The sequence below is a fragment of the Phyllobates terribilis genome, unplaced genomic scaffold (genome assembly GCF_046119375.1).
Source record: "Phyllobates terribilis strain yellow unplaced genomic scaffold, ASM4611937v1 Scaffold_12__6_contigs__length_324123572, whole genome shotgun sequence".
Taxonomy (NCBI): domain Eukaryota; kingdom Metazoa; phylum Chordata; class Amphibia; order Anura; family Dendrobatidae; genus Phyllobates; species Phyllobates terribilis.
The window spans coordinates 289,264,595-289,336,683 of NW_027362772.1; the positions used below are offsets into that span (position 1 = coordinate 289,264,595).

The window sequence follows — 72,089 nt, forward strand, 5'->3', positions numbered from 1 at the left end:
CGGTAAAATGGCTCTGACAGGCGAATGCGCGCTGAAACAGTTTGTCCATGGACGGGCAAAGGCCTCCGTCATTTCTGGCTTGCACCAATGACATCAGATGGGGATTTCCCCGGATGCATGCCTGAAAGGAGAGCCGGATCTCGTGCTTCTGGAGACGCTGTGACAGCGCGGACATGCGGTGCAATAATTGGCGGACATTGGACGAGGATACGTATAAATGCGGTGAGGTATGACTCTTTACATTACACACTCCCCTTGAGAAAGCACTGAGTGTGCAAAACGCACGTTGGGGCATTACTTGTGGTGCGGGACCGGGAATTTTTACATTCCTGATGGGTAAGTTCGATAAACTTAAACCGGTGCTCCTATTTGGGAGGGCATTAACTTATAACTCTTTCGCATAGACTCATATTATTTCAGGAGTAGTGTTAGTATATTTAACAGCAAGGTTTATATCGAGCTAAGCCCTATGTAGGGAAGTTTTTTGCAGATTTACACCCTATGTTGTTCACTGGGTAGAGAGGTGGGGCCTATATTGGAAAGAAAACCCCTCTTATGACTACTAATTTATGTATGAGATCTCAACATCGGGGATGTATCCTGGTCCACACATGCCCACATTCTTTTGATTCATCCTTTCCTCTTGAATTTTTTTAATCCTTTGTGGCTTTGTAATAAGAATTTTTTTTTTAAAAAAATTTTCAATAAAGATTGTTGTTATATTAATTGCAGGTGGTTTTTGGATTTATTCCAAGTTTAGGTTGTATTATTAGGGATCCACTGCATAGTTTTGTCCATATTTACTAAATGGGGAGATATGACCAAGTTGATATCCAGCCAATATGCATCATATATGTCTTTGGAATAGTGTTTTGTAAACATCTATATATATCTATCTGAACTAGCAGTCCTTCTGAGGACTAATTTAGCTGCATCTATTCAGTGGTGACAGCAGGAGTTAGGCAGGCAGGCAGTGTATGTGGCAGACTGCAGTACATATAGCAAGAGGGTCCATTGAACGCCCTGTTAGTCTAGGTATTATACAATATATATATATATATATATATATATATATATATATATATATATACGAGGGTCAGTCAATAAGTAATGCCTCCTATTTTTTTTCTCCTTTTAATTGGCAAGAAATTCAAATGCAATTACATAGGTTGAAAACCACAACATTAACGATTGATTTGTCACTTTTCAATATAATCTCCATCCATTTCCACAGTCTTGGTCCACCGTTTATCAAGGGCATGTATTCCAGCATGGTAAAAAGCATTCTTGGGACCCACCGTGCACAAACTTTTCTGTATCCCAGTTGTCCAATAATTTTCATCACACTGCCTTTACTGAGGCAGATAATGCCACACAATTCATCTGCAGTCACCCAGCGGTCACCACGAATGATGTCATCGACTCGCTGAATGTTGCTTGGAGTCACTGCGGTTACTGGCCTGCCACTCCGCATTTTGTCAGCCAACGGTGATGGCCTTTCAGCTGTGTTACAGCGACGAACCCATCGTCTAACAGTACTGACATCCACTGTTGCATCACCGTACACATTTTTCAGTCTCTCATGAATCCGAATGGGCGTTTCACCTTCTGCATGCAAGAATTCAATCACAGAACGTTGTCTAATACGAACATCGATGTCAGCCATTTTGCAAACGGATACAGTCCTGCCACCTGTTGGTGCAGGAAGTTGCAATTGCTGTGGATTGGAGAAGAAGGTTTGAGGAATTATGCCAAATTCGAATATTTAACATAACTACCTTATTTAAGGAGAAAAAAAATAGGAGGCATTACTTATTGACTGACCCTCATATATATATGTTGTAGAATACATAGGTAGGTAGGCAGTGTATGTGGCAGACTGCAGTGCATACAGCACAAGAGGGTCCATTCCAGTTCTGTCTGCTGCTGCTGTTACAAATATTTCTAGAAATAGCCAAAGGTATCAGGGGCCAGGGATATTTTTTTTATCTTAATCCTGATTATTTGCTTAAAAAGCAATCCAGAGAACACCGTTTTTCTGCTCCATTTGCTTGTTGCCACTGCAGAATGCAGCCAGATGCTTTCCATATCACAGCGATAAAAATCCAGAAATTTCTAGTGAACGTGGAAAATATTGGCCTCCATTTAAATTTTGCTGCAGTGTGTTAGTGAAGTTATTGACACCAGGTCACTGTGAAAGATAGTAACCTACAGGCCAGCCATGCAAAACTGGTTTTCCGTCACACGTATCACATATAAGTTCGCTCCAAATTCAGCCATTTCTGGCCTCCATTTAAATTTTGTTGCACTGTGTCAGTGAAGTTATTGAAACCAGGTCGCTGTGAACAATAGTAACCTACAGGCCAGCTATTTAAAACTGTGGTTTTCCATCATACGTATCACATATAAGTTCGCTCCTGGGACAGCTCATAGAGTCTCACGGCTTTCAGTATCACCTCTACGTCAATGACACAGAGATCTACCTCTCTGGACCCGACATCTACTCACTACTAACCAAAATCCCACAATGTCTGTCCGCTATCTCATCCTTCTTCTCTGCTAGATTTCTAAAACTTAACATGGACAAAACAGAATTCATCATCTTTCCGCCATCTCATTCAACCCCCCCCAACTGACCTATCTATAAGCGTCAATGGCTGTCCACTCTCCCCAGTCCCGCAAGCTCGCAGCCTTGGGGTAACCCTGGACTCTGACCTCTCCTTCAAACCACATATCCAAGACCTTTCCACTTCCTGCAGACTCCAACTCAAAAATATCTCCCGGATCCGTACATTCCTCAACCATGAATCTGCAAAAACACTAGTGCACGCCCTCATCATCTCCCGCCTCAACTACTGCAACCTCCTGCTCTGTGGCCTCCCTTCCAACACTCTTGCACCCCTCCAATCTATCCTAAACTCCACTGCCCTTCTAATTCACCTGCCCCACCGCTATACCCCGGCCTTTCCTCTCTGTCAATCTCTTCACTGGCTCCCCATTACCCAGAAACTCCAGTTCAAAACCCTAACCATGGCATAGAAAGCCAATCACAACCTGTCTCCTCCATATATCTCTAACCTAGTCTCCTCCCCTCTTATCTCCTCTTCCCACAATCACATACAAGATTTCTCCCGTGCATCCCCCCTACTCTAGAACGCTCTACCCCAACATATCAGACTCTATTCTACCATGGAAACCTTCAAAAGGAACCTGAAGACCCACCTGTTCCGACAAGCCTACAACCTGCAGTAACCACGGCTCCACCATACAGCTGCATGACCAGTCCTACCCTCACCTACTGTATCCTCATGCATCCCTTGTAGACTGTGAGCCCTCACGGGCAGGGTCCTCACTCCTCCTATACCAGTTACTGTCATGTTTTGTTCAAGGTTATTGTAATTGTTGTCGCTATGTATACCTCTTTCTCACATGTAAAGCGCCATGGAATAAATGGGGCTAAAATAATAAATAATAATCATAATAATAAATTCAGCCATTTCTGGCCTCCATTTAAATTTTGTTGCAGTGTGTCAGCGAAGTTATTGACACAAGGTCGCTGTGAAAAATAATAACCTACAGGCCAGCTATTTAAAACTGTGGTTTTCCATCACATGTATCACATATCACTGCGGTTCAAAGACAGCCATTTGTAGTGAACGTGGAAAATATTGTCCTCCATTTAAAATGGGCAAGGTACGTGACAAGGGACGGGGAAGTGGACGTGATGGTGATGATGGTGCATGCAGAGGACGAGGTCGAGGCCGTGGGCAAGCTGAAATTATGCCACAACAAACACCCACATCTTGTCGGTCGACCTTCCTGTCTCAATTAATATGGGACCGCAGAACACCACTATTGAACACAGAGCAGTGTGAAAAGGTTATTGGTTGGATAGCAGATAATGCACCCAGTCACTTAGCCACCACCACCACCACCCTGTCTTCCTCACGGTAAAGTCTCAGTAGCCGTGAGCCTGGACTGCATATTCCTCACCCTGATCCTCCAACCATGCCGAGCGCCCGGAGACAACTGATCCCACACTTGGACACTCCGAAGAGATGTTTTCCATTTATAGATTCGGGCCTCTCGCCCGGTCCACTTGAAGCGGGGCAAGAGGAGATAGCATGTAGCGAAGAACAAGCAGTGTGGTGGCCGCAGACAGAAGCTGGGCAACCGTTCCCCATAAAATCAACACGACGGAAGTTGCCAGTACAACTGTTAGGTCTTCCTGAGTCTGGTTGTTTTTAAAAGACTCTGCCGATAACCACAAAAAGGCCATTTGCACCACCTGCCAGGCCAGCATCAGCAGGGGTAGCAAAACTAGCAGCCTGACCACCACCAGCATGATCAGGCACATGGCAGCAAAGCACCCGACTAAGTGGGCCGAACCCCAGGGTCCAGCAACAGTGTCTGCTTGTTCCGCTGTTGTGCATGCACGCCAATCCCCTGTCCATGGCGCATGCCAAGATGCCTCCCGCCCTGCACCTCTCGCTGAACACTCTCAACTAGCACCATCAGTAAGCATGTCCACCTCCTTGTCCCAGCGCAGCATTCAGTTCCTACCCCAGTCCTTGGAATGCAAGCGTAAATACGCAGCTAACATCCCACAGGCCACACTAATAAATTCACACATTTCGCGAATGTTTGTGCTCAAAATGTTGCATTTTAAGCTTGTGGAGATGGAAGCTTTCTGCAACCTGATGGCGGTGGCTGTCCCTCGGTACTCAGACTCCAGCCACCACTATTTCTCCCGGTGTGCCATCCAGGCATCACACAAGCACGTATCCCACAACATTAGCCGTGCCCTCAAAACTGCAGTTACTGGGAAAGTCAACCTAACCACGGACACATGGACAAGTGCTTGTGGGCAGGGATGGTACATCTCGCTGATGGCACTCTGGGTTAACATAGTGGAAGCCTGGACCAAGTCGGACCTTGGGACGGAACATGTCCGCCCGACGCCAAGGATTGCGGGCCCTAGGTTAATCAGGGTTGCCCCCACATTCTACAGCTCCTGCACCTCATCCTCCTCCTCTTCTTCAGCCTCCATCTCTGAAATTACCACATCAGTCACAAGCTGGAAGCACTGCAGTACTGCCTCAGCCAAGTGGCAACAGGCTGTGCTGAAGCTAATATGCTTAGGTGACAAACCACACAATGCTGAAGAGTTGTGGACAGCTCTGACAGAGCAGGCAGATCTGTGGCTCACACCGCTGAACCTACAGCCAGGAATGGTCGTGTGTGACAATGGCCAGAATCTGGTGGCAGCTCTGAAGTGAGGTGAGCTCACACATGTACCATGCCTGGCCCATGTGCTTAACTTCGTGGTTCTGCGGTTTCTCAAAACCTACCCAGATCTGTCGGATCTGCTTGTCAAAGTATGCCGCCTGTGTGCCCATTTTAGAAAGTCAGCTACAGCTTTCGCCGCCCTTGCCGTGCTTCAGCAGCGTTTGCAGGTTTCAGCTTACTGACTGATCTGTGATGTCCCCACGCATTGGAACTCTACATTGCAGATGTTGGGAAGGATTTGTGAGCAGAAGAGGGCAGTTATTGACTACCAGCATCAACAAGGCCGTCAGTATTCAGGTCAGACTCCACACATAAAACTTCAGGCGTGGACATGGATGTCAGACATATGTACCACCCTCCAAAACTTTGAGGACTCCACCAAGACGGTGAGCGGCAATGACATCATAATTAGCGTCACCATCCTGCTTCTCTGTCTTCTGAAACGCTCTCTGCTCTCAATTAAAGAGGATGCATTACAGGCGGAGCATGATGAGATGGAGCAAGGAACCATACAGGCTGATTACACGCAGCCCGGCCTCATCTAATCCCAATGTGGATTGGGTGACAATGAGGAAGAGGGGGAGGAGGAGGAAGAACAGGAGCTAGTTTCCTGTGCTATACAGGGTACTACTTGCACAACTGTCATACCGTCTGTTCAGCATGGATGGCTTGAGGACGGGAAGGAGGAGGAAGAGGAGGAGGATGAGGAGGAGGATGAGGAAGAGAGCATGGTCAGTCATCCTCTTGGTGAGGACACTGAAGTCTTGCCTTTTTCCATTCTGGCACACATGGTTGAGTTTCTGTTACGCTGCCTTTCCCTTGACCCTTGCATTGTCCAAATTTTGGGTGACAGCCATTACTGGTTGCTGACGCTTCTAGATCCACACTACATTGAGAGCTTTATGTCTCTTATTCCTTTGCAGGACAGGCCTAATAAAATGGGGCAGTATGAGAAGGCCCTTGTTGCGGAATTATTGAAAAAATTCTCATCTGAAATCGCTGGCGGCAGAGGTCACAGTTCGTTGGACAACCAAGGAGTACAGGCGAGAGAGTCACAAATGCAGTCCAGCAGAGGCAGGTGAACACTGTCAAAGTTCTGGGACAGTTTTCTCAGACCCTCCCATCGCACAGCCCCTGAGGCGGGGGGTACTCTCACAAGGAGTGCAAAGTTTTGAAAGATGGTGAGGGAGTACCTTGCCGACCGTACCAACGTACTCCGTGATTCCTCTGTGCCTTATAATTATTGGGTATCCAAGCTGGACACGTGGCATGAACTGGCTCTCTATGCCTTGGAGGTCCTGCCCTGCCGCTAGCGTTTTATCAGAGCGGGTTTTTAGTGCTGCCGGTGAAATTATAACCGATAGGCGCATCTGCCTGTCAACTGAAAATGCTGACAGGCTGACTCTTATAAAAATGGACAAGGACTGGATTGGGCCTGACTTCTCAACACCACCGAATCATAGCAATGTAACAAACTCAAATACAGTGTCTTTTTTTGGGGAGGTCTAACTCTATTCCCATGCACCTCTGTCTTCACACCCAGACATGGGTATACTCTTCCTGATTTTGTCTATTTACTCTTGTCCTCCTCCTTCTTCACATCCTCATCCTCCACCACCATATCACCACCATATGTACCATATCAACATATCTATGTCTCTTACAGGGGGCATTGGAGTTCCTCCAAATTTTTGGCAGCCGTTGCTTCACTGCATAGGCAAACAGTATGGCAGACCCACTTCCTAATAATGGGAACATTTTTTTCAGGAGGTCCTCCGACCTCTACGTCTCTTGCAAGGGGCATTGGAGTTCCTCCAAATTTTGGGCAGCCATTGTTTGACTACATAGGCAAACAGTATGGGAGACACACTTCCTAATAATGGGAACATTGTTTTCAGGAGGCTCTCTGACCTCTACGTCTCTTGCAAGGGGCATTGGAGTTCTTCCAAATTTTTGGCAGCTGTTGCTTCACTTCATAGGCAAACACTATTTTTGACCCACTTCCTAATAATGTGAACATTGTTTTCAGGAGGCCCTCCGACCTCTATGTCTCTTGCAAGGGGCATTGGAGTGCCTCCAAATTTTTGACAGCCATTGCAGTCACTGCATAGGCAAACAGTATGGGAGACCCTCTCCTTTCTAATGGGAATATGTCATAACTGTGGCCCTGCTCTATGTGTCTTTAAATTGTTAGTGGGGTTTTTCCTAAATTTTGTCAGTCGTTGGACTCACTACATACCCTATAACTGTATAGCACACCAGCTCCTTTGTAATGGAAACATGTCATTACTGTGGCCCTGCTCTATGTGTCTTTAAATTGTTAGTGGGGTTTCTCCCATATGTTGTCAGCCCTTGCAGTCACAGCATGGGCATTACCATTATAGGAGACCCGCTCCTTTATAATGGGAACATTTTTTTTACTGAGACCCAACTATATGTCTCTTCCAAAGGGGTATTGGGTTGCATCCAAATTTTTGGCAGCCCTTGCAGTCACTGCATACGCAATAACAGTATAGGAGATCCACTCGTTAATAATGGAAACAACAATGCATAGCCGGCTGATGGCTCTCTAAGAATAGAGAGGGCCGACTGCTGGCCCTTTAAGAATAGTAGGTAATCTCACAAGGAAGTGAAGTGGCACCAAGTCTCTTCTTCAGTCTTACAATCTGTGGCCTCTGACCAGAGTACATAACCTGACTGACGCGCTGCTTACAGGAGGTGCTCGCCAGAAGCAAAAGCTATTTATCACAAAGGAGATTCGAGCAGAAATCTTCATCTCACCCTCGCATTCCCTAGCCAGCCGCTGTTCCTGAAATGTCCAGTTTAGATTAAAGGACTCTGTGTCAGCTACTATTGGTGAGTGCTGTCTTTCTGCTCGAATCTCCTTTGTTAAGAATAGTAAGGGCCGTCTGATGGTCCTATAAAAATAGGCTTTGTGACTTTCAGAGTCCCTCCATCATAAATGAAACAGGATGTGTCTGATGATGTGTCACACACCACATGGCCAGATAAGGTTTTAAAATGTTAAAATGACATTTCCCGGTGAATGCATTGGTCTTAAAAAATAGCGTAAAAAAAAAACAAAACAGTAGGATCTTTCTTTAGTATAAAAAACAGAGTTGCCAATGTTACCTCAATGTAATCACATTGTTCAGCTCCTGCACCTCCTCCTCCATCTCCGAAATGACCACATCAGTCACAAGCTGAAAGCACTGCAGCACTGCCTTGGCCAAGTGGCAACAGGCTGTGCTGAAGATAACATGCTTAATGCTTAGGTGACAAACCGCCCAGCGCTGCAGAGTTGTTGAAAGCTGTAACATAGCAGCCTCATCTGTAGCTCTCACCGCTGAACATACAGCCAGGCATGGTCGTGTGTGACAATGGGCGGAACCTGGTGACTGAGAAACGACAGCCGGAGTAGATACGGTTTCCTTCTATGCCTGTGCTTTCACCAAGCTAAAGAATATGTGGGAAGGTTTTCAGACACTCTATGGCTGCTTTTATACTGAGGTGGAAACCCACGCAAACACGGGAGAACATACAAAATCCTTGCAAATGTTGTCCTTGCTGGGATTTGAACTTGCACCTACTGCCACTTTATCTTCAGCTCCTTTGTGAGAAACTAATGTATTTGGACAGCCACTCAGTCTACCAAATAGAATTCCTGAGAAGGAAATTGGGGATGGCTTCACTACTGGTACTGGGGGCAATGGTAATACCATGGCGTCGTACCATAGTTTACTGGAAATATTCCCGGTTGGTTGGAGGCAAGCAGATTCCCACTGAAAAGTACCAGCAGTAATGTTCAGGGACCCGCGCTTGTAGAAGGCAGAGACAACACCGGGAGAAATAGTAGCGGCTGAGGACCGAGTATGGACACTAGGCATAAGGAATGAGGTTGTGGACAGCTTCCGCCTCCATGAGCCTAAAACGCCACATTTCATGTGCAAGCAGCTGTCCAAATATGTGGCAGTATAGTATTGCAGCCTGTAAGTGGGTGGGTGGGTGGCTGGCTGCATACTTGCGCTTGCATTCCAAGGAATGGGATAGGGATAACTGAATGCTGTGATGAATCAAGGACGTGGACGGTGATTGTTGCAAGTCTGCAATGACAGGTGCATATCGGGAGGCATCTTCGCATGCGCCAAGCATCACTTATGATGGGCACACTTTTAGGCAGTGACCTGGGAGTCAGAGATGCTTCCAGGGGTCTTCCCCATGCTGTTCCCATGTCTTTTCAGCACTGTAGGCATGTGTCTGATGATGTGTCACACACCACATGGCCAGATAAGGTTGTAAAATGTTAAAATGACATTTCCCAGTGAATGCATTTGCCTTGATTGAAAGCAATGCAAAAGTGCAAAAACGCATCAAAAACACTACGTGTGAACATAACCCAAGGTGTGGAGGAGCATTTTTGTTTTTGGTTATTTAATTTGCCTTGTATACAAGTCATTACCCTGGTCAGGATGTTCTTTAGCATATCACCCAGGAAAATCCATTTTGGATTTGTTTTTGTATGTTTTATTGTGAGTCCATAAAAGTAGCATATTACCCCTGACAACGTTGTTGACCTCAGTGACCAGGGAGTCAGAAATGCTTCCAGGGGTCTTCCCCATGCTGTTCCCTTCGATATACGCAATTTTTAGGCCCTCTGCAGACCGTCGCGGGGGGCGGCGGAAAAATGCTCGAGTTTCCCATAGACTTACATTGGGCTCATTGCTCGGGTCGAGTACATGAGTATTCCAATTTGCTCGACCCGAGCAACGAGAACCCGAGCATTTTAGTGCTCACCCATCACTAGGTCCTAGGTCTTTCATGCAGCAGGTCAGAATTCTATCCAATCCTTGTTACACCCTATATCGTTCTCCACTGACCCCCAAAAGCCCCATAATGACTCCCCTCTGACTTATTCCTTAATTACTCTAAAATGGACAAAGAGCAAGTGGACATCCTTAGGGTCTGGGGGCTAAACTTTCCTGGATGCTTCAGGGTTCATGTTCATCGTTCTGTGTTAATAATAACCTCGGCTTTTTGAGATTATCTGCTCAAAAATGAAAGGAAAGTAAAACTCGACCCACCCTTGGATCAACCCTTCCTGTAAATGCAGATGAACCAGCTCTGGTCCTCAGAAACCTTTATGCAGCAGCAGCTGGTTGCAGCGGCTCGGTCCTTACTGAAAGGTAAGTGTTCTTCCTACAGGATATGTGCAGATTCAAATCTATTTTACTACATGTCTGGTCGGGTATCCGAATACAGCATGTGATAGACGCAGAGATCCTGAGTTCAGGGATATAATACTTAACCCATTGAGTAACCATATACTTTTTGTGGTGTTTTTTTGCTTTCAGTTTATCGTCTTCATGTTCCAAGAACTGAAACTTTACTTTTTTCAGTAAGCAAATCTGTGTTTGTTTTTGTAGGACAACTTGTAATTTTTAATGGAGTCACATAACCTATAGCATATCGCACTGAAAAATGGGAAATAAATCTTTCTGGGGTGGAATTGTAAAACAAAGCATTGTTTTTTGAGTTTTGTTTTTGTGGTGTTCACTGTACAGTAAAAATGACAAGTCCATATTATTCTGTGCTGTCAATGCCAAATTTACAAAATTCTTGTTAACCTTTTACTACTTAATGATTCAATAATTTTACTTTTGATTTCTGCTCTGTCATTAGATTGCCAAAACTTTTTTTTTGTATTTTTCCACTGATGAAGCTGTATGAGGGTTTGTTCTTTGCAGAATGGGCTTAGTTTTTATTCGGATAAATTTAGGGTGAGGACCAAAAAAAATCTGTTCTAATACTTTGATGGTGTTTCAGACAATTTACATGCCGTGACTGCTATTTACTGTGGCATATAAAGAGGTAAAGTGTCAAAATCGGTGCTAAGCCATGTATTGAAAGTGAACCAGACAGCTGATACATGCTGCCTTTAGATCAGGCAGAATGTAACAGACACTGGCTGTATGATTTCTCCAGGTATGTCTGATTCTGAAACACTGCGACGTTTCAGAGAAAAACACACTTTACAAGCCGCATAAGAGACTAGATGGATAGGCGGGCCGTGACTGCTCTTTTGCACCCCCTGCCAGTGACTAAAAGCTGCCGGGAACCAAAGGGCATGGGAAACTATTCAGATAGGCGGGTCCCCAAAGATTTCTCCCCACCCACGTCCCTTGAGTAAAAGGCCTCTCCCTCAATGCATGCATAGGGAGACCTGTTCGTCATTTGGAGCATGTGGGGACAAGCCATCTGTCCGACTAGACTCCCATGCGATTTGGTCTCTGACAGCTTTTAGTCACTAACAGTGGGCGCAGAGGAGCAGCCGGGGCCCTCCTATCCAATTAGTCTCCCAAGCGGCTTGTAAAGTATGTTTTTCTCTGAAACGCTGCAACATTTCAGAATCAGACATACCTGGGCGAAATCATACAGTCGGTGTCTGATTCATGCTGTCTTTGGATCGGTTAGCATGTATCAGCTGTCTGGTTCCCTTTAAGAAAAGGAAACAAAGTGTTGGAAAATCCCCTAAATATTTTTTAAGTGGTTGGAGTGCCTTCTTTCTGTTAGTAAAGTTATGGTGCTAAAGGGTAGACATTCATTTCAGCTAAGCTGTTCGACATGCCAGAAGACAGGTGTATAAGGGAAAAAAAAGGGAAAATTTCATTATACCATGCATATGCCATAAGGATCCACTGGTGCACGGAAATCCTTGGTAGCAAATCCAGGGATGAGAAGCAGTAGGAAGTAGATTAGAAAAACTCCAGCACCTTCTCTGTATCCATCACAAGAGATGTAAAGTTAAAACGTCCATTTTATTAGTTCCATTAAAAAAGCGCCATATGTAAGGCAGACCTTATGCGTTTCAAACCAAACAGGGGTTCTTAATCATAAACCTATGATTAAGAACCCCTGTTTGGTTTGAAACGCGTAAGGTCTGCCTTACATATGGCGCTTTTTTAATGGAACTAATAAAATGGACGTTTTAACTTTACATCTCTTGTGATGGATACGGAGAAGGTGCTGGAGTTTTTCTAATCTACTTCCTAATGCCAGAAGACACCTGACTCATGATTCTTTGGAAGCAACACCAGAGAGCTGCAGGGCATGCATTATTATGTAGCACCCTGAGGATTCGGCTGCTACAGGGGTATTGCACCTCAACCCAGAGGTGTGATATTCCACTCCCGGGTAAGGATGGAGTGTGGAACTGAGCTCAGTTAGCTGCATGCACTACATACATCCCATTTCCGAGGAACAGACCAACGGTACTCCCACTTAAGAAATGTGCAGGTACGACAGTGTCTGTTCCTGGCTGGAGTGGGAGGGGGGTGGAACATCCCAGTAGTGTAGGGGCAGATAGGGGGAGCAGTCTGGGTAATGCTAGGAGCTCATTGGGTGCTGGTCACCTGAGCTCACACATAGAGGGAGTATATAAGGTGGGAACCATCTTAGATCAGGGTCGGTCTTTGCAGAGGAGTCTTTGTAGAAGGCTGGTCAGTCTGTCAGTCTTTTTGCAGAGTCAGAGGAAGAGAGCAGAGAAGCAGAGCAGCTCCAAGGCCCAGAGGGAGAGAGGAGAAAGAAGGACCCAGAGGGGGAGAAAGAAGGAACTCCAAGAACCCAAATTAGACCAAAGGGTGAAGAGTTGGCAACAGGGTACCGGATCCCAAGCTGGTGGAGGCTACAGCACACCTCAGCCAGAGACCGGAGGTCGTGGGCAGCTTCTGCCACGACCACCCACTATATCCACCCGGAAGGCAGACCACGAATAGGGTCAGGGAACCCAGAGACAAGGGTTTACCAACAAGAGGCCCGAGGGAGCCGGACATAGGTGGATCCCTGGTGGGGAAGGCCAGAGACGAGGACAGGACAGAAAGGGAGCTCAGAACCACGCTCCAGAACTACTTGGGGGTTGGCCGAGTCCAGGACCTGGTGGACGCAGCACGGCTCGGGTGGTCACTCAAGGCCGGAGTGACCGGAACAACAGCAGTAAGTAAAAACCCTGAACTGCACAACCCGACTCTGAGTCTCATTACCACCCTCTCTGCACCTCTACAACCACCATCCTCTGCACCTGACCCCCTGAGGCTATACCCCTCCCGTTGGGGGTTATACTACCTGAGCTGCGCACACACCATCAGCCTCAGTGGACCCTGCTGCAGCGGCGGCCGTAGTGACCGCAATACAACGGGTGGCGTAGTCGACATAAAGAACTTTAATAACATCTGTAGGACTGCCACACACTGAGCTTGACGCCCTGGGCACGGACCGGGTCACAGCCACTCGGAGACTACAACCCCCATCTGATCCGGCTCCGGGTATTCCCCTAAAGAATATGGCCCAGGGGGCGCGTCAACTTTGGCGTAGTCGGCAGGATCTCGTGCCCGCAACACCCGGGTACTGCGTGCCTGAAGAAAAGAACAAGTTTACCTCAAAAAGAAGTCTCCCGCCGGTCCCGGAGGGTCCCCGCCATCGGACTCCATCACAAGTCGTTTCCCGCCGGTTGCCCGCCATTTGCAGCTTTTTCCCGCCATCCATGGAGTTTCCCGCCACTGGGAGACGATTCCCGCCATTTCCAAAGATTTCCCGCCTTGGAAGAGCGGACGCCATTATGGGCGTGCCAGAGGGTGGCAAGAGGCCACCTCCCATCGTGGGCCAGGACGAAGAATGGCGCCAAAAGCGGAAACCGCGCCCACCAACAGAGACTGTGATGCTGGAAGTGTCCATCAGCGTGAGAGAACTGCCCCTGGAACTGAAGTTGCCCCGGGACCACCCTCAATGTGGGCGGAGACAGAACAAAAGAGCAAAGATGGGTGCCGCCTGGAGCAGTCTGGAGAGAGCGCACCCGGAGACAAGAAGCCTGGAGAGGAGTCCAGAGAAAGCCTACCCAGAGATGGAGGGAGAGCAGAGCAGCACCGACCCACTGGTCAGGAGCCTGCTGGAAGCAACAAGTCCACTAGGCTTAGTGGAGATCCTAGCACAGCTCCCCCGAGATCGGGAGTGTGCACAGACTGCGCTGGAGGGCCTCGCACGGAGGATGGCCCGGGTGCAACGGGAGACGTTGGCGGAGTGGAGCCGAGAGATGGCCCAGCAGACCGAAACCCGTCAGCGGAGCACGCCACCCGAGACGAGGAGACAGACCGCCTCTGAGGATGGCGCAGGAGGACTCAAGGCCGGAGACGGCGCCGAGAAGGGAGCCGAACGAATGGAGGCAGGTAAAGGGGACGTCTATACCCCGAGCCGGGAAACCGCATGCCTGCCCCAGCTCCCCGTCGCAGAGCCCGAAGTTCCCCCTGCCGTGCCCGTCGCTGCAACGTCACCGCCGCAGACTAGGCCTCAACCGGAAGCCGCGGCCGCGACCCCTGTGACGTCACGCGCCTCGACCCCGAACGTGACGAAGCAGGAAGTACCATCAGCCTGGTCGCAAGGCCTAGTACCCCCGGGCGCCGCAATACCAACAGCGCCCCCTACCTCCGCGGAGCCCCCGGCCTGGTCGCAGGGCCGAGTAACCCAGGGCGCCGCCGTTCTTACGGTGCCCTTCACCTTCAAGGTGCCCCAAGCCTGGTCGCAAGGCCTGGGCAACCCGGGCGCCGCTACCACCACTGCGCCCACAACATCAAGAGTGCCGCACCTGGGTGAAGACCTGTTCGCCCAGCATACGTGCCCGGACGGGCAGCCCTTTGTCTGGCCCGAGGAGTACATCCAGCTGGAACTCCAGAGAGCTAGGCCCATGTGTGAGCCCCTGATCCCGGCTCCGAAGCCCGTAAGGAGGACCTCGCCCCCGCTAGAGGAGGCACAGTTCGAGTGGGACCCCACCGGAGAAGATCTCATGGGGTTCACTCAGGAGACTCGGGCAGCCGCAGCGGAGCGTGTAGAGTGCTGCCGGCAGCAGCTCGAGGACTTTGCGAGGGAGCGGAGAGAGAGGCGGGTCCGGGAACAGCAAGCCCAAATAAGAAGCGCGGAGCAGAAGAGCCGGACCAGGAGGAAACCCCGTGCAGCTCATGGTCCCCATACCACCGGGACTGTGATAAAGTTTAACATGCAGCATGGATGGGGCTTCATCAGAGACCACCATACCCCCGGCGACGTCTTTGTCACGCGCAGAGACGTGGAGTCCCATCTGCCGATGGGACACAGAGGTCGTGACCTTTATGTAGGGGACGAGGTCACCTTCACCCGGCACAAGTGTGCCAAAGGACCCTACGCCCTCCATGTACATCGCCTGACGGAGGAGGAGCTGCGGTGTGAGGAGGAGCAAGAAGACCCGGACGGGTCTGAAACTGAAACCTTCCACCAAGAAAGAGCAGGAGGACGCCGTCGTTGAGTACGGTAGAGAAGAGACTGTAAATAGTTACCCGTCGGGGTACCAAAAACTGTTGCTGCTATTATAGTCCCCGTTGGGACCAGCGAATTGAACTGTTACCCGTGTGTGTTTATTTCCTAATACCTGGCCGAGGACTGAGAGCGGCCACACATCCCCTGTATATAGTTGCGCTTCTTAAAGCGCCCCCTACTGGTTTTATAGGAAAACCACTTTCTTCAAAGACTGTCGCACTTTACCCGGTCACCAGTTGCACCGTGACCGGAGGAACCAGAAACCAGAATATTTACAAGAATGTTTTATATGAAAAAGTTTTATTGCTGATATATATATATGTCATGTTTTATATGTTTATGATGTTTTGAAAAAATTTTGTATGTTTTATGTTTTTATTGTCTTACAGCCCGAGGACGTGCTGTGATTTACCAGGGGGGAATGTAGCACCCTGAGGATTCGGCTGCTACAGGGGTATTGCACCTCAACCCAGAGGTGTGATATTCCACTCCCGGGTAAGGATGGAGTGTGGAACTGAGCTCAGTTAGCTGCATGCACTACATACATCCCATTTCCGAGGAACAGACCAACGGTACTCCCACTTAAGAAATGTGCAGGTACGACAGTGTCTGTTCCTGGCTGGAGTGGGAGGGGGGTGGAACATCCCAGTAGTGTAGGGGCAGATAGGGGGAGCAGTCTGGGTAATGCTAGGAGCTCATTGGGTGCTGGTCACCTGAGCTCACACATAGAGGGAGTATATAAGGTGGGAACCATCTTAGATCAGGGTCGGTCTTTGCAGAGGAGTCTTTGTAGAAGGCTGGTCAGTCTGTCAGTCTTTTTGCAGAGTCAGAGGAAGAGAGCAGAGAAGCAGAGCAGCTCCAAGGCCCAGAGGGAGAGAGGAGAAAGAAGGACCCAGAGGGGGAGAAAGAAGGAACTCCAAGAACCCAAATTAGACCAAAGGGTGAAGAGTTGGCAACAGGGTACCGGATCCCAAGCTGGTGGAGGCTACAGCACACCTCAGCCAGAGACCGGAGGTCGTGGGCAGCTTCTGCCACGACCACCCACTATATCCACCCGGAAGGCAGACCACGAATAGGGTCAGGGAACCCAGAGACAAGGGTTTACCAACAAGAGGCCCGAGGGAGCCGGACATAGGTGGATCCCTGGTGGGGAAGGCCAGAGACGAGGACAGGACAGAAAGGGAGCTCAGAACCACGCTCCAGAACTACTTGGGGGTTGGCCGAGTCCAGGACCTGGTGGACGCAGCACGGCTCGGGTGGTCACTCAAGGCCGGAGTGACCGGAACAACAGCAGTAAGTAAAAACCCTGAACTGCACAACCCGACTCTGAGTCTCATTACCACCCTCTCTGCACCTCTACAACCACCATCCTCTGCACCTGACCCCCTGAGGCTATACCCCTCCCGTTGGGGGTTATACTACCTGAGCTGCGCACACACCATCAGCCTCAGTGGACCCTGCTGCAGCGGCGGCCGTAGTGACCGCAATACAACGGGTGGCGTAGTCGACATAAAGAACTTTAATAACATCTGTAGGACTGCCACACACTGAGCTTGACGCCCTGGGCACGGACCGGGTCACAGCCACTCGGAGACAACAACCCCCATCTGATCCGGCTCCGGGTATTCCCCTAAAGAATATGGCCCAGGGGGCGCGTCAACTACATGAAATAATTTTCATCTGGGTTGAGAGTCTTCAAAGTACATATATAGGCTGAGGTTAAAATGTGACTGGTTGCGGCACACATCTCGCAGCCAACGATGGGTGTGTGCCGCTGCAACATCGCAGCACAATGCAGATGAATGGGGTCGATTTTTAAACTGCAAGACACTGTGACAAGCAAGTTGCAAAAAGTCAGAACTATTTGGACTTTTTTTGCAATTCACTTTTGTGGTACCTAATGGGTCCCAGTGCAACCCCACTCACCTGCATTACGTTAAGATTAAGCAGAGGGATCTTTGGCTATAAATCAACCTGTGTCATGGCCAAAATCTCCATCTAGTCCAAGCCTACAAGGCTTTATAATGTTATTTAATTAAAACAAAAATATATCTGCTTACTATCAGCAAATACATTTTTTTTTCCATTCGAAGGGTGAAAACCTCTACACACCTAGATTCCTGGATCTATCAGTTAGGCGAGCAGGATACCAAAAGTAGCAAACTGTCTCATCTCCAATTTTGCAACTCTTTTGAAGCCTGTAAACATATACTCGGACATGTTAGATATATTCTGTGCTTACAGGTCCATAATTAGTATTATTATGTCTAATGTTCCATTTTCAGGTAATACATTTGTTGTTGGGTGTGTGATCTTGGACCGAATATGTTTGGACCTCAATATTTGCACAGTTGTCAACATCCGAAGCAGGGAAAAATCTATACAATGTTTCATGGCACAACATACGCAGCTGCTGAAAAGATCATCAAGTACGGATTTAGACCATCCAAAGATGGCATGTTGGGGCCAGGGGTCTACGTGACTCGAGACATAAATAAGGCCATGAAATACCCATTGAACAATGATCCAAGGAAGGTCGTATTGATGCTGACGGTGGATGTTGGCAAAGTCAAGAAAATAGACCGTCATGGCCATCCATTACAAAAGACGTGGAACCAGCATGGGTATAACACGGCCTGGGTGCCACCGCACTGCGGCATGAATCCCAGCGGCCAGGAGGAAGATTGCGTCTACAATCCTCGTAGGATTAGAGTGGTTGACGTTTATGGGAATCCCAATGATGTTAGAAAACTGAAGCATTTATTGTGACATTACCATCACTGGATGCAGCTTTATACATTCTTCTAAATGTGTATAAAATGAATATCTTCAACTTATACATAATGACTGTCCACCAAATGATCTGAATCTTTCCGTTTTATACTTCTTTCTTAGTATTAAAGTAAAAAAAAAATCCATTGCAAACCATTTTTTTATGTTTGTTGTTAAGTAAAATCGAAAACATAAATTGCAATTCTGTAATATGATGGCATCCACACGACCAGTGACACTTTAAGGGCTCATTCACACGAGTGTAGATTCTCTCATCCGAGAGAATCAGGTAGATTACGCTAATGACACTCGGATCAAACTCAGCATAGTGTGATCTGTTTTTCTTGAATGGGAGAATCTGAGCACACTCTCCGAAGAAGATGGAGAACAAAATTTCTGCATCTTCTCTATTCTGTGAATGTGCGTAAATTGAACTGCATTCAGATGTCATCCGAGTGCAGTCAGATGATTTTAACGTACTCAAAGACTTGAATGGGACAGGTCATCCGATTTGCAATGGAAATCGCAGCATGCTGCATTTTGTTTCTCATGCCGAATTGGTATGACAAAAAAAAAAACGCTGATCAGCGCTGCCCCATAGAATAACATTGGTCCAAGTGATATCTGCGTGCTAGCTCTGAAGAGATGCAGGTGTTCTTGCTCCAGGGGTCGACTCGGAAAAACCCTTCCACATTGCAGACACTTCACATTCCTAAGCAATTCCGGCATCGGCTGACATCCTGTTCTGGGTTCACAGATAAACACACGGTGTAAAAAAGAAAAATATTACATATTTACTACCCAATCACTCCTCCCAAAAAATGTAACACAAATCAATTAATAAATTATGAATCAATAGGGACAGTGATGATGGTGTATGTGAAGCGCTAAGAAATATGGTGGCGCTAAATAAACAAGCATAATAAATCAATAGATAACAAATAAGTAGTGCTAATAAAAACTACAACTTGGAATTATCTACTATAACTCATAGCTGGAGTAGATTTCAGATTGTGTAAATGTCCTATCGTGATCTCCCATGCGCTGACCCTGCACCCCATCAAATGCTCCTGTTCATGCACAAACAAGTTCTAAAAATGAACATAAAATTTTCACAAAGTTGGGGGCTGAGCCCCCTGGGTCAAATCCATTGGTAAGCATTAGTGATGAGCGAGTATGTTCTGTTAACCCTTTAGTACATGTAAGGAATGTCTATTTCTTACACATTCCTCACATGTATTAAAGTTGTCAAACAGTTGCAAATCATGCACACAGGAGCGATTCAAACAAATCACCGAGCAGCTGTAAATACTCGGAGCTCGGCCCAAGCATATGTAAGGGGGAAGACCGGGGTGTAAGTACTTTCAGAGCAAGGGACCCGGAACTGCCGGGGCCGTACCTCTTGTTGCAGGGGGAAGACAGACTGCAAGCAGAGGAGTAATGTGACAGGGAAGCAAGGGGTGTGTCGGGAGAGAGAGCTGGGAGGTCAGGTGACAGAGCGACTCCAGGTGTGACGAGAGAGAGGGAGAGACGAGGACGTTTGCGCGGGAAAGCGGAGCTGGGTCCTGCTCAGCAGAGCAGTGTGAGAGGGTCCAGGCTCCTGGCACCAGGATTGGAAGCAAGAGCCGAGTGCAGTGGACTGGAGGAGTCAAGCCGACTAGGGAAGAGACGCAGGGTCGGTGGAGCCTGGAACGTGAGGTGCCGTGTTATGGACTAGGGGCTCAGCGGGTAAAACCGGAGACCGCCCACTGCCGCCAGAAGACGGAGCATTGTTTGGGCGGGGAAGCATGAAGACAGCGTCACCAGCACCAGCTGGCAACTGCCTTGTAGAGGATTCAAGTCAGCTAAGTGAAAAATCTGTCGTTTGTTACCGGTTTGACTCTGCTACATCTAGCTAAACTGTAAACTGTCAGTTACAGACTAATACCTGCTATTTCCCCATATTTTCCCCTTTTACTCCCTGCATGGAGATTCATCTTGTTACCATAAACTTTCCCTGTTTATTAACCCTGTATTGGCTGCTCTGTGCTTCTGAGTCACTGCATCTAAAGTACCTGTGTTACATTTGGCGTAGCCGGCAGGATGCAGTCGTTAGACACAGATACTGCAGATCAGTCCATCCTGGGAGCCCCTAAATCTAGCTTGCCACTGGAGGTCATGCTCAGCAATCTCCCAAAGTTCACCAGGGACAATATGATGCTGTGGGACTGGATTGAGAGAGTTAGGAGTATGTTACGTATGCACCCGATAACCCCAGCTATGCAAGCAGAAATAGCCTTACTGGCCCTGGACGGCGAGGCCCGACAGTCCGTGATGTACCGCCCTCCCTATGACCAGGATACTGTAGAAAAAGTGGTGCGGATACTGGAGGAAATGCATGGGGATCCTACCAATGTAGGAGAGCTGAGGATACGACTGTTTCACCAAGTGCTGCAGGAGGGGGAGACTGTGACGCAGTATGTTAATGCCTTACAGAGGGTGCATGCCTATATCACTAGAAAAGACGACATGGGGAATTTGGGAATGGGCCCCCCTGACATGATCTTGAGGGACCAGTTTGTGGCAGGCCTCAGGGATGTGCAGCTGAAGCACGCCTTGCGTGAGCGCCTGCGCGCCAACCCACGTATGACTTTTCTAGAAGTGGGGGCGGAGACACGTGTGAGAGAGCAGGAGATGGGGGTGACGGCCCTGGCAAGGATGGTCCGGAGTAATGAGGTACCCACCCCGCCTGCAGCTGAACCGGAATGGTCTCGAGAGATGCGGAAGGAGATACAGGAGATGCGGGATGAATGGTCCAGTCTCAAGAAGACCCCTGCCCCGACACCAGAGATACCCAGATCGATTGCCCCAGTTATGGAAAGAATTGAATTCAGGACCCCCCTGCAGGAGAGTTCCATAGAGGAGGGAGGCAGCCCTACACAGACAGAGACACGACTTGCTGGAAGTGTGGAGGCGCAGGACATTACGCCAGGGGCTGTGCTAGCTGAGGGCAGCCCCTGTCGCGACAGCCGTTAAACTAGCAGGCTCCATGTTCGGGGGACACAGCACAGAACCTGAGGAAGGGGAAAGAAAAAAAGGAAGTCCCAAGGACCTAGTTTCCAGCAGCCCGACTGTCTGGGCCGAAATAAGCGGTCGGGCTGTTCACTGCCTGGTTGACACGGGATCCCAGGTGACTACGATGACAGAAGCCTACATTCAACAGCGATTTCCAGAGATAGCGTGGCCTGAATGGGGACCAGTAATTAGACTCACGGCAGCTAATCAATTACTCATCCTGGTCGCAGGAGTGGTGTGGATGAAGATACGAGTATGTGGAAAAGGAGTCGTCCTGGTCGCAGGGGGAACCGGAAGTGGACCCCCGGTGACCCTCAGAATGAATGTGCTGAAAGAGATCGGGCAAATCCTGCTTAGTGAGCCGAAGGAGATTCCTCTAGACTAGTGGAACCCGCGAACTCCCCAAAGGAGGGTTTTTCAAGAACTAATCCGCGCTGTCCAGGCTCAGGAGACGTCGAGTGAGGGGAGGATCCTGGGGAAAATAATAGTGCCAGCAGCTACGACGCTCACCTTACCGCCCGGACAAACTGTACTCACATTACCCGCACGGGCCTGCACACCTCTTGAGGGGTCCGAAGTTCAGATAGAACCAACATCGATGGGCAAAGTACCCCCCGGACTCTTGGTGGCTTGGACACTATCCACCGTCCAGGGTGGCAATGTTATAGTGCGGTGTGTTAATCTGGGCAAAGATGATCTCACACTCCCTCCCAGGGCGGAAATAGCCCAGATTCTGGGAATGCCAGAGAAGTTGGTGCGACCTGATGTGGTACAGCTGTCTGCTGTACGAGGAGACCCCTGGACTCTGGCGGTCACCGTGCCACCGGAACCCCACTGGGCTAGTGCGAAGGGGGGACGAAGAATCCTAGAATGAATGCGGGCTGAATTGACGAGACTTACACCTCGACAGGTGCAGCAGGTTGAGGATGTGCTGGAGCGGTACCAGGAAGTCTTTGCTCGCCATGAGGATGATTTTGGTTGCACTGAAGCCATTACCCGCGAGATTCCTACTGGGAGCGCTGCCCCAGTGCGAGAGAGATACCGGCAGATACCTCCCCAGATGTATAAAGCGGTTAAGGAGATGCTAGCCCATATGTTACAGAATGGTGTGATACTGGAGAGTCAGAGTCCGTGGGCAGCCCGATTGTCCTGGTCCGGAAGAAAGATGGGACCCTGCGGTTCTGTGTGGACTATAGACGACTGAATGCCTGTACAGTACGGGACTCTTACCCACTACCCCGAATCGAAGAGTCTCTGTCGGTCGTAGGGAAGGCAAGATACTTCTCCTCCTTGGATCTGGCCAGTGGGTACTGGCAGGTGCCCGTGACCGAACATGACCATGCGAAGATGGCGTTCATATTACCCATGGGACTGTTCGAGTTCAATCGGATGCCCTTCAGCCTAACTAACGCCCCTGGGACGTTCCAGCGTCTGATGGAGAGGTGCCTGGGCGATTTGAACTTCGAGGCGACACTGATTTACCTTGACGACATAATTGTCTATGCCGCCACCTTCGATGAGCACCTCCAGTGACTGGAGCAAGTACTGAGTCGCCTACAGAGTCATGGCCTAAAGGTGAAGCCCCAGAAGTGCCACAGATCGAATATCTCAGTCATAATGTAGCCGGTGAAGGAGTCAGGCCCACCCAGGAAAAGGTGGCTGCCATACAGGAGTGGCCTACCCCGAAGACAGTGAAGGACGCTCTGGCCTTCCTGGGACTTGCCGAGTACTACCAAAGATTCGTGAAGAACTTCACCCGCATAGCCAACCCATTGCTGAAGCTACTTAAGGGAGTGCCGGCGGGCTCCATGAATCAGGCGATTTGGTGGGGAAGCAGCCAGGAAGAGGCCTTCCGTGCACTAAAAATGGCCCTGACCGAGACCCCAATACTTGCCTATGCGGATTTCTCCCAACCCTTCATACTCCACACTGATGGGAGCCTACATGGTCTGGGACCCGTGTTATCCCAAGTACAGGAGGGGAAAGAGTGCATGATTGCGTACACCAGCCGCTCCCTTCACGACTCCGAGAGGAACCCAGATAATTATAGCTCTTTCAAATTAGAGTTGCTAGCTCTGGTTTGGGCAATGACCGAGAAGTTTGCGGAGTATTTGTCCGGGTCCGAAGTACTGGTGAGAACAGATAACAACCCGCTGGCCCACCTGGAGAATGCGAAATTGGGGGCCCTGGAGCAGCGGTGGGTGGCCCGCATGGCCAGGTAACGGTATAAGATCGCCTACCGGCCTAAGGCAGAGAATACTCACGCCGATGCCCTCTCCAGAGTGACATATGAACGGCCTGATCATGACCGCGATGAAGATTTGGAGGCCGATGAGACCCCTAGCTTCCAAAGTTTCATGGGACTGCTGGCTGCGGCGCAGGGACAGATCGGAGAGACGTCGGAAGAACAAGTGCTAGGACGGCCAAGAGATGACTGGATTCGACTTCAACAGACTGACAGAGAAGTTGCTCAATTACGTCAATGGGTGGCTTTGCGGCAAGTCCCCAGTCGAGAAGAGAGGAGTACCCTGTCCTCGGGAGCACTGAAAATTCTGGGACAATGGGAAAGACTGTGTTTGTGAGACGGGCTGCTGTACCGACGGGTGAAGCTACTGTGAGAGTTCGGGACCGCCTGGCAAGTGGTGATCCTAGAGAAGTTGGTCGGAGTAGTGGCTAAGGAGGCTCATGAACGAGGGGCTCACTTCGGACCAGAGAAAACGTGTCAGTGGTTGCAGAGGCTGATGTATCATCCCCGACTGCGAGCAACAATAGAAGACACTTGTGGGAGCTGTGAGCTTGTAAAGCCCCCAGAGCAGCGGGTCCCCATACAAACTATTGTGACTTCTGCCCCCTTGGAGGTGCTGATAACCGACTATTTGACTGTTGGACCGGCGCATCTCGGGTATGAACATTGCCTGGTAATGACAGACCACTTCATCAAGTTTGCGGCAGTAACCCTGACCAGAGACCAGACCGCCGAGTCAGCTGCGCAGGCCATCTGCCGAGACTTCATTCGGGTGTATGGCTGCCCAAAGAGGATTCATTCCGATCAAGGCGCCTGCTTCCAAGGCCGGGTGATGGAAGAGCTGCACCACTGGTTGTACAAGATTGAGAAGTCACGGACTACTCCTTACCACCTTCAAGGAAATGGGGCCTGTGAACGCTTTAATTGGACACTGATCCAAATGCTCCGCACGTTGGAGGGAGATCGGAAGGTACGATGGCCTGAGTGTGTGGCCGAGCTGGTGTGGGTCTACAACAACCGAGTGAATAGTACGATGGGGTTCACTCCTTATACCTTGCTGTTCGGACGAAAGGGGCGATAGATCACCGAGTTGGAGCTGGACCCCGAAGAGGACTACCCACGGACGGGGGTGTCTTCCTGGGTCCGAGAACATCGGCATCGACTGCAGACCCTCCGATGGTTGGTACAACAAAAGTTTCAGGAGCTCAAACATCATGAGACATTGCCTCTTCGAGGGACAGCTCTGACGCCCGGGGAGCAGGTGTTGGTTCGGGACAGGCGGCCCCGGGGCAAATTGAGTAGGCGGTGGGAACGGACCCCGCACCGAGTGAAGCGCAGGATTGGCACTGAAGGACCTGTGTATGAAGTTCAACCCGAGGGGACTGAAGGAGCCCCTACCAGAGTGGTTCATCGTAGTATGCTGCGACCCTGTCTGTCTAAAGATGATGAGGGTGGGGAAGAAACACCTGCTTCTAGAGAGGGACCTGTCACAGTTGCCCCAAGCCACTATGTGGACGAAGAAGAGTTGTTGATTCTACCTCAGAGCCCCAGCATTCGATTACCTGCAGTCCCCAGTGCAGGTGGCGAGGGAACAACATTGGTTGAAGCCGCCGGAGATTGGAAATCCGAGTGACCCTGCACCCCCCATCGGTCAAACTGAGTTACGCCGGTCAGAACGGACAACAGCAGGAGTGCCTCCTCACCATTACGAACAAGATCAATTCATATGGTACCATATCGTCCAGGAAGTCCAAGAATGTGAACGTTTGATGAAGAAACTCTCGCCCGTGGAATGGCGAGTTAAAGGAGAGCGGGAGTGTAAGGGGGAAGATCGGGGTGTAAGTACTTTCAGAGCAAGGGACCCGGAACTGTCGGGGCCGTACCTCTTGTTGCAGGGGGAAGACAGACTGCAAGCAGAGGATTCATGTGACAGGGAAGCAAGGGGTGTGTCGGGAGAGAGAGCTGGGAGGTCAGGTGACAGAGCGACTCCAGGTGTGACGAGAGAGAGGGAGAGACGAGGACGTTTGCGCGGGAAGGTGGAGCGGAGTCCTGCGGAGCAGAGCAGTGTGAGAGGGTTCAGGCTCCTGGCTACAGGACTTGGAGCAAGGTATCTGAGTGCAGTGGACTGGAGAAGTCAAGCTGACTGTAGGGAGAAGGGACGCAGGGTCCGTGGAGCTGAGCACTTGAGGTGCCGTGTTATGGACTAGGGGCTCGGCGGGTAAAACCGGAGACCGCCCGCTGCCGCCAGAAGACGGAGCATTGTTTGGGCGGGGAAGCCTGAAGACAGCGTCACCAGCACCAGCTGGCAACTGCCTTGTAGAGGATTCAAGTCAGCTAAGTAAAAAAACTGTCGTTTGTTACCGGTTTGACTCTGCTACATCTAGCTAAACTGTAAACTGTCAGTTACAGACTAATACCTGCTATTTCCCCATATTTTCCCCTGTTACTCCCTGCGTGGAGATTCATCTTGTTACCATAAACTTTCCCTGTTTATTAACCCTGTATTGGCTGCTCTGTGCCACTGCATCTAAAGTACCGGTGTTACACATACTCGCCGAAAGGGTTAACAGAACATACTCGCTCATCACTAGTAAGCATCCCAATCCGACATCGATGACAGGTTTAACAAAAGGGTTGTGAAAAAGCCATTTTTACCAGATACAGGTGCTTCTCTCAATTTTGTGAGAAGCACCTGTACATATGATTGTGACCCACACTGAATGATGATGATGACACACTCACACTTCATAATCATAATGATGATAACAATGGGAACAATACTCACACTTTATGATGATGATGGCACACTTCTTTACTACAAGATCTCCTCCTTAACAGCAGAGAATGTGCAAAATAAAATGGCTCCAGCAATGTGATTGCGTCTTCAATCGACATCCAATCAATGTTGGGGACCAGTTGCCGTGGATGTTGGTGCACCTTCAGGAACCATTTGTGCACTTTACGATTATAAGCACAGGAAAGAGGAACGTGTACTATGGAGCAAGTAAATGTTATTTTAGCCAAGTCATTGCCTTGACTACTTGCCATGCAGTAGTAAAATATCCCACGATGCTTCCCAAACAGTATGATGCCCCATACAACCATACAAGCCTTCTACTTGCCTTTGTGTCCTCTGCGGTTAAGCTACTCTTTGCTGCAGTCACGTGACCGGGAACTTCTTTAGTCTCTACCTGGACTGAACTATGGAGGAGGGATGTGACTGCTCTCTGCTCCAACATTGTATTCAGCTGCATCTATGTCCTAAAGACACAGATATAGTTGAAGTTGGACATTACCCCAACTTCCTGGGACAGCTCTCTAAATTTGGGCCTATCCCATTGGGTCTGGAATGGTTGGGAGGTATGTCCTCAGTAGCAGTTCTCTCATTAAAGGGGCATTCTTACATTCGCATTATTTTTCACAAAGCCCAGTAAGCTTATTGTATATACGGTATGTAAAACGGTCATTCCCTCTCAAGCCCCGCAATCCTACCCAGAAATGCACTCATACTGGATAGGACTTGTGGCTGTGTCTGTGTAAACTCCACCATTTTGCACTCCAAATTTGTCAGCGTTGTTTTGAAAAAAAATTGTGAAAATCTTGGTAAATTCTGGACTGTTGGCAACTCCCCACTTACTACTTTATTGTAGTTTTTTAATTGTTGCTCATTTTTGGCTACACGAAAACGATTGGCGGCCAGTCAACAGATCATTGGCTCAGTCAACGAAGGTAATGATAACGACATACAAATACATAATTGCCGACAGTCTCAAATTGGCTGGGACTGTCCTCATTTTTAAAACAAAAATCCCTGCAAATTCCAGGATGTCCTTGGCCAAAAAAGGTTTATGTACCCTATCTTGTGACACTCAATTTTGGACTCTCTTTTCTCTCCCTAGGATGTATTCTGCTGACAACTTCATGACTGCTATCTCTGTGCTCCAGTGAAGGCCACAGGCCGGGCTTCATAGGAGACCATTATTCTCCATTTATACCGCAATACTCAGGTATAAAAATATATATAGGACACGTGATCGAACAATCACCGTTTCAAGATCCAATAGGGACTAAAAACTTAAATAAAAAAAATATATATATTTTAAAAATATAACAAAATATTTTTAGATTGTGTTAGAAAAATGATGTGTTCATAATGACCTCAGATGTTTGGTATTAGAGTTTCCAAAATGAAAGTAAAACTCAGCCCACCCATGGATATATGAGACCCCTACTATAAATAGTTTTCCTGACTGTGGTCTCTAGACAAATTCCAGCCAGTGATAGTGGCACGGTCCTTGCTAAGGACATAATACATAAGGTCAGCTATCCAAGAGCAGCATGTGATAGATGGGGAAATCCTGAGGTCAGAGATACTGTGTATAGTTTAACCCCTTTAGAAACAAGGCATTTTTGTTTGTGTTCTGTTCTTCATCCTCATCCATTTTTTCCATAAGCATTTTAGTATTATGGATAGTTTTTTTGCAAGATAACTTGTAGTTTTTAATGGCACCATTTAACTTACAGCGTATCGTACTGAAAAATGGGCAAAAAATCATTCATAGGTGGAATTGAAAAAAAAAAAAAAAATCTCATTGTTTTTTGTGCTTTGTTTTTACAGAGTTCATTGCACTGTAATAATGATGTTTTAGTTTATTCTTTGGGTCAGTACAATTATGGTGATGGCAAATTTATATAGTTTTTGTTAACATTTTACATTTCAAGTTTTACCTTTGGTTTCCATTGTTATATTATGAGAGCAAACACATTTATGAAAGAAAGAGAGAGAAAGATTTTCCGATTCAAAAGGTCCCCATTGTTTTCAGTGGGGTTCGGGTTCTTGTTCAAGTTCGGGTACAGTTCTGGTACTCAAACCGAACTTTTGTGTAAATTTCGGGTCAGGTACCAGAACCCCAACTTCCATAAGTCCACTCATCCCTACTCAAGATTCATAAACAGTTGAATACAATGGTGGAACAGGGAGTTGAAACAACGGATACTGGAAGCCTGTGCTGGCATTTCTTCTGCGGTGTTGCTATCAGTGTGTCAAGAGTGGGAGAAGAGGGTTGCATTGACAATCCAACACAATGGGCAGCACTTTGAACACAGTTTATAAGTGGTCATAAACTTGTAAAAAACTCATGAAAGAATAAAGTTACGTTAAAACCAAGCAAATCATTGTTTTTCTTATGAAATTCTCAATAAGTTTGATGTGTCACATGACCCTCTTCCCATTGAAAAAAATAAAGTTGGATCCAAAATGGCCGACTTCAAAATGGCCACCATGGTCACCACCCATCTGGAAAAGTTTTCCCCCTCCCATATACTAATGTGCCATAAACAGGAAGTTGATATCACCAACCATTCCCATTTAATTTAGGTGTATCCATATAAGTGGCCCACCCTGTATAATGAGCAGCAGTGGCATGATATTGTATATAGGGGGCTGTAGGGGCCATCATATATATAGGGAACTGTGGGGACATTTTACTGTATTTAGGGAGCTGTGGGGGCCAAAATACTGTATAATCGGGGAAGTCTGAGGAGGATTGGCAGGGAGCTGCAGTGGCAGGATGCTGGTAAGGGGCTAGGTGAGAATAATTGTTATTAATGTGTAATTTTGTAGATGTGACTGTATTCTTTGTTTTTTATGCGTACACTGCAGAGTGTCATAGTAAAACATTTATTGCTGTAGTAACACAGTCGATGTCTTATTTGTGCTGCCTGTAGTTCGGGGAGCATGAATCTTCTGTCCAGCTCTCTTGAAAAGTAGAAACTCCCTACAGATCTGCTACAACGTATCGGCATGGGGGACAAGATCATAGATATTTGTGTTGCAGTTTAACTCAAAGGATTATGTAGACTGATACATTGTATACAAACCACAGATATCTGGGTGTACACCGTATGCTGCTGCTCTCTTTGGTATGGATATTATGTAGTCAGAGAGACTGGTCCCCGTTCACATCCGCTTTAATCTGTTAGGAGGTGATGGTCAGTCTTTGTTTTTTGTAGTTTGATACTTTAAAGCAAACTTCCTTAAAATCACCTCTTTTACCATTTGGCATCTGCACTCTAAATTTGCAACCATATTCATTGCTACATATCTAATATTTTTTTATTTTCAGATAAAACATGTTTCCCCCTTGGGCTTTAGGAGTCTATGACTACCCTCAAGATTTTATATAAATACCTCTACCAACTTTTCATGCAGATCAGCCAGGATCCCATACATCAGATATATAGAAAACCATGGAACCACCTATGCTTTAGCCATGCAGAAAGTTTTAAATTATTTTGTTAAATTAAACCCATTAGGCTGATATTCCTACAAAATCTAGAAGTTTTGCTTCTGTAGATCCTATCACGACGGTCCTCTATTAATCTGATATGCCAGGGCTGAGAAATCAAGCTTTGAAATCACATGTTAGATTGCCTTAAAGTACCTTGGGGGTGTGTCCATATATTTTAACTGTATCAACACCCCCCCAAAGTTTATGGACACACCCCCAAGGTACTTCCTTGCTATTTAGGAGGTTGTCTAAAGAAGGACAAATACGTTTCATTCAAAAATTTTGCAAAACATCGCAATTTTTCAGAACTGCAGCAAAATTTTCATGATGTTTCAGTACTTTATTATGCCCTAGGACTACTCCAACACCCCATAATTGAGGATTACTTAGTGGTAGACCCGACCTTAAACTCTTTGCGACAAGATTGTTCAGAGCCTTTACATTGTTTGACCTTTTCCTATGACAGTGTTACCATTTCTGAATGTACAGAAAATAAAACACATCACTATATTATAAATAATCAATCATCCATCTTTAGCGTTATTCTACATTGGCTACATACGGTAATTTTTACTGCAAAAAACAAAAAGGAAGGATTAATGGCGATAAGGCAAGACAACATTTGAGCCCAGATTCAAGTTTTCACCCAGAAATCTGATATAAAAGTCCCTGAAAAGTTGCATGACTCAAAATTGTGTAAAGTTTGGCAACTTGGCATTTTTACACTAGTTCCGATTCAGTACCCCCAACTTGTAGTGGGCAAAGTCGGGTAGGGAGGACATGACTGCTAAGAGGATACTGATTCTCTACAACAGTCACAAACCAGCTGCATGTAAACACAATCCAGTGAGACTTCCAGGACCTTTTTTGTGTAGTAGGGCACAAATAAATGGCAGATTACACTTTTTTACCCCCCAAAGGCAAACATTGCCAGAATGGAGGGCAGAACAAAAAGTACTGCAGCTGCCTCATAGTGAACAGTTCCATCAGGCTTCTGTCCAAAACACTTTTCTAGGCCTTCAGAAGGAAGCCCCAATGGAGCCACAAATGTGTGGCCTGAATGTGATGTGAACACAGTCTAATGCTAACACATTTCAAGTGTTACAAAACTGAGACGCCCAAAACGTTTTAACAACCGGCAGGTGGAGATCTTCACATCGGAGGCTACAGCATAGGACATATAATACAAGTAGGTGTCATCCAAGCTACCGGACACTTTGGAATTAAACCAAAAGATATAATCCTGAGATCAAAAGGGGTTTTTAAGAATGTAAGCTTTCAAGTCATGCAAATCAGAGCAGTAGTGTTACACTTTATCATAATAGCTTTCTAAGAATCCATTTTCTGAAGTGGGTCTTGGAGCATAAGGAAAAAAACTAAAGTTAGACACACAATATATGTAAGGCGTCAAGGGGGCGGTCCCAGTCTCCTCCAGAGTCATGCTGTCCAGCATTATAAGTCAGCTCTTGTTGTGCCCGGTGCATGTACAGATGGGGCAGTATATTTCTTAACAGGTTCCCTTTGTAATGTACCTCAAGCCTGAGACTAAAGTTTTCACAGAGAAGGAGAAAACTCCTGGAAGAAGGTCCTGATTCACATTCATGACAATTTTAGAACTTTACTCTTTTTCAGAAATTAATTTTTTTAAAGAAATGACGTGAAGAGCAGGACCACCAACAACATCGGTCACTTTTATCCTCCAAGGCTCGTAAATACAGTCCTCTTCTAGGTTACTCTGCACCATGCCACATCCCGGAGGTACCCAAGCGCAGTCGTATCCTTCATCATGCCAGGTGAGCCGCATTGGGTGATCTTGGCTGTCAATTTTCTTAACCTTTCCCACTCTTACAGAAAGTTCCAAAACCACTTTCTGATCTGCCTGTGTCACTTTTATTGGATATCTTGAAGCTTTCTCTGCATCTCTACTAACGTAGACTCCTTTCCCCAACATCCCATCATCAGAAACTTGAAATCCGTCCTTGATGATACTATAAGCTGCATCTATAGTTGTCCCATGGTACATGGTGTAGAATCTTCTTCCAGGATATTTTACTTCCATTACTTTAAAAGCAATTCAAGTGTGAGAACCTGCAAGCTGGAGAAGAAGATTTATTGTATTACTATGCAGCAAGATGGATGATCCATCAAACCCAACCAGACCCCCTTTGCTCCTCCATACTGCTACCAGTCTCCTGGTTTCCTCTGCCAGTAGGGGGGCATCAGGAGGCCACTGATCAGCTACAGTAGTCACTTTTCATTTGGACCTGTAGAAAGTGCTAGACTCGTATAGAACATGACCATTACAGCCGATCAGCAGCCTCCATTGGGAGAGGAAGCCAGGAGACCAGCGGGTGCCGCCGGCAGAAATATGGAGAAGCTACGCAGGTACAGTAGGAGTATATTTTTTGTCTTTGCACCATCCATTTTTTGTATTAGTAAAATATAACAGCCACTTACATGTGTTTTGTAGCCAAGAAAGGTAACTAAGAGGATTTCTGCTCACCTGGTTTTGTTGCATAGCAAAACAGGCACGGTACAATTTTGGTAAGAAATACAACCACCGTTCTTATCCAAGATCTCAGATCTAGAAACAGACAAAAATATAGAATATATATCTGATGAGAATATAACAAAACTTCTCAGGGTAAGACCAGAAGGGGTCAGCAATTTGGCAATGATGTAGCCAGAGTCACACAGCCGTGTTCTCCATGGATCAATTGTTAAATGTTTTCGTTGGAAAAAAGAACTGTTTCACCCCTAAACCAGATAACTTATAGTATGCCACCGCAATATTTGGCCATGTCAGTGCCACCTCAGCTGGCATTACCCTCCTGGGATGTCAGAGGCTGCTTAGTACTTCACCCACACAATAGTCACTCAGTCTCTATACTGAAGCAGAGCTGCAGGGAGGCTCGTGCCATATCTGCTCCTCCATGATGCACTTCACAGCTGCGGCACAAGTCAGCTCTCCTCCCAACTTCTGTACCCGACCAGTGTAAGGCCTCATTCAGACATCAGTTTTGCTGACATACGAAAAAATTGGACTAAATTCCATCAGTTTCATACTTTTTTTTTTTTTTTTACTGATTATGAAAAAGAAAAATTCCTCCTTCACCTGTTAGTGAAAAACAGACAGCCCACAACTGGCATCTGAGTGCTCTCTGATTTTTTTATTTTTTTTTTTTTTTAAAACAGATCCATAGACTTGCACTGCGATTTTGATGCAATATTCATAATATCAGAAAAAAAAAAAAGTGGATAGCACTTGTATGTCAAAACTGACATGTGAATGAGGCTGAAGTTATTAGCGCCAAGAATATTTGCCAGAACCAGGCATAGCTGTCTAGCTACAATGGTGGGTGGGAACGAACATACATACATACATTTACGCTCATCTCATGGTGCTAATAAATAGTTTTCCACAGTGACCACCCTGCCGTTCATGGCGACTAGCAACACGGCACCCAAGATTTGTCACCCTGCCGCCATGTAGTATGCTGCAAAGGAACCTCAACATATGATCAAATTTGCAGCAAATTAAAGACACAGTTAAGCACCATTTGGATACCGTTGCATGATCATAAGAGTGTTCTCTGGTGCCACTTACTCCTGTATCAAGAGGTTAGTGATGGCGACGAAGCAGCATCTACACAAGTCTGCCAGGACCTGTGCACGGTTGGCAAGTATCACACACTTATCCTCATGTATACTGTCAGTCATGTGCACCATACCTACTGATCATGCGACAGTTCCAGCAGATATCTGTAAACGTGATGTCATTAGCACCAATCATCTGATGCGCAGTGACCCACCAAAATCCTAAATGTCCCTTGGTAGCATCTAGACAGGAGCATGTAATCAAATGGATTCACTGGTACTTCGCTCCTCACAATGGGGGAACACATACCCAGAATAGTCAGCAGTTGGAAGCAGAAGTGGCAGCAGGACAAGACTGGATTGGCGTAGATACACAGGCTGGAGAGTGGACACAGTAAATGATAATGAGTAGTAATATTACTGCAGCTACCATACAGCCTGAGCCAGTGCACAGTCCAACCCCAGAAATAACAGCACTGAAACTCAAGCAATGAATGAAAGGCCTGCCTGGTTTATATAGCAGATCCTGATGACCTCATTGTAGAAGAAACCAATGGAAAGTATCGCTACAAAGTAACAGATCCCAACACAGAAGGAGTTAACCTATACTATCTGCAGGGTGTGGTTTCATGCAAGGAAAACAGAATAGTATCAAACTCTCCAAGCAAATCTCTAGGGTCAAATGGCATCCTGCCACAGCCACTGGAGGTCTTGCTAGAAGGTACAACTTTTGGGAGGACACGGAGAACTGTGAGTAGCAGTGAAAAAGATTTAGGATACTATCATTTATTTGGACTCTGTGATACTATAATAATTTTACAAAAGCCTGGTGTACACTTACCATGCTCCAGTTACCAGGGAATGCATTATTTTTCTCGCTATTTGCTTTTTTTTAACTAGTATTTTTAAAAATTTATATTTCTACCACATGGGGCCTGATTCATTATTTTGTTTGGGGTTTTAGGATGTTTTTGGCTGATTTATCAATTGTGCCTCTTTAAGTTGCAAAATTTTTGTACAAATGTACTCCAGCTCCCCCCCCCTCCGAACTTCCTGAGTGATTTTATGTACATCTGAATATTTTGTGCTAATTTTGCAACATTAAAAAGAAACCTGTTACATTTTGCACTAAAAAATTGCAAAAGGAGGTTAAAGGCAAAAAAAGGACATTATTTTTTTATTTTGAGCTAAATTCATGTACTCATGTATTCATGTAACTTCATTTTGAAGAGTTTTGGTGAAAAAAACTTTGAGTACCACGAGACAAAGCGGTCAAAAAAAATTAAGAATTGAGCCCATAATAGACCACATTTGTAAAAATAATAACTAAATAAAAAAACATACATAGGTTAACAATCATTAGGCCACGTTCACACGTTCAGTATTTCGTCAGTATTTTACATCAGTATTTTTAAACCAAAACCAGGAGTGAGTGAAAAATGCAGAAGTGGTGACGAGTTTCTATTATACTTTTCCTCTAATTTTTCCTTTCCTGATTTTGGCTTATAAATACTGATGTAAAAAACTCACCAAATACTGAACGTGTGCACAAGGTCTCAAACAGGCAGAAAATGTTCCTCCAGGTAAATTTTGTTCATTGTTTTGACCTATTTTGCTGAGATGAAGTAGAACATGTACTCATTATCTATGGGGCTGTCAGAAATGCATGACTTTTTGCAAACTGAAAAAGGAGGGAGGAGATCATGTGAATTAGTAGGTTGCATACTTAGACACCAATTTTTTTAAACTTGGAATATAAGCCCTGATTCATCAAAGTTTTTATGCCAGAAAACTGCCATAAAAAAAACTTTGAAAAGCCTAAAAAAAAATTTGCGCAACTTGAGGCTGCGCAAACATGTTGTCACTTTTGGCATTTTCACATAATTTTTGCCCAGATCTGACAAAGCTGGAGTCTGACAACCCCCCACTCATCAAATTTATGACTAGCTGTGGTGTTCCTACTCCATAAATTTTACTCAATTTTTGGAAGGTGCATGCCTTATAATGAATCAAGTAACTCATATTTCACTCTGCTCCCTCATCAAGTTCGGCATAAAAACGCAATTCTTGATCAATTAGGGTCATGATCTTTTGCCATTTATCCAAATACTTTACTGATCCCTAATTTATATGCTCGGCCGTAGAATGAAATTCTTCTGTGTCTATGTTAGGTGAGTATAGGTGGGTATATGTTTACTGTGGGATAAAGCTGGGATACTTTCCAGTGTTATTTTATATTACTAGGTTCGGATATTAAAGGGGTGGTCTGAAATACAAATTAATTTTCATCCTGAATCCCTATCTATTTAAAGCCATAAGCTAATCTATTTTCTTACATTTTATTTAGAAACTACACAATGTAACTGCATTTCTATTTTTTTCTTACTTCTTTTTGATGATATTTCGTTTAAGAATCCCAGTGCATGCTGGTATAGTCAAACAAAGTGTCATCAGGGGAAAGAGGCTGCGGTCTTTGCTATAGCCTCTCCCCTCTGCCCGAAACCAAGCGTCATCGGTGACCTTTGTTTCAGGGGCTGGGCTAGTCCCTACTCTGTCTCTCTGCAATGTGCACAATGACAGTGCGCTCTCTCGTAAGCTCAGATCAGTAAGGGTAAGTGCACATGTAGCACCCTGAGGACTCGGCTGCTACAGGGGTATTACACCTCAAGCCAGAGGTGTGGTATTCCACTCCCGGGTAAGGATGGAGTGTGGAACTGAGCTCAGATAGCTGCATACACTACATACATCCCATTTCCGGGGGACAGACCGACGGTACTCCCACCAGTATATGTGCAGGTACGACTGTGTCTGTCCCTGGCTGGAGTGGGAGGGGGGTGGAACATCCCAGTAGTGTAGGGGCAGATAGGGGGAGCAGTCTGGGTAAGGCTAGGAGCTCATTGGGTGCTGGTCACCTGAGCTCACACATAGAGGGAGTATATAAGGTGGGCACCATCTTAGGACAGGGTCTTTTGTAGAGTGAGTCAGTCCTTTGTGGAGTCAGAGGAGCAGAGCAGAGAAGCTCAGCCAGGAGGGCTGACAGGGAGTTGTGGTTCCGGCTGGGCCCAGCTCCAAGGCCAAGTCTGAGAGAGAGAGGAGTCAGAAGGACCCAGAGAGACAAGAAGAAGGAACCCCAAGACCCCAGAATACAAACAGCAGGGTGAAGGGTTGGCACCTAGGGTACCGGATCCCAAGCTGGCGGAGGCCAAAGCACACCTTAGCCAGGAACCGGAGGTCGTGGGCAGGATCTGCCACGACCCTCACCAAATCCACTAGAAAGGCACACCGAGCATAGGGTCAGGGAGCCCAGAGGAGGCTTAACCACCAAGAGGCCCGAGGGAGCCGGACATAAGTGGATCCCTGGTGAGAACGGCCAGAAGAGAGGGAAAGTCAGACAGGAGCTCAGGACCACGCTCCAGAATTGCTTGGGGGTTGGCCGAGTCCAGGACCTGGTGGACGCAGCACGGCTCGGGTGGTCACTCCAGGCCAGAGTGACCACAAGAACATCAGTAAGTAAAAACCCCTGAACTGCACAGCCCGACTCTGAGTCTTCTTGCCTTACTCTCCTGCACCTCCACAACCACCACCCTCTACATCTGACCCCCTGAGGCTATACCCCTCCCGTTGGGGGTTATACTACCACAGCTGCACACATACCACCAGCCTCAGCGGACCCTTCTGCAGCGGCGGCCTTTTGACCGCAAATCAACGGGTGGCGTAGTCGACACTAAGAACATTTAACAACATCTGTAAAGACTGCCACACACTGAGTTTGACACCCTGGGCACGGACCGGGTCGCCGCCACTCGGAGACTACAACCCCCATCTGATCCGGCTCCGGGTATCCCCAAACAGCACTGGCCCAGGGGGCGCGTCACACACACATTGTGTTTTTTCTGCATTTTTTCTGCACCAAAATCTGCATGAAATCTGCTGATAACTTTTCTCTGGCAGGAGATTAGCTGCGTCAAAAACGCAGGTTTAGTTGCTTTTTTTTGCTGCGTATTTGCAGCGTTTTTTTTCACTGTCCTTCTGTTTCTATTTAGTAATGCACGTAAAGTTCTGTGAAAAAAAAAGACTCCCATTCTATTTTGCCATCAAAAACGCTGCAAATACTCTGCAAATACGCAGGTGCATTTTTGCTGCGTATTTGTAGCGTTTTTTCATCCCCCCCCCCCATTACTTCCTATGGGTGAAAAAACATTGAAAGCGTTACATCATTATTTCATTATTGTTTGGAGGTGCGACTGTGGAATGTTGCTCATTCTACTGTATCCACCATGTGTTACATTAACAAAGTTATGTGGGTTTTACTTGAGCATGTGATCGGATGCGTCTCTGACATCGTGATAATGGAATGGATAATACCAATTATGTATCTTTGAGACTTATTGTATTATGCGCAGGCGTGGTGACGACATTGGTAGATTGAAGGCGCACATCCATTTTTAGTACCAGATAGTGACGCTGACTCGTTGGTGCCAACTACTGGGCATCTTTTCTAGATCATTGTCGCATTCTTTGGTGAAAAAGTGATCTGTCGGGGTATAAAGAGGGGTATGTCAGATTAGTTTGGTTTCCACCACCTCTATGATGATTAGAGTGATCTGAGTGAGCATTTCATACCGAGCTACCTTTATTATATTGATCCGTGATCTCTATACCCCTCTATATGATTGGGCGTTTGGTGTGAAATAAGGATTTGTTTTATTTTTATATGTTATATAACTGCATTTTTTAAATTGTTTATAGTTTCCATATAAATGGAGGAGGAACAATGGGAGAAGTTTGGAGAGGGAAAGTCACTTGTATTGAACAGGATAAACTGACCTGTATGTGTTTAAAGGGAATCTGTCAGCAGGATTTCACACCCCATACTATATATATGTGAATGTAGCACTTTCAAAGACAAGTCCAGCGATACCTCTACATGGCTAGTATGTTACTCCGTTACTGAGAAATCTACATATGTTAATGAGCCTGAAGAGCTATTTGTAGATCTGAAGCCTTTGTCACTCCAGCTCTATTCCCTGCGCAGCGCCACCTCCTTCTGCTTGACTAACACCTGAAATCACACAGCATAGAGGCTGTTAGTCAAGGCAGGAGGAGCATGTGGTACCTGGTGGGGAGTAGAGCTGGAGTGACAGAGGCTTCAGATCTACAAATAGTTCTTTCAATTCAGTTTTCAATTTTACCCATGTAAGAACTTTTTTTTCCTCATCCTGTCTAACTAATGTTGTGTAGGAGTGTTAATATACATATCGAGTGGCATTTTACTCAGTTTCCAGCTCTGCTCCAGTCCTCTGCCAGGTCACGTGAGCACTCCTCTTCTTTGCCGGCTCACACAGGGACCGTTGTGTTGGGCAGTGCTACTTTCTCAATATAAGCCTATGAAATCTCGGAACGGGGAAGCGACTTTCGGCTCACACTATAATGCGATTGTTACCAGAAAGGAACCATTCACACAAGCGGATCTCTATCTCCAGTCGGTGTCTCTGTGGTATCTCCTTTTGGTGTCCTTGACATATTATCACCTTAGTCTGACCATTGCCCAATCTGGAGCTGACAGACATCGTGATGAAGCTCAAGGACTAATGAGTGCCGGAGATGCTGAAGAGTAAAGAAGACAGAAGAGAAGGCTAGATCCGGAGGGCGGAAGTGATTCCAGCCGGAGGCTGTGGTGCCAAGACAGGTGAGGAGAGAAAAGTAAGTATAATATTTTTTTCATTTTTCACCCCTCTGTTTATTATGCTGTGGGATGTGGTGAGACCTCCGAGCACAATAAACCGCTTTTACCAAGAATTCAATTCCCGATGAATAAATTCAATGCAAATAAAAATTCCCGGACAAATTTGATCAAGTTGCGGCAGACGTGCTCATCACTACTATAAATCCAGTTCCGATCCTTTATATTCCTGAGGAATAAATCATCACCTATAATTAATGAATTCAGAGTTATTAGCCCAGCATTAAACCTCTATGACTTTTTGATTAAAGCTTAAGCTTTTCTGAATTGTTGGACCTTTTCCCATCACAAGTTCTTCATTTTTAATACATAGAAAATAAAATATTTGTAACACAGGCATGTTTATTACACATATTTATAAACCTCATAATCACAATTATCGTCAATTTTCTGCAAATCATGGGTAATGACTGAGTCAAGGCAATATTTTACATTTGTGCTTATACTTCACTTGTTCAGCTGACTTTCATACGTGCATTAACTTGGCCAGTAGACCAGACCCCCCCAAACCTTCACCTATCTACCGGCATCCTCTTACCTCCTCTGGACCAGAGCTCCTGGCAGCACGTAGGAAGGGGATAGCTGGGCTCTGATCTGGAAGCCAAGGACCACTGATATTGGCATTAGACCAGAATCCTGTAAATCTTTCTACTCAACTCTAGGTTTTTTTTAAGGTGGGATAATGACTTTAAAGTATTGTGTTCATATCCTCACATTTAAGGAAGGAGCAGATGACTGTGTATTCTCCATCCAAAGAAAATGGTCCGATTATTTTACTCACTCTCAGATCAGTATGGAATCCGTTTTGCTAGGATGTGGAGAATTTAGAAAGAAAAGGCATCCCACAGTGTGAAGTAAACCATTCATCAAATTTACCGACCCTAAATTGCAATAGATGCTCTTCTAAAATGGGCCTTTGAGCATGAAAGGAAAAGTAAAGTTATAAAGTATGGGGTCAGGTCAAGGAGTCAGGTTAGGTCTCCTCCAAAGTAATGCAATCCTGGCACTGTAAGCCAGCTACAGTGCTCTCCTGCAAACGTGCAGATGAACCCAAGTGCACCATTTTAATAAGCTAACATTATTGTGTACATTATCTTGGACTGCGGACAGTATATTTGATGACTTTCTTCCTTAAAAGTGTACTTTTGAGAACATTATCTTTATATAAACCTCCTAAGAGCAAATACTCAAGTTTTTGATAATTCTGCCACGTCAATGTCTTGCGGCAATTAATTTCTTTAAAGAATCAATATGCTGAGGCAGACCTGCCACAGCATCGGTCACCTTAATTCTATGAGGGTCAAAAATACAGTCCTCTTCTAGGTTACTCGCCACCATGCCACATCCTGGTGGTACCCAAGCGCTGTCGTATCCGTGATCGTGCCAGGTGAGCCGCAGAGGGTGATCTTGACGGTCAATCTTCTTAACCTTTCCCACTCTTACAGAAAGCTTCAATACCACTTTCTGATCTGTTTGTGTTGACAATAGAGGATATTTTGAAGCCTTCTGTACATCTTTACTAACATAGACTCCTTTCCCCAACATCCCACCATCAGAAACTCGAAATCCATGGTTGATGATACTTTGAGCTGCATTTACAGTTGTCCCATGATACATGGTGTAGAATCTTCTTCCAGGATGATTGTTTGGCATTTCTTCTAAAAGAAATTCAAGTGTGAGAACCTGCAACCAAGACATTACCAAAGATATCTTATGACAGTATAATATGGAGCCTCCTCATTCAATGGTTGCAGGAGGTAACCACCCATTATTTAAGTATTAGGAACCCCAAATGGTAGGAAACCACAGAATTAACATATCGTATGGAGCTTGCAGTCAGATTTTTATCTAATTAAATGAACGATTGGTTTACTGACCAAGAGTTAGACTGAAATGAGACAGATGGGAGATTCCCACGTGGTCAGGTTGATAATAAAGATGAGTGAATCTATTTGAGACTAATTGGATTTGCATTCAATTTTACAAAAATCTGGATTCTTCCAAATATGATTTTTTTTTTTTTTTTGTGATTTGCTTCTGATAATCCAGCAAAATGCAACTATGGGTGTGAATTTTTAGAGGGTCAGAAAAGCAATGGAAAAAAACATTTAACAACAAATACCTTTCTGCTCACCGGTTCCACCATTGCAGCTCTGTGTCCGGTTCACCATCTGGCTTACCCCAAAAGCCCCTGTGCAGAGTGAAGATAGAGGAAGAGGACATCGCATGCCATGGAGAAGTAAAGAGGAGGCCAGAGGACCGGACGGGGAGCTGCGGCAGTGGGACAGGTGGTCTGAGAGATGAGTATTTTTTTTTCATCCTTTCTTTATTATACTCTTGGGACTGGTGAGACTCCAAGGCAAAATAAAGCATATTCGATTCACTTGGAATAAATTCAATGAAAATCAAATTTCCTGGAGAAATTCGAACAAACTGGTGAATTTAAATTTTTTTGGCAGATTTGCTCTTCCTAATTTATGATCCTACTAAAACTCTTCAGATCTTGAAGCAACATCTTGTGTCATCCAGTTTGTTGGTTCATAGGGCCCCATAGTGAAGCAAGTCCGATAAAGGTACCTTTTGTAGGGAAATAATATTGCTTTTTTCCTGTAAATACCACCATGGTCAGATGTTGGCTGTCATTTGATGGTCAGCAGATTTTTTCCAATCACATTTGAACATACCCCGATAGGCAGAAGACTTTCCGCATACAAATCTGTGTCGAAAATCTGCTGTGTATCAGTACCATGTGGATAAACCCAACTGTGACCAAGTGCATCTTATGAGATGATTTTTGCTCACCTGATTCTGTTGAATAATAATATAGGCAGAGTACAATTTTGGCACCAGATACGATTGCTGCTCTTATCCAAGCTCTTGGACCTAGAAATAGAAAATGTATAAGAGTCAGGCTAATATTTACCAGGTGAGGATATAACAGAACTTCTTAGTCTAAGGCCACCTACAGCGGCAATGTGACTGAAAACCACAAACCCCAGGAAAACTGCACTGACACTCAAGCAATGAGTGAAAGGCCTGTCTCATTTAAATAGCAGATCTTGATGACCTTATTGTATATGCAGTCAATGGAAAGTACTGCTACAAAGTAACATATTACAGCACAGAATGAGTTAAGCAATATTAGCTGGAGGGGCAAGGTGTGGTCTCATGCAAGGAAAATAGCATCAACCTCTCCAAGCAAATCTCCATGATCAAATGGTGTCCTGCCAGTGACACTAATTGCCTCACAAAAAGGGAGCACAGAACAATAGATTTAGGATACAATTATTTTATTGGGTGCTGTGAAACTATAATAGCTATATATAATGCCCGGTACACACTTTATCATGCTGTACTAACCATGGAATGTACCATTTTGTTGTTGTTGTTGTTTTTTTTTAACAACTTTATAGCACGTGTGGTTTGATTCACTATTGCTTTTGTGCCAAGATTGCAGAGATGGCTGGAAACCTAGGCAATGAGCAGCAATTTTAATCATTTAAGAACTTGAGAATGACCTTTTAAATTCTTAAATCACAATTATCGTCAATGTTCGCCAATAGTGGAAACCTTCAAAAGGAACCTGAAGACCCACCTCTTCCGACAAGCCTACAACCTGCAGTAACCACCGCTTCACTACACCACTGCACGACCAACTCTACCCTTACCTACTGTATCCTCACCCATCCCTTGTAGACTGTGAGCCCTCGCGGGCAGAGTCCTCGCTCCTCCTGTACCAGTCGCTGACTCATTTTTGTTCAAATTATTGTACTTGTTGTTTGCTATGTATACCCCTTGTAAACATGTAAAGCGCCATGGAATTAATGGCGCTATAGTAATAAAAAATTCTAACATCGCATCGCAACAAAACCAAAAGCGTTCATGGTTAATGAGTCAAGACAATATTTCACATTTGTGCTTATACTTCAGAGGTTCGAGTGACTTTCATACGTGCATAAACTTGGCTTTCTGAAGACCTTTTACGACCTTTCCATCTACGAGTTGTACCAGAAAAGAGCAGAATCACAGCTCACAACTCATAGCATGTTCTCAATGCCAGCCCCGGAGAATCTGCTGCATTATCCATAGTTTGGTCCTGTCCAGCAGAGAATTAAAAAAAGCAAAAACAAAAAAAACCCCAGAAAAACCCAATATTCACCTTTCAATCTCTAGTCATGGCCTCTGGCTTGCATAGGACTGCAATGCTGAGCAGTAGAGTTGAACAAATCGAATCGAAAAACCCTCGTTGGGAGTCCTAGAAATTGTAAAATAAATAAGACTTTGTAAATAACTGCAGCATTTTGTGCTGAATGTGGAGGAACCACTTGTTAAATTCGTTATGTTAAACTCTTTACATTTTTTTATTTGTAAGTTTTGCAAATAAAATGAATTTACAATTGGGAAAGGGGAAGTCGACATAATTTTGGTTGCAGTTGTCTGATGCTGGGGATCATACCTGTGTTATGAAATCATGGACAAATATTTTGCATTATCCAAGTTGGAGGAAGCCCATCATTGTAGAAAGTCCTGTCTGGACTCATGAAATTTACAGAATACTGATCTGTATCTAAAGCACAACCCTGAAACACCCGCCTGTAGCCGATCCTCCTTCAAATCTAATTCTTATCTGTTCTGTGTTTGTGGCAAAAGAAGGAGTAAAAATACTGTTCAAATGTGTTTTCTGTTAAGAGGTCAAACCTTTTCCTTTTTGGTTTAGTGGGCTGATAGGACATGGTATGTGAGGTCATCAGGAGGTGCCATCTCCAGTGGAGGCCAAGGAAGAGCAGCTGAGGGTAATGCAGGCATTTGCGTTGTGGTCCTGAAGTTCTGCAGCTGATCGGAGCTTACGATGGAGAATCTATGTAAGAGGAGTTCTTGCCAATTGGCTAGTGGGCAGTGGGACTGCATGAGGGGTTAAAGGAATCTACCATTTGCCTGAATGGAAAGTAGACTTATGCTTGCTCAGTTAGGAGTATACTAGTGGGGTAGAAGAAGGAGAAAGTGACAATCAGGGTGGGTGGATGGTTCGGCTTTGCATCTCCTGAAGTTCAGACAGAGAATCAGGGGGTCCAGAAGTGCCGAAATTATAAGGTGCAACAAGGTTGTGGTCACGGTAAAGAAGTTGGTGAGCTGTCTGTACTTGTGTAGAACTTCAGTCGTGAGTGGTTCCAACCTTTAGGGCCACCCATACACATTAGGTAGCAGTCATTTAAATGATTGTTCCATTGCTTGCTATCTCTACAGGCTCCTCCATACACAGGGTCAGCATGGCCGAGGCTTCCTATGTTTTCTATGAGAGAGGAGCTAGCAGAAACCTCTGATGTCAACTTTTCTCTAGTGAAAACAAAAGTATCTACCATTAAAATTCTACTCACCTAATCCTTTTCTCCACTGATATCATCTAATGGGGAGAGTGGGGAGGCCCTCATACACATTAGACTGTCAGTCAATCCCGTTGATATTGGGCGGTTCGGCCAACTTTAGTCGAATATGTATGAGGGCCTTTAGAGAGGTCCCAGTTGTGTGTGACTTCATTGTCTGAGACATTGTAGGCTTTGTAAGACTTCATCCCTGAGGGAAGCAATAACTAAGATTGCAGCAGAGACTTTGTGAGCTTTTAGTCCTGAGGGAAACCATTTTGGAAATAATGATGGCTTCATTAGATTTCAGCCCTAAGTGAGAGGGTGAGATACCGGTAGAAAATGAGAGATTGGCTGCCCTATGGTCTAATAATCTAAGGATTATCTGGCCTTACCTGGCAGATAATTGATTCCAAGGGAATCTGTGTAATACCCCATTTTGGTGGTGCTGTAGGAAAATTCAACGCTTGGTATATTAAGTACCACACCCACTTGGCTAAAAATATGCAAGATTTATGTACAGGAAACAGGGGAACATATCTCAGGAATAGCGGCTTTTACACCAGTTAAAAAAAAGCATATTTATGGAAAATGACGGTTCCTCTTTCATATACAGCTGAGAAAATCCATACAGATGTGAAAATAAACCGATATGGATACTGAATTAAATGTGGTCAAATATGGTTTGGCATGGTATTTCAATGTACCTCCTAAAGTGCCCCTCCCCACAAAAAAAAACCCAAACAAATATTTCTGCTGGCAACCATTACAGCTCCTTATACAAGTGTCACCTTTTTGGACTTTAGTGTAGCTGAAGACACTGCTACCCACACTTTCTTCATCTGATTTCTCTGCAGAGCTGTCAGTCCTGCTGCCTATCTAACTGTATGTATTGAAGAGAGTGCACTACACAAGGCAGTGTGTGGGTATATGTATGTATGTGTATATATTTTTTTCTCAGAAGTAGTGTTCAAAATTCAAGAAGTGGTAAAACTTGTTTAAACTAATCCACGATGGTTTCCTCCATGTTATATGCGTCATTTTTGTTTTTAGAATCTAAAAGTGCAGAATTTCAAGTTCAGACAAATTCCTGTAAGTTTCGTTTCTAGTGAAATGAAAGTTAGTTTTTTACATTTATATCTGACCTGTCTCATCCATTAGTGCCGATTAGATTATGCCCCGATTCATTAAGGCTGTGTGCCCACGTAGCATTTTTCAAGCGTATATGCTACGGAATTTCCGCAGCGTAAACGCTTGAAAAACGCATGTATATCCGCACCCCATGGTCCCCAATGGGATTCCGCAAGTTCTATGCACATGCTGCGGATTTTTCCGCAGCGTTTATGCCGCGTTCAAAAATCCGCAGCATGTCATTTAATTTTGCGTTTCCGCAAGCGGAATTGCCTTAGTCCAATGCATAAAAAACGCAAGGCAATTCCGCATGTGATAAACGCGCGAAAAATGCGCGATAAACGCGTGCGGAATTCCGCATGCGTTTTTCCGGGAGAGGACTTGCATTTATGCAGCAGAAATTTTCTGCTTCATAAATGCAACGTGGGCACATAGCCTAAACTGGCATTTTGTGAATGGAGTGCTGGAGTGAGATTAGCCATAACTGGCAAAAATATACACTAGCCGGCCATTGTGCTATTGCGTTAACAATGGGGAAAATATATTTAGATCAATGTGTTAAAATATATTTTTTGTATTGTTTGACACTTTTTGCACCTCACTCGACAATGGGGGTGACTTCTCAGAAATGGTCAGAGGCATCTTCTCAACTTTTGGTAAAAAAATATTGTCTCAAACAAAGCCACCTAATATTGATGAAAAGTTAGGAGCAGGTTGGGCCAAGGGGGCAGGAAGGCATGAACACCCTGGGTCAGTCTCCTTATTGTTTAGGGTTGTTATGGGTCTGCTTGGTGATGCCCAAAGGTTTATAGATGCTCAAACTATGTACTAAATTCTGGCTGCTAGTTCTTTAAGATGACGTTTCTTTGGGTGAAGGACCAACTTCAGCCACTGCTGCTCGGTGGAAGATATGTCCAAAGGTCCTTATAAACATGAGACAAATATGGTCCGAGGACCAGTCATTTGTTGGCAGGAATAAACAAACCTCTCCGGTAGCATCAGTCATATTATTTTTGTCGGCCAAATGATGAAGTCAATGCTTATTATTGGGAGAAAAAATACATGTATGATCCATCTTTTGATTGATAATGAACGTTCGTCGGTTAGCCATTGGTGGAAACAAACAATTATTTGTGATAAATGTTCTCAAATTATGAACATGGAGAGGGGTGGGGGGCATCATACTGTATGGGGGATATTATACAGTATGGATGTGTGGGGGGAAATTATACTGTATGTGTGGCTGTGGTGACCATATTGTGTGTGTGTGGTGGGCAACAATGGGGGTATCATTCTGTGTGGGGGACCCCATGCTGTTGTGGGGGCATCATACTGTATGGGGGTGGCAGTATGTGTCTATCTTTTCTTTCTTTGAAAGTTGGGAGGTCTGCTTTTCTTCCCTTTTCCTACATCAAGAAAACTAAGGTTTTTAGATTTCCCCTGTCCCTTTCATCCACACCCTCACCCACCCCCTGGTTGAACATGGATAGTGATCTTGTATACATATTATCTTTTTACATGAAACCATACAAGAGACTTTTAAAGGTGGTTTATGTTTTGACCACTGTGTCCAGTTGTGATCCACTGTCAATTGTGGGGGAACCCCACAATAGGGGAAATGACAAATTACACAATCCAGGCCCTGGTGACTGAGGGGCACACGTTTCCTTCTGCTACATAAGAAGACATCAATATTAGTCTGTCAGCCTGTGTCATTTATATCACAAATTTTGCATTAGGGACCCAAAGTTTCAAATTTACACGTCGGAATTGCATTGGTATACCCATATAGGTGCTGACCAGAGGAGGTGTTCATGAAGGAGCACAATAATTTTATGAAAGTATTCACTTACCCTAATGTGTTTCAGGGGCTTCAATAGCTAAAATTCTTTATAATTTATATATTTTAGATTCCGGATGCGACCTGCCCAACTGCTGCCTGTATGTGAGAGCTTCAGCCGAGCTGAGACGACGGAGATCCCCTACAGGAAATCACAAGTTTCCTCTTCTCTGAGTGATTTGCAGTATAGCTAAATGTGACATATACTGATACTCGGCGCTCCACCCTTTTACTTGTTCAGACAGATGAGGGTTGGATGAGGGTCAGAGATCAGCCAAACAATTTGATGATGATAACATTTTTTGTCAATGATGACAATGCGTGATTCAGCAATGTGAGTAGCTACAGTGTAATGAAAGGGGTTTTTGCATCTTATACATAAACATATACTAGATACAGATCCCACAAATGGAATCTGCATCCCATTATCTGAGCCATTATCAGTGGAGAAGTGGTCACATTCATATGTATGGAATTTACGATCCAGACAGACGCAGTTCACATTTGTTGCGTTCTGCGTCTTCTATACATTTTTGGAATATTAAGTAGATGAATTGAGAAAAATGAACTGGAGTACAAGTTGGTATGCATGCAAATTAAGAGCATGTTCACACTGGCCATCAAAAGGACAAAATCCAAGACAGAAACAAAATGAACAAATACTCTGCTGTATGTAAATAAGTAAATGCAATGTGCATATAAATAACATTGGCTACTTCGGAAACACCGTTTTTGATCAAAAAATGAGTAAAAGTCATCCTACCAACGTCAAGGTGAACCCAAACTCGGGATGGTCTTAACCTCTAATATTAAAACCTTACCATGCTTCATAGTGACGTCCTGTGTGAATAATGGCTGAGCAGCACCGGGTCCCAAACGTGGACACACAGCTAGTGAGAAGCTTTTTAAATAGAATATCCAGCTCAAAGGAAGGGAAGCTGCACCCTTACCTGCACTCACTGCAGAAACCTAAAGCTAAACTGAAAAAAAATGAACTGGAGTACAAATTGGTATGCATGCAAATTAGGAGCATGTTCACACTGGCCATCAAACAGACAAAACCCAAGACAGAAACAAAATGAACAAATCACCTGCTGTAAGTAAATAGTAAAAGCAATAGGCATATAAATAGCATGGGGTTCTTAGTAAATTCCACTTTTAATTAAAAAAAAAAAAAAAGTGTAAAAGCCATCACACCAATCTCAAGGTGTACCCAAACTCGGGATAGTCCTAACTTCTAATATTAAAACCTTACCATCTGTCATAGTGATGTACTGTGTGAATAAGGGCTGAGCAGGACTGGGTCTAAATGCAGAAACCTAAAACTGAAGTGAAAAAAAAATGAGCTGGAGGTACAGTATGAACATGCTCCTATTTTACATGCATACCAACTTGTACTCCAGTTTTATTTTTTTCGCTTCAGTTTTAGGTTTCTGCAGTGAGTGCAGGTAAGGGTGCGGCCTCCCTTCATTTGAGCTGGACATTACATTTAAAAAGCTTCTCACCAGCTGTGTGTCCATGTTTGGGACCTGGTCCTGCTCAGCCCTTATTCACACAAGACGTCACTGTTACATATGGTAAGGTTTTAATATTAAAGGTTAGGATCATCCCGAGTTTGGGTACACCTTGACATTGGTGTGATGGCTTTTACGCTATTTTTGATCAAAAAGTACCATATGTTATTTATATGCACTATTGCTTTTAATTACTTACAGCAGGGGATTTGTTTATTTTGTGTCTTGGGTTTTGTATTTTTTTTATATTAAGTGGATGTCATATATGTATAAGATGTGATTATAAGAGTCTTCTTTTCTTTGGGTAAAAGAGGGAATTTCCAAAATCTACATTTTTCAAGAAAGCAAAACTAAAGTTTCTACCAAATTCTTGTAAGTTAGTTTTGGTTCTTTTTTCTTATAAGAAATGTCACCATCACATTGTTTTAACCCTTGCCGGAAGTGTTGAAGAAACCAGCAACAACAAATTAGCTTTATAGTACAGGATGTCACAGTTACTGAGATACTAACATATATATATATATATATATATATATAATTTATTGTTTTGCAACATTTGAGTAAATAAATGTGATTCTTATATTTAATGCTTGAATTATTTATATCACGTTAATTCATTTTCTCAATTGAAGTCGATTTATAAATCTTCAAGTTTTCATCATTTTATTTTTTTCTCTGCATATTCCAATAAATACCTTCTTTCCATGTAAAATGCACAGACAACTGATGGAACAAGCATAACAAATGTAGCTACAGATATGATTACTGGGCAGTCTGGTAGCCCTACTCTACCAAATACCATCAGCCCCAGTGTATACAATGATAAAACAGCTGAAATAATGGGAGGTTCATCCCTGTGTTTTGTACTCCTTAGATGCTACGATCAAAATCTATAGTGGCAGCTAAAGCTTTTTGTCAGCTTCAGTAGGGTTTTCACATCCACCAATTATGAGTAAAATTACATTGGGGTAAAAATACAAATTGCCTTCTCAGTGAGGAAGAGGACTTGAACTCTAGTACAATCTATTGGATGTAGCGATCCTAAAAGTGAGTATTGACCCTTTAATGAGTTTCGGGGTGTTGCCCCTCCTCAGTGCAAAGCATGAGATCTGATTTTTCTGTATGAGATGCCTCTGACTGGGATCAAAGGGGTAACATTTCTCCTTGTGGAGAGTGACATGCCAGTGTAAAGAGACTTATAGGCCATGCAATTCTCCTCTGGGAAATTTAAATATGGTTGCAGTAGAGTTAAAGTCTACTTCCTCTTTGAAGAGGTAATTTGCATATTTAATTTCCCGAGGAGCATTGCATGACCAATAAGTCTCCTTACACTGGCATGTCAGGTATGTCACTCTACACAAGGAGAAACGTTACTCCTTCGATTGGGGTGAAGAAACAGATTTCTTGAAAATTTAGTCTGCAATGCTCTTACAAAAATTACGACTCTAATCTGCATGAAATGAATTGTACAAGGGGCTCCTTTTAACCCAAAGGGTATCCTAATGTTTTAAAACACACTTCAGGACCAGAGAAGGCATTTTTTTCTCTATCTGCAATTCACTCAAAAACAATCCACCACATCATCCTCATTGGTCATTTTTTGTAATGCGTCCTGCACATTTTTCCGCACATTAACACCAGAGCTTTGTCCAGTTGTTGGCAGACTTTGCTGTACTATCACGGCTCCTTTAAGTGCAGCCATTTGCTCTGATATGAGGCAGTGAGTCTGCTGCTGTGGACCATTAGCTTTTTGCTGTTGCAGATTGGCCTGCACCATGTGTTTTTACATCCTCCTAGGTTCAAACAGTCTCTTTATGCAGTCCTGTTGCTTTCACGCAAGACATAAACTTGATCATGCAACTTAACACCAACAGGTTTTCACAGCATTGTCCATATCAAGAGGAGTGCCCGCATCCTCCACCATATATGAAAGGACTCTTCAGATAACCAAACAGAAAAGCCTACGCTGGCAGTAAAAGTTCAAGTGTCCAAGATTTATTGTGCACATACAGAAGAAATATTAATTTAGGCAAACTTACATCAGCAACAAAACAGAAAATAAACATTGTCAGGTTTTGTTACTTGTACATAAATCAATATTTCTCGACAATAATTGTGGAATGGAGTATTGGCGTGACCTACCCACCCTGACTCTTCGGTAACTCCTAAAACCTGGACCAAATTCCAGTTAAACAAATTAACTCTGGCATATCAACAATGGCCATAACATTTCCAGGACTTGCATCACAAGAATCCTCCGTGACACATAATTGCCATTCACCATCTTACCTCCTGATTGTTTACAAACAATATACTTGATGGTTACAACACCTAGGAGGCAAAACATCTTAATAGTTGCAATATAAAGTCTAGTGACAGCATCCATTAAGTTTTCTCTGTTGTATATGAGGAAAACTAAAAAGGAAGAGTTGTTACAGAAATTGTTCAGAGAAATAAAAAATGCAACATTGCACAAGCCACTGACCGATGTCAAGTTAGATATAGAATTACACATTTTTGAGCTGGAATATCCAAGTGAATGCGTGATCTGTGTTTTAAACCACATTGTAGATACATTATTGTCTACGTTTAAAGATAAGTCTCACTGGCAGTATGCTTTCTCTATCATTATAACATGGTTTTTAAAGATCTCTGCATGCTGTCATTCAATGAAACCCTTCATAATTTACTTCTATCGGATAGAAATCATGTGCTGAACACAGAAGTGCTCGACTCATTATAGTTACTGTCCTGTTTTCAGTGTTGTGTCTTGTAACGAGCCTTCCACCTTGGTGTCCTTCACACATTCATGACATTTTTATCTTCATCTTCTGGAAGTAAATTAGAAACGTTTCTATTGAATGACAGCAAGCAGAGATCTTTAATACCACTTTGAATTTGTACAGAAAATACATAATAAAATTGTAAACTTTTCATTATACAAATGCTTTCACACAAGACATTAACTAGTTCATGGAACTTAACACCAAAAGGTTTTCACAGCATTGTTCATATCAAGAGGAGTGCCCACATCCTCCACCAAATATGAAAAGGCCTTTCAAATAAACAGGCCCACGCTGGCAGAAAAAGTTTAAATGTCCAGGATTTATTGTGCACATGAACACAGCCCTACAGACACTATGATGGCCTGCACATACAGTATAATGCACCTACAGTGCCCAGACGTACATTACAATGCCTCCACAGTGCTCCACCATGGTGTGATGCTCCAACATGGCAACTGACATAGTCAGGGGCATACCCTCAATAGCATCAGACCACACAACTGTCATGGGGCCCATTGTCACGGGTGTGTCAGGTGTAATAGACAGTCACTCTGGATCTGGCTGTAGAAGGTCACTGCGCTTGGCATTACATGCCTTCTTAATCATTCTTCCTTTAGGACCCAGCAGTGATCTCCCTCCTGCTGCTGATTGACACACCCTTGCCTGGGAGCTAAAAATGCTCAGTTTGCCCCAGGGAATCACCGGTGATACTTCTATGTACCTTTGTGCAGGCTTGGAGCACTAGCAGTTGGCTAGCTTCTTCTCTGGTGCCCTTGGAGGACAGTTGGCGTTACTCCTCTGGTGTCTGCTCAAGCTAAGTTTATCCCCTTTTGTTTGTCTAATTTGTTGTCTTTAGTTTGTAGTGTGTCCTGACCAGTGCTCACCCCTCCCCCTACCTATCTTCGGCCAAATAGGGCTTAGGGTCCTGCTCGGCGATAGGTGTGGAACCTATATAGGGATGGTAGGTTAGGCAGGGTGATATTAGAGCTGCCTAGGGGTCTCCACCCCCCCTTCCCCTAGTGTTTGGGCTTCCTCCCCCTCTTCCCTTTGTGTTACACTTAGTCTTTCCCACACCTTGCGTGACACCCATGAGTCATTGGTGCTAGGTTGCAAACGGCATAGATCCCCACCCATCTTTTTTGACTGCCCACTCAAAGTTTGAATTTCATTGGTACCTATATCTTCTCCCTGTCTGCCCCTATGCGCTTTGACCCCCATCTACTCCGGTAAATAGAAAATTTTCTATGGGCCAGCATGATTTCTATGTACAACTCTGCATATAGTTTGATATCCCCACAGTCCCCATCAGCTACTGAGTAGTAAAGTTATGAAAACATTTAAAACAACTCACTCCCCAATGCGCCCCCAACTCAGTCTCGCCTCCCTCAATGCACTGCTCGGGTTTGTGCAGCGGGTGTGCTGAGGTTCCTTGGAGGAGGTACGATTTAGTGAAGCTGAAATGCACAGGCTGAATGGTGGAACAAGGAGCTGACAGGTCCGCCATTACACTTAATTGTATGTGCATCCTTTAAAATTGTGACACCAGGCAGAAGGGGGCACAGTGCTATTTAGCAACGGACCCAATAACCTACGGGACCCATAGTGGCCCTACTGTTAGCTGTACACCACTGTTAACACAGCTACGTTACCAGAACAATATAGAAGTTTTAGATCTCAGAAACTAAAAGTAATACTACTGAAATGTAAAGTGGTAAAACGTTAACAAAAACGATATCAGTGTGGCATCGTAATAACTGTACTGCCCCAAATAATAAAATGATCACAATTTTTACTGTACAATGAACTCCATCAAAAGCAAAATTGAAAAAGCAATGCTTTATTTTTTAATTCCACCCCATAAAGATTTTTTGACCATTTTTTTTAGGTATACTATGCTCTAAGTTAAATGTTGCCATCAGAAAAAAAAAATATCCATAATACTGATATCCTCATGCAAAAAAAAACAAGCAAAACAAAAGCAATGGTTCTTGAATGACGATGATGAAAAATAGAAAGAATAAAAAAACAAAAATGGCTAGTTCCTCAAGTGGTTGAAATATATATCACTGAGCTCAGGATCTCCCCGTATATCACATTCTGCCCTCGGACAGCCAACCTGACGTACAATAAACTTGATTTTGATCCGCACATATAACTGCATAAATAAGACTTACCCTTCACGAGGTCCGTGCCGCTGCCTCTGGCTGGAATTTGTTTAGAGACCGCAGTCAGGAAAGCTATTTATAGGAGGGGTCTCATATATCCATGGGTGGGCTGAGTTTTACTTTCAATTTGGAAACTCTAATAACAGCTGAGGTCATTATGAACACATCATTTATATATTTCTTTTTAAATTGATATATTTTTTAAAAAACATTTTTATTAATTTAAATTTTTAGTCCTCATTGGGACTTGAACCTATGATCACATGTTCCACAATACCAGAGTATCGCAGTATAAATGGAGAATAATGGTCTCTTAAGTCCAGCCCCTGGTCTTCACTGGAGCACCAAGACAGCAGCCATGGAGCCTTCGGCCAAACGCATCCCAGAGAGGAAAATGAGAGCTTGAAATTGAGTGGCACCTGAATTAGGATAGGTAGGTTTTACATAAACCCCCGACCCGTTTTGGCTCAGGACATCCCAGAATTTTCAGGGATTGTTTACATAAAATCAGAACAGTCCAGCATTTGAGACTGTTGGCAACTATGTATTTATGTGTCAATATCTTTACCTACGTTGATTGATCCAACGATCTTTTGATTGGCTGCCAATTGTTTTTGTCTTGCCATAAATGAATAACTATAAAGCTGTGTACAGTAATACAATAAAGGAGAAAGTGGGAGGATCATAGTTGCCAAAAGTACAGAATTTGATAGAACTATACAGATTATTAGGAAAAAATGTTAAAAAATTTGGAGTTGAAAAAGTTGGGGTTTACAAAAAGTGAGCCAAAAGTAGGTGGTCCGAAACCGGTATGAGAGTGGACCGTGCTAGCATTGGGGAGTTTCTCAAGAGGGAATGAGGTTGGGACTTACATTGCCAACATTGATCTTAGTAAGTATGAGAAATAGAATAAAGACGATCCGATTCAATGGCCAAGGACAACTGACATGGCCGGTGGCCCATCAATTTATCTTAAGGATAATTTGATGATAGATGGGAGTCCGAGTACTGGAACACAGATGGATGTTGCCAATGGAGTTCTGAAATGTTTCATTCTAATGAAGCAGTGACTGAGCAGACACCCCACAGACCAATCAATTATTGAACTGCCAGGCTTAGCCAAGTAAGGAGCTCCGCTACCTGCGGTAGTCCTGTAGACAATGAGCTGAGCACTGATGATCATTTTGACTTTTAGAGGTTTTTTATATCTAAAAAGTTAAACACTCAAATACATAAATCCATAACTAACGTACTTTAATGTACTCCTTAAATATTGATTTCCCAGAATCCACATAAAAGTAGTAGAGAACCTCTTTCATAAATGCTACATTCTAATGTGCGGATGGTACCCGGGTGTGGAGGAGAGGAGAGTCTCCTTCACACCCAGGTACCATTAAAAAAGCTGTAAAAAAAGAATAAAATAAAAAATAAATGTATACTTGCCTTCTGGTGGCCCGCGCTGCGCTCCTCCTTGCTTCCCGGCACTTCACGATGGAATGAAGGACCTGTGCTGACGTCAGAGTCATGTGACAGGTCACGCGACGCTGACGTCGGCAGGTCCTTCAATCCACCGCTGCCGGCAGCCAGGACGGTGAAGCAAGCCAGCGCGGGCCATCGGAGGGTAAGTATACATTTATTTTTTTATTTTTTGACATTCTCTCGGTCACACTTTATAAATCCATGCTGGTTGCATGGATTTATATAGTGTGACCAAGTTGTCAAGCACTTTCCAAGTGATGCTAAAATCGCTTGGAAAGCGCTTGTCAACCCACATGCGGAAATGCATGTGAAGAACGCTTCACATCCGCATGTCCCTGGCAGGAAAACGCATGTACAATCCACATGTACAATCCGCATGTGTTTTTTTCTGCCAGGGAGATGCAGAAACGCTGAGGAAAAAATCCTGAGCATTTCTGCATCGTGGGCACATAGCCTAAGTCTTATGGCAAGGCTCATTAAAGGGTCGATATTGACTTTTAGGATCGCTGCTTCCAATAGGTGGCACTAGAGTTCAAATCCTCTTCCTCTCTGAATAGGCAATATGCATATTATCTTTCGCAGAGGAGCATGCATGGCTCATAAGTCTCCTCACTCTGACATGCAAGGGCTGGCTTGTCACTCTTCACAAGGAAAAATGTTATCCCTTAGATCCCAAAATATATAATGTAATCGTACAGCAAACATTGTAATGCCCAAAATGAAAAAAAATTGAAATGCCAGCATTACAGTTGTTTGGTTGTCATTCCTCTGCTGAAAAACGGAATAAAAAGCTAACAAAATATCTAATATACTAGAAATTTGTATCAATAAAAACTACAGCTCAGATGCAAAACAAAACCAAGCCCTCTCACAGGTCCATTGATGGAAAAATTGTAAGGGTGTTGTTCGATTTTACTGGGTTTTATTGTGCCTTGTGTAATATCAACTGTGTCATGAGGTTTTTAGTAATGTAACTAATGTATAGTGTTGAAAGGTACTGATGCTGCTGTGTAACTACTTTAAAAGTAGTAAAAGAGTAGAAAAAGGTCAGCTTACCCTTAGAGGAGTCCTATGCCCAGAAACATGAAGGTGCGTCATGGGGTAAGATGGAAAACAGATATATCCAGCGACCAGACATCCTTCTTAAAAACTTGTCTTTATTAAATGTGTTCAATAAAAAATCAAATTCCCATTAAAATGCCAGGCAGATGCGTTTCGGTGTCTCGACCTTAGTCATTGCAACGCACGCACGAAAAAGCAGTGCACGGTCAACGCGAAACGCGCTTAGGGAAGCCGCAACAGCACCTTTTCCATCCCATTGGGGGGTCTCCAGCCTCTGGGTAAGTGACTTTCCACAAGTCCAATTTTTCTTACACCCCTGGCACTACATTCCATTTGGGTTACCAGTCCTGCTCCTTTTCTTTGGTCAATTGTGGGGTATTATAGCAGCATTGTCTGCTCCTTTTATCCCTGTGCCAGTTTATCTTTTATGTGCGCTTGTGTATTTCTGAACTTTATTAACATTTTGTACTCCAATATATCTATACTTTCACTACCCTTGGTTGGTTACTCGTTAGGGTGTCTGCTCTGCCCTGAGCACACTGTATTTTATTGCACTTTATATGACTTTTTACAATTAAAATATGTATTTAATAAAGAATTTTTCTTTTTGCAACTAAAAAGCTCCATTTGTTTCCCGTTTTTATTTTTAAGAAGGATGTCTGGACGCTGGATATATCCGTTTTCCTACTTTAAAAGTAATGCCTATTGTGAGTAACATGCACTCAGCTCAGGTGTAGGGAAAGTATAGGATATAGTTTATAGTTTAGGACATAGAGCAAATTAGACAGTGCTAGGCATTTGGAGTGTAATATGCTTAGTGCATGCTGTTAGGAGATAGTGACTGTAGTTAAATAGGTGAAAGGTTAAGTCTGTCCAGCAACAAGACTACTGGTGCAGACAGAGTAAAGAAATGATTGGTAGAGCCCAAAGTGGGAGGGGTTAGAGCTATTAAAAGGGAACCAGTTCCTCGTTTAGTCAGTTAGTGAAGAAGATCATTGGTGACAGTTGCTAGAGCGAGTTCAAGGTGCAGTGGCAGAAGTATGGCATGGGCAAAGACATTCTGGTGGTATGTGATCGAACAAAACTCCTAAATGACATTCCTGCAATGTCCAGAGGCTAAGGCTCAAGTCGAGGGCTATTTAGAGCACCGACAATCCTTCCAAACAGTGGGAGATGGGCGTGGAACCGTATGTGAGAAACATATCTTGGGCATACTGTGGAGCTGGATTGGGAAACCCCTGAGGCTGACAGGAGGATCAAGCGTAGGGGTAATCCATGCTGAACGTGAGAACAGGAGTGAGATGCTTTGTGTGGAGGAAGCAAGTGACGGAGAGTGCTGTGCCCGATACTGCATGTTAAAGATGGCTGGAGATGATCGTAGAGAAAGCGGAGGCCTGAGGCTAAAATGTGAGTGAACTCCACTGCACACACAGCACATGGGAACTGGGACATTGATTATTTGTGGGGTGCCAGGGTGAAGAGAAACATCAGCCCCTCGACCATGACTACCGCCCTGCGCACATTACAACTAAACAGTGTCCCAGTTCCTATGTGCTGTATGTGCAGTGCAGTTCACTCACATTATGGCTGCAGACCTCCGCTGTCTCCATGATCCCGGATCCAGTAACAGCCGCACGTTCAATAGGTGACACCTGGTTCATTTTAACCAGTTCGTCTTTACTGAACAGTTCAAGTACAGCCATCTTTAATATGCAGTAGTGAGCACAGCACCCTCCGTCACTTGCTTCCTCCACACAGAATATCTCACTCCTGTTCTCACGTTCAGTCCGAATTACCCCTACGCTTGATCCTCCTGTCAGACCCAGGGTTTCCCAATCCGGCTCCACAGTATGCCTGAGATCCGCAACATTTCCCTCACACGGTTCCACACCCAGCTCCACTGTATGGAAGGGTTGTTTGTGTTTTACATAGCCCCCGACTCAAGTCTTAGACTCTGGACAGTACAGGATTGTCCATAGAGAGTTTTGTTTGATCACATACCGCCAGAACATCTTTGCCCGCACCGTGCTTCTGCCCACTGCACCTTGAACTCGCTCTAGCAGCTGTCACCAACGAACTCCTTCACTAACTGACTAAACCAGGAAGTGATTCTCTTCTACTGGCCCTAACCCCTCCCACATTGGGCTGAACCAATCATTTTCACTGTCTCTTTCCTTTGTCTGCCCCAGCAGTCTGTTGCTTGTCAAACTTAACCTTTCACCTACTTAACTACAGTTATTATCTTCTAACAGTATGTACTAAGCATATTACACTGACAATGCCTAGCACTGTCTAATCTGCTCTATGTCCTAAACTCTATATCCTGTATTTTGCCTTCACCTGAACTGAGTGCATGTTACTCACAATAGGCATTACCTTTACATTAGTTACACAGAACATCAGTGCCTTACAACACTATAAATTAGTTACTTTACATTACTAAAAACCGCACAACACCGTTCACATTACACATATAAAACCCAGTAAAAGCACACAACACTATTCTTATAATACGACGATGTCTTCAGGGGCAGGGACAGGGCAGTCCACACCCTTAAAAAATGTCACAAACCAAGTTTCTTTTTATTTGTTTTACAAATTTATGAATATTTCCACCACTTAACACTTTTTTTAAGATGGTTTTTATTGTTGGAATTGTAGCGATTTTGAAGAATCAAATTTCCAGGTAATTTTTATCTCACAAAAAAATGCCTTAAAAATAAAATCCTACAAAACAATGTCAGAATTGCATTTTATTTCACTCCATATAGAATTTTTTCCCTATTTTTTTCAGTACATTATACGGTAAATAGTGATGAGAGAGGGTGCTCCGATAAGTGGTTATCCGAGCACGCTCGGGTGCTAACAGAGTATCTTCGGCATGCTCGAAAAAAAGATTCGAGTCGTCAGGGCTGCATGTCTAGCGGTGGTTAGACAGCCGCACCATATGCAGGGATTGCCTAATAAACAGGCAATCCCTGCATGTGTTGTGGCTGTCGAACAGCAGCGTGACATGCAGCCCCGGCGACTCAAATCTATTTTTCGAGCACGACTAAGATACCCTGTTAGCACCTGAGCGTGCTTGGATAACCACTTATCGGAGCACGCTTGCTCATCACTAGTGGTAAAATGCTTGATGTTATTCAAAACTACAACTCGACCTCAAAAAATAAGACTGTGTGGATGGAAAAATAAAGAAGTCCTGGCTCCTGGAAGAATAGGAGGAAAAAATGAAAGCATAAAAAGGAAAATGCTGCCACGGTGTGAAGCGATTACTATATATGTGGCACCCCAGGGGTCTGGTTACCACAGTAATAGAAATATTACGTCTGGGAGCAAGTGGGAGGTTTCCTAATCAGGAGCCCTTAAGCATGCAACACCTCCTGCCCAGTCCTGGGAGGGGAGGAATCTGCCCTTATAAACTGGGTCTGGGGCGGGATTAGAGAGTCAGAGCCTGGAATGAAGTTCCAGACACAGGGCGAGAAACAGCTAGGAGCTCTGTAGGAGCAGGAGCAGAGTGCCAGGGACTGGAAGCAGATATTGCTCGTCCTGGCTGAAGAGACTACGACCGGACAACAGAGTCCGAGGCTGTGGGAACCTCTAAGTCCAGCAGCAGAAACCAGCCGGCAGGGGATTCCAGGTCCTCTGGCCATAGAAGCCCGGAGGCTCAGTCACAAGGAAGGGACCAGCACCGCCATCGAGGAGCGGAGGCTATCAAAAGGCCCCAAGTCACCAGCCATACGGGTGAGCACTACACGGTATACTCAGGGATGTGGGTTCTTCCACTCGCTTACAGCAAGGTAGCCAGGAAGAGTGCAGATAGACGGGGAGGCCTACAACTCCACCTGGCCAGGGGAACTCCTGCTTGCTCGCAGACTGACCAGGCCCCTTATGCTAGCCAGTACTCCCGGTAGGTTCTGCCTTAATATCATCAGTAAAGACCCTGAACTGCACTGCAAAGACTCTGAGTCGTTCCTGCTTTCTCACCGCATCCAGCACTACTAGTACTGGGACGCCAGCGCACCATCACTCCCATCATCCACATTCCCTGCCCTGAGGCCATACTCTTCCCGGGGGGAATTATCCCATCTTTAGCTGCGCACACCACACCAGCCTCAGCGGACTGCCTCGCAGCGGCGGTACACCCTGACCGCAATCCACGGGTGGCGTAGTCGGACATTAAACCACAAAAACCCTATAAAGACTGCCACTGGTTTGACCACCCTGAGCCATGGGACCGGGTCGCCACCACGGAGACTACAACCCCCAGAGACCCGGCTCCGGGTATCCCACGCACATGCACACACGGCCCAGGGGGCGCGTCAACTTTGGCATAGTCGGCAGGATTTCGTGCCCGCAACCACCGGGTACTGCGTGCCTTCAAAAGACTGTCATACCTGCCGTGGTGAAGGTTCCCGCCATCTTCAGCCGTTTTCCCGCCATCCGCAGTCGTTTTCCCGCCATCGGACGCCATCTTCGGGACGCCGCGCGGGAAGAAGAGGGGCGTGGATGCCGAAAGCGCGCAAGACCTGAACCTCTGCCCTACGCAACGACGCTGCGCAAGGTCCTGGAAGGGAGAGAGAGCGACGCTGATGTCACCAGGACGCGACGCAAGGTCCTCGTCCAGAGCAGCACCAGCAGAGCCGCGGCCTACAGAAGAGGATCGTCGGAAGGTAGGCCACACTTAACAAGGGGGGAAGAAGATGACGGACACGGAGGGACCCTCTACCACCAGCGCGGCCACTGCCGCAGTAATGCCATTTACAATGCCTTACATCCCCGGAGCGGCCTGGCTACCCCAATACTCAGGGGAGTCGCATACCCTAAGCGACTTTAAAGAGAGACTGTACAACCTATTTAAGGTATACCCCCTGACGGAGGGCCAGAAAGTGAGCATATTGATAGGCCAACTAACCGGCGCAGCCCAACGCGAAGTAAAGTCCTGGTCAGTCAGGGACAAGGAAACCGTAAAGGAGATCTTGGCCCGTCTGAGTGACATTTTTGATGCCCGCACCTCAGCCGAGATCAAAATGAGATTTTATGGGTGCAAGCAGCGGACCCAAGACAGTATAAGTGACTATGCTTTGAGTTTGCAAGAGGCCCTGGGAGCCATTAAACAGGCAGACCCTGACAGTGTGCGGAATGCAGATGAACTGTTAACTGAGCAATTCATTGAGTGTCTGCTGTCCAACGCCCACCGAACCCAGTTACGTGCAATGGCCTTGCAGAACCCTGATTTAGACTTTGCAAAGTTCAAGGACAGGGCCATCTGGGTGCTCCGAGAACCGGCACCGGGTAGCGCTGTAACCCACCGGCGCCCTGCTATTACCTATCATCAAGAGGCGGCGCCCTTGTCTGCAGAGCCTGTAGGAGCTGGTGCGCAGGCTTTGGACAACAACCCGGCTACAGACCTGCACCATCAGGTCCAAGAGCTAACTAAAAGCGTAGCCGCGCTAACCCGAACTGTGCAGTCTTTACAGGTCTCTCCTCCAGGAAGGATCAAGCTGGCCACCAGTCCGGAGGACGTCCGTGGCACCGACAGAGGAGGATCCCATCGTCCAGAGGAAGACCCAGCGACAGATACAACGAGGACGGACAACCCATCTGCCACCGCTGCAATCAACCCGTACATATGGCAAGGTACTGTCATTTAAACGGGCACAACCTGGGGCAGAGGGCCAACCCCCAGGCATAAGATCATCAGGCCCATCGAACTGGCGTGATAAATACGTAGGGGGACGTCCGGTCTTGCCTGTGGTACTGGATGGCATTCCTATGAGCGCCCTACTAGACACTGGGTCACAGGTGACTACCATCCCGTACGTGCTCTTTAAGCGGTACTGGAATGACTTGGACATATCCCGCTACCCAGATGACGACCTGAGTATCATCGCCAGCAATGGTCAGCCCGTGCCACAGGTGAGGTTCAAAGAGGTGACTATTAAAATCGGTAAAGTCGAACTGGCAGCACAAGGACTGATTATTGTGGACATTGACCGTCGTGAGAGTCACCCTAAAATGACCTTGGGTACTAACGTGATTGAAAATTGTCTTGCAGAGATAATTCTCATTTTACAGCAGGTTGCCATGAACGCCAGTTCCAGCCAGCAGCGTGTTCTCCAAAAAGAGATCCGGGCACTGATGAAATGGCAACAAGTGGAACTATCTGGTGGTGAGATTGGTAGCGTGAGAATGTGTGACCCGTTCCCTATTGCCATGCCCCCAAAAAGTGAAATAATGATATGGTGCCGGGCAGCTATTGGTCTAAGAGGTAGAGACTACCAAGCAATGGTAGAGCCCGTCTACTCAGACAGTAGGCCCACCATTTTGACAGCACGGGGGGTGGTCAATGTACGCCATGGGAGGGTACCTGTCCGCATCATAAATATAGGGGAGAGAGAAGTATACCTGCCCCGGTATGCCACGCTAGCCAAATTGTTCACCATAAACCAAAATTCTGTAAGGGCTGTGGAACCCTTGCCTCCATCTCAACCAGAGGAAGGTAACGGCTCTAAGAAACAAATGGAGGACTGGTGTCAGCAACTGCATTTGGGTACTGACTCCACTCCCTCACACCAAAAACAGGGAGTCTACCGGGTGGTTCAGGAGTACGTAAGAGTCTTTAGTAAACACCCGCTAGACTTCGGGCGAGTAAAGGGGGTAGAACATCACATCCCCACAGGAGATCATCCACCCATAAAGGAAAGATACCGACCTGTACACCCTGCACACTATCAGCATGCAAAGGGGATGTTGCGGGACATGAAGGAGGCTTGGGTAATCAGGGACAGCTGTAGCCCCTGGGCAGCTCCACTAGTTCTAGTGAAAAAGAAGGACAACACAATGAGAATGTGTGTAGACTACAGAAAGGTCAACCGTATCACACACAAAGATGCGTACCCGTTACCTAGAATAGAAGAATCTTTAGCTGCATTAAAATCGGCTAACTTCTTCTCCACCTTGGATCTTACTAGCGGGTACTGGCAGGTTCCTGTAGCAGAGGCAGACAAGGAGAAGACTGCATTCACCACCCCGATGGGTCTCAGCGAATTCAACTGTATGCCGTTCGGGCTCTGCAACGCACCAGGAACCTTCCAGCGGTTGATGGAATGCTGTCTGGGACACCGGAATTTCGAGAAGGTCCTGTTATACCTGGACGATGTCATCGTTTATTCCAAAACCTACGAGGACCATCTGAAACACCTGGAAGAAGTGTTCAACGCCCTGGCAAGCTACGGTCTAAAGGTGAAACCCTCCAAGTGTCACCTGCTGAAACCAAAGGTGCAGTACCTGGGACACGTGGTGAGTGCTGACGGAGTAGCTCCCGACCCCGATAAGATCACCGTGATTAAAGACTGGCCAAGACCCTCCAGCATAAAGGAACTGCGGCAGTTCCTCGGGTTGGTAGGCTACTACCGAAGATTCATTCCCGGTTTCACCAAAATGGCAGCTCCTATGCAGGACCTCCTGATAGGTCAATCCAGGAAGGCCAAAAACCAGAAGCCGCCCTTCAGGTGGGAAAAGCTGGAAGAGGAGTCCTTCCGCCAGCTGAAGATGGCCCTCACGGGGGATGAAATCCTGGCGTACCCTGACTACGGCCAGCCCTTTATCCTCCACACGGACGCGAGCAACATCGGGCTAGGAGCCGTACTGTCCCAGATCCAGCAGGGGAAAGAACGGGTAATCGCTTACGCCAGCCGAAAACTACGGCCCACAGAGAGAAACCCTGAGAATTATAGCTCATTCAAGCTAGAGTTCCTGGCAGTGGTGTGGGCACTGACAGAACGTTTCAAGCATTACCTTGCCTCTTCCAAGTTCACCGTGTACACGGATAACAACCCGTTGACACACCTGGACACTGCAAGACTTGGTGCCCTGGAGCAGAGATGGATGGCCCGCCTGTCCAACTATGAATTCACCATCAAATACCGGGCGGGATGCTCAAATGCCAATGCGGATGCCCTGTCCAGAATGCCAAACTTACCGGACGTAGGGGAAGATCCAGAGGAACTGGAAGAAGTCGAACTCCCTGCGTTCCACCGTCATGGGATTACCCTGTATTCCCACCGTGTAAGGGACAGGCGCTCTGCTACGTTCAATCCCTTACTCCACTACAGCTGGGCGGAGACACAACAGTGATCCCGCAGTCCGTCTGGTGAAGGAAATGCTGACACAGGCTGATGCCCGTCTTGACCCAGACGCTCCGGAGGAGACCAAGCAACTGTGGAAGGAGAAAAGTAAACTGTTTCTTTACAAGGAGAAGCTGTGCCGGAGAATGGTCAACTCTAGAACACATGAGCTGACCTGGCAGGTAGTGGTCCCAAGACGAGACGCGGCCATGGTTCTGGAGGCATACCACGACGGAGCAGGACACTTCGGATGGAAGAAGCTGGAGTTCTTGTTGCGTGGACGGTTCTACTGAGTAGGCATGAGAGGAGCCATCGAGAGGTGGTGTAGAGACTGTGGCCCGTGCAACCTAAGGAGGAAGGACCGTGCCAGCCAGAAGACTCCCCTGCAGCCCATCATCACCAGGCAGCCACTGGAACTGGTAGCCCTGGACCATGTGAAACTGGCTCCAAGCAAATCTGGGTACGTCTACGCCCTCACCATCGTAGATCACTACTCCCGGTTCCTGGTGGTGGTCCCTGTCAAGGACTTAACGGCTCAAACAGCAGCTAGAGCCTTCCAGCAGCACTTCTGCTGTCCACACGGGTATCCGGAGCAAGTGTTGACTGACCAAGGGCTAGCCTTCGAAGCGGAGGTCTTCCAAGAGTTCTGCAATCTGTATGGCTGCAGGAAGATAAGAACAACGCCCTATCACCCTCAGACCAACGGACTATGTGAGAAAATGAACCAGGTGGTGATAGACTTGCTAAAAACGTTGCCCCTGGAAGAACGCAGTCTCTGGCCTGAAAAACTGCCTGATCTGGTGGACTTATATAATCACATCCCTGTAGGTTCCACCAACTGTACCCTGGCTTACCTAATGAGAGCAAGACCAGGTAAGCTGCCTATTGACCTGGATATGGGAGTCCTGACACCTGAGGACACCTCGCCAGAGGCAGACTGGGATACAGAACAGCAGCAGCAGTATCGGAAAGTACAGGAGAGCGTCGAGCGAAGTCTGTCTCAAGCTAGAGAAAGGCAAGAGAAGACTTATAACCAGCATGCTCCCGCTGTTCCCCTGGTACCTGGAGAGCAGGTCTTGAAGAGAAAGAGGCGGCTCCACAAGTTGGACGACCAGTGGGAGAAGGACCCGTACACAGTACTGCCCTCAAGCCATGATAATCCAAAAGTCTGCATAATCAGTAAGGATGGAGGAGAAACCACAGCCATTGTCTCCAGAGACCACCTGAAAAAGTGTCCCGAACAGCTGCAAAGCCCTGGCGAAGATCAAGAGAACCCTCAGCCCGCAGAGGAAAGGGAAGAAATGATCAGTACCGTACTCGGAGACTTTCCCTGGTCCTGGACTCAAATCAACAACGCAGTCGTGGTACCCGTCCTCACCCTTCTCCAGCCAGCCCCTCAAGGGCCTACAGAAGAACAGGTAGTGTCAGAAGAGCAGCCGGCCCAGGAGGCAGAAGAATCCATACCAGCAGCCCAGGAGAATCAACCCTCTGCTAGTAGTGAGCCTGCCGTGCCCCTAGTAAGCCAAAGAGTACGCAGAAAGCTGTCAGACCTACCCGCAACACCTTCTACACCCTGTAGTGCAGAACCAGATAGTGGGTTACGTAGGTCCACCAGGAGCACTAGAGGACAAATGCCCGCTCGCTGGAGAGTCTAATGCCAAGTATATATTTACCTGTACATACGTAAATGCTGAAAAAGGTTTATGTTTTTGTTGCCTGTTCATGGATTATGTTTCTCTAGTTACCCTGCAGGTTTATTTGGACTGACAGGTTATGGACGCTGAGTAACCGGAACTACATTGTAGATAGTTGCACCTTGGTGCCTCTTGCGAATATGGCCGCGGAAGAGAAAAACCTGTCTGGCGTGGCCTCCTTGTGGCCCAAAGTAGCTAACCTCAGCCTTGCAGCCACTCCCAGGGCCAACGTTTGGGGTTTGCTTTGGACAGGTCCCCTACTCTGTTCCAAGACTTCACCTTGTTGAGTGACATGGACACCCGGTTACGAACACGCCGTGACCTCTAAAGACTAAAGCTTCTTGTATATATGTTGTTGTATTATTTTTTATACCCTGTATTTATGCTTTCTTAAAAATGTGTTTAGTCCCGGGGTACTAAAATTTACTAGGGGGGAATGTGGCACCCCAGGGGTCTGGTTACCACAGTAATAGAAATATTACGTCTGGGAGCAAGTGGGAGGTTTCCTAGTCAGGAGCCCTTAAGCATTCAACACCTCCTGCCCAGTCCTGGGAGGGGAGGAATCTGCCCTTATAAACTGGGTCTGGGGCGGGATTAGAGAGTCAGAGCCTGGAATGAAGTTCCAGACACAGGGCGAGAAACAGCTAGGAGCTCTGTAGGAGCAGGAGCTGAGTGCCAGGGACTGGAAGCAGATATTGCTCGTCCTGGCTGAAGACCCTGAACTGCACTGCAAAGACTCTGAGTCGTTCCTGCTTTCTCACCGCATCCAGCACTACTAGTACTGGGACGCCCGCGCACCATCACTCCCATCATCCACAATTCCCTGCCCTGAGGCCATACTCTTCCCGTGGGGAGTTATCCCATCTTTAGCTGCGCACACCACACCAGCCTCAGCGGACTGCCTCGCAGCGGCGGTACACCCTGACCGCAATCCACGGGTGGCGTAGTCGGACATTAAACCACAAAAACCCTATAAAGACTGCCACTGGTTTGACCACCCTGAGCCACGGGACCGGGTCGCCGCCACGGAGACTACAACCCCCAGAGACCCGGCTCCGGGTATCCCACGCACGTGCACACATGGCCCAGGGGACGCGTCATATACATTGTCCTCCCTTATTATGTCCAGCAGCTTCTGTGTATGAGGTGTATTTTCTTAGTGGCTGTGCTATGTATTAATTATGGGGTGTGATGATTACGGATTCATATGTTCTAATTGAGTCAAATACCGTAGGTTGGCGATCCAAGAATGTTACCTTTGCGTGGCTCGCTACTTCCACAGCTTTTCGTTAACCTCTTTCAGATTTCTCAAATCTCCCCCCCAAAGTTGCCAAGTATAGCTATGTCCTAGATCACCTTGAAAGCTCAGCCCCTTACGTGACATGGGGTCTCATAATTACACTGCTGACATCACTTTTATTTCCACACATCAGTCTGATATATTACATGCATCACATGTTACTATCTCCATTACCCTGGATATCCAGATAAGAAAAATTTCTAGGTGCACCCTGGACTAATGTTCAGAGAATGCGCCTGGGGCAGACAGAACTATGTAACTACGTCATAGCGGACCAAAGGAGGTGCGAAGAATTTGAAAAAGTTGGCCACGGCAAAGTAAGTTTGAGCGCCAATTCTTAGGAAATCCCCTTCAGAAACAATATATATTGTGAACTTACCTTTGTCTGCAAGTCATTGTGCCGGGATCTATCAATGTAGCAGCCTCGTCAACCAGTTCAGACTCACGACCCCTTTACGTTGCTGTACACACAGGACGACACAACTAAGTGAGCACCGACCACCGTACCCAGTCTTATACTACTCACTACTTTAATTCCAGTTATTACATAAAGAGGTCGTTGTCTGATTATTATTTATTTTTTTTTTTGCAGGGGTGGTGGTGGATGTTCCTTTGGAAATACAGGTATGAATGCAGACATAGACTACAAATGGTGTCCACCAGATTTCCCTGAGAGTTTGTAGATTTTGTGATGCTCTCAGTTCTGTGTTGTGTCAGTGAATTGAGGCCTTTATTTTTGTATGTATTAAGCCAAACTGAACCATCGGCTTTTTATAACTGGACATATGAAAAAAGGGTGGCACTGATTGTCATACTTTTTTTAATTTAATACTCAGAAAGTTCCACAATAAATGTATTTTCCTGGTATGTGAGTTAAACGTAAATAAAAAAATATATTTAAAAGGAAATTAATGTAATTGTGTTGTCTCTGCCTATAATATCACCAGGACAGTGATGCTGGATTTGTTCTCAGATGGATCAAATCCTGATGGACACTACTGATTATAGCCTGTCATTTTCCAATGTCACCGGAAAACCTCAGAGAAAGTTGATAATGCGAAAGTAAACCTGTAGAAAGTGACCTGATGATGTGTTGGCATTTGGTGCATTTTGCTGATACGTAGATTTTGGGTATTTTAATACCATCATAAGAATCATGAAAGGAAAAAAGGGGGCACCAAGTGCCATAGGGTCTTATCCAAGGGAAGAACAGTTGTCAGACGATTTGGAGAACTGTTCACCTGTCAGGGTTATGCTAACCCACAATGTAGGAATCCGGATGAATCAGTTGCTGCAGCACCCTCAGAACGGGTATCCCGTCATGGCAATCAAGGGGTAGGAAAATTATGGTGAAAGTCTGCACTGCTGATGTAGATACAAGAAACGAAGGAACAACAATGGTAAGATCAAGTGGTTTATTCTCTATATGTTTTGAAGTTGAACTAACCATCGAAGTTGATCTTACATTGTTCTCCTGAGGAAGAAGTTAGTTCAACTTCAAAACGCATAGGAAATAAATCGCATGATCTTACCATCAATATTACCCGGTTACTTGTATCTACATCAGCAGCGGGGACTATTGCCGTAATTTTCCTACTCCTTGATCATAATAATCATGGACATTTTCATTTTTTTGGTGATGTAATATAACTGTGTTTGTAAATGAGATGTTTTACAGATATTCGTACCTCTGCTTGCTCAGGTCGGTGCTGTAGACCACTCACCGTATTGTCTATCTTTATTATAGTGACCATGGCACATTACTCTGGAAATTCCTCGAACTACACTGAAAATACTCGTAGAGTAGAGACTTTGCCTGGATGTCAGGTAGAGAATCTTAACAGTGCTGATCAGCCAGAAGATGGAAGGACTTATACAATGTACCACGGCACCACAGTTTTACCTGCTTGCCAAATTATTGTATCTGGATTTAGGCAATCTGTAGATGGAAAGGCTGGGACCAGGGGTCTACGTCAGTAGAGACAAGGACAAAGCTCTCAGATATCCTCTAAATGTCCCAAGAAGTGAAACCATTGTACTGAAGCTAGAAGTGGATGTGGGAAAGGTCATAACTTAGGATTGATCGTCAAGTTCACCTGACGTGCCCCCTGAGCCATGGGGTACTCGACAGCCGGGCCTCTGGTTGCTGGGGGATATCACGGTAGCTGGCCCGGTCCGTGACCCAGGGCGGTCAGTAAAAAAAGGGGGGTATTTATAAGGGATTTAAGAGTTCGTGACGCCACCTGTGGATTGCGGCTAGAGGGAGCCGCCGCTGCGGAGCAGTCCTCTGGAGCTGGTGTTACGGCAGCAGGGATGGTGTGGCTCTCCACAGGTAAAGCTAGCTCCAGGGCAGCGTGGGGTGTAATGGATGGTGGTGCAGGTGAGAGACGGCAGGACGGTCCCGGAGGAAAGACGGACACTCACACGGGGGTAAGCTTCAGTACCTTTACTGGTGATGTTGCAGGCACGGTCCAGGGTACTCCAGGCGAAGGGCGCACTTTTGGACTCTCCCTAGTGAGCGGGTATAGGGCCTCCTGATCCGTTGCTTTATTCTCTAAGCTTCTGACCTGCCTTGGAGCTAGACCTAGCTTGGTTACTGTCTCTCTTTGCACCTGCTGACCTGGTGGTAGGGCCTTATCTTTGGAGATCACTCTCCCTGGATGCTGGGGCCTCCGTGACCCCTAGCCCTGGTACTGTAGTCAGCGTTTGGTGAACCTGGGACCTGTAGTCCTCCAGGGGTTCCGGTGGTTCCTACTGGGTATAAGGAGTCCCTGTAGGCGCAGGCCCGTGTCCGGTATATATATCGGGGTGAGCCTGGTATGCTCCTCTGCCCCTCGCTACTTCTTCCTTCTCCTCTCGCCTTTCGCCCACTCAAGGCCCTCACTAGGCCTTAACATGTGCTGTAGGCCTTGGTTCACCTAAGCACAGCAGCCAGCGTGCTGCTCTCTGAGCGTCAGCACGCTCTCTGCTTAACTCTGAGCTCTGTCCCTCTCTGTCTCTAAGCAGGAACTAATCTGAGCTGCCTGGCTCCACCATCTCTATATATATCCCTAACGGGCTCCCTCTGCTGGTCTGAGGTGGTAGGGTGGAGGTGTGTGAATGTGGGAGGGCCTCTTGTGGAGAAGTCCATCCATGCACCCTTCTGGGTTCTGTGGCACCAATGCGCAGCAGGGCACCACATTCCCCCCTAGTAAAACTCAGTACTCCTGGATTGAAGCATTTTTTTCAAAACAGGTTAAACCATAACATTAACATTTCTTCCCTTTATGGGAGGCACTTTTCTTGAACGTTATAGGTAACATTATAATACAATAATTACAATTATAAATAACATTAATTCAGTTACAGTAAGTCCCGTAACCTGGTGTCCATTTCACCAATGAAAGAACATGAGGGACCCGCCTGAAAACCCTCAACGTAGGCCCTGGGCGTGGCTACAGGGCATTGGTGATCCAGGTGCTGGACCACGTCTTCGGAAACGCCAAACGGGTTTTTGTTCTGTGGTCACTTAAGGGGCACTCCAGGGAGTGCAACTATGTACATGACAGTTTTTGGGCTGCTCACAGTCTTCAGCCACCGAGTCTTTTATATATACCCTGATGGGTAATTAAATAAACATATATATTTAATTTCAGTTTATACAATAAACATTATGCCATACCCTCCTGGGTAACTATTTACACTGTCAGTGTTTCTCTATTTACTCTCTATACCTGACAGGGTTCTGGCCTTTTGTGCTACGCGATGACCTACGTAGTACTGGAATGCGTGTAGTGTGGATGCTTGCGTTATTTTCCGCTCTATATGTTGGTGGACTGCAAGACTGCCTTGACCTCTCTACGGGACTGGCAAGTACACTGGTTACTGGGCATACTGGCTCTGCTTCTACCGGTGATCCTTCTTCCGGGGATTCTTCCTGAGCAGGCTCTTCCGGGGCACTTACAGGTCTTACTTGCAGTGGAGAGTCTTCTGGCTGTTGGTAGAAGTGTAGCACAGGTATTATTACCGCTCCATCCAGTTGAGGCCAATCTGCCGGGAAATCTCCTAAGACAGTATGGAGTACTTCTTCTTTAGGCTCCTCCGGTACTGTGAGAGGCACTTCCTCCTGGGGCTTCAGCGGACTTGGGCACAACTTCAGATGGTCTCTTGATACCGTAGCTGTTGTTCTTCCTCCGTCTTTGCTAATTAGACAGGTTTTCCTATTGTCGAATCTAGAGTTCAACACAGTGTAAGGTTCCCTTTCCCACTGTTCGTCAAGCTTGTGGCTTCTTCTCTTTCGTTTCAGCACAACTTCTCAAGGTGTC

The 72,089-nt window shown here is 45.8% G+C and overlaps 1 long non-coding RNA gene across 1 annotated transcript; it reads left to right on the plus strand.

Moving 5' to 3' along the window:
• Positions 1-10,363: 10,363 nt before the first annotated feature.
• LOC141172695 (uncharacterized) lies at positions 10,364-18,106 on the plus strand. The gene is made up of 2 exons (XR_012252518.1): positions 10,364-10,472; positions 17,910-18,106. It is a non-coding gene; the product is annotated as an uncharacterized lncRNA (long non-coding RNA).
• The last annotated feature ends 53,983 nt before the right edge of the window (positions 18,107-72,089 follow it).